Consider the following 72,089-nt stretch of genomic DNA (forward strand, 5'->3'; position numbering starts at 1 on the left):
AATAAGTCGATCACAAGTCGTGATTATGTTGAGAAAATTGATCGGACACTAGACGTTAAACAAATCTTGCACTGTTGTTCAAAGTTACATGTAACTTTATTATTCAATGTATGTAAATTATATTCGAGCTCAATGTCAGTATCGTGTGATGTTTTTCTTCTCCTTTTCTAACACATGTTTCACTAATAAAGCAATTGTGCGAACTTCTCTGTTAACTCAATTAATCTTTGTATACAGTAAATTATTTCCTTAAATAGGTTAAATAATAATATCATATATATTTTATAATCGATCCTCGATAAATTCTCCGGTTTAGTTTACAATGAAACAATGCAGCTAAGAACAATTAATGTTTTTTTTTTCTTTTATTATTAACAATTTGAGTGTATCGTGAACTGTTTAGGGACAATACTTCCTTTTTTATAACAATCGGATTTATACATATATAAAGAATCATTTTTATATTTTACTTCATTTAATTGGATAAACATCGGAATGGGAATTTACTGTTTTATGTGCCTTCTATGGTTTATTAGAGGTATCTACACTTCTATTGTATCTTGAACAGAATACTTTAAATATGTAGAATGACTTTTTGTCCCATTATATTCCATGTATGTTTAATTCAAATTATTTTCAAGATAAATATAAAAAGTTGTTTTTTATAGCTTTGAATGTTCCAGTAAAGAGAGAAATTAGTTTAAGCATATACCTTTTGTAATTGAATTTTAAATAAGTCATCTTAAAGATATACTATGCTCAATTTTGATATATTTCAAAATATCAATAATTGCTACATATTTTCTAATTCTGTAATTGTAAAACGAACATGTGTTAAATTAACATAGAGTAGACATGTCACGTTTAGAACTCTAAAAACTATAAGTAAACATAATATGAATACATACCGGCAGTTCATTACAAAATACTTTTTTCAGTAAGTACAATCTTAGCTTGACTTGTTAAAAGGAATGCTGTATCCCTGCGTTCTTTTGTTCAAATTAGACATCATCATGATTTTTTTTTATATTTTATCACGGATTTATATTACATTTAAAAGATATGTATGGACATCACATGTAGGTGACATAGTGCTAAGGATATTAATTTGATCCCTTTACAAAAGTGATTAAACATTACTACTCTTCTGATCCTTGTTGTATAAAAAGCTATGAATTCGGTATCGCATGCATGCATTATTTCATCTGTTATCACATACTTTGTTATCACTTCAATATATACATTATAAATGAACATTAAAATGTAAATCCGTGATTTCATTAATTTCTGTAATGAAACAATTTTATTCCCATATTGGCATAGTATATCTTAAATTGTATGATATTATGCACAAATATATACATATGTTATACATATTTTCAATCAAAGTTTTAAACTGCAATAGCTTGACGCTGTGTGTAATGATACAGTTTGATAGCAGGATGAATGTGATTATGTTGATTCTCAAACATTCCACTATTAGGTCCTCTTAAATCTTGATTCTGTTCTATATGTCTGATATAATAAGGCAATTATTTTTTCAGGCACTCAGTGTAAATCATTTTGTGGACCCAGAACAATACCTAGTACGTATAGTTTAGTAAATGTAAGACTTAAAAAACTAGCTATTTTCCATCTCAGCAGACAATCATTATCATTTAATTTTATACAAAATTAGTAAGAAGTAAACTACATTTCCTGTAAAAGGAATTGAAAATTAATGCTTCTCTAATTTGTGAACGGTTTCAATAGTTTATAATGTAAAGGAAATTAAAAATGTTCCTTTAATAAGTCACTGATTTTTATGTCAATTGTTCAAATAAGATTTGTATTATTGTTGACCTAATCTGTCACGACTGTTGATCTTTTTAACATTGATTTAATAAAATGGCAGAATATTGATGCATTGAAATGGTTGTGGCGTAGTTTTCATATATTTCCGGAAAACCTGGTGTATGTTAGTTTACATAGATTAATCGAGAAAATGAAACTGTATGTAGCCTACGTTTAGATATTCGACATATAACTGTCTAGTGGAGGTCTTCTCAAGTTATATGGAGTTGCCCAAGTTTGACCCAGTGACTGAGTTCATGACCCTATATTTTTTCAAACTTATCACTAAATTGATTTTAATCTATTCTGTCTTCAATATGTGAGGCTAAATCTTTATTTCTGATGATTAAAATCAATAAATTCATGTTTATTATCTCAATAAAATGCTTTTGTCGTTATAATGAGGAAATGTCGGAAGTCTTGATATTTGAACGATTTAATAAATTATTCTTCCCGAAAGTTTATATTGTAAATGTTACGAAGTCAAGTTTCTATTTTGGTTATGTACAATGCACACACAGGAAGTTTAAAATAGAAGATAAGAATGGCTATATTTTTTAATATGATTGAAAAGAATCATGAAAGCATATATTTCTATTCATAATAAATATTTAAAAATGAGAAAAGCTGGCAGGCATAGTTCTTGTACAGTGTCGATGATCATTTACATGGTCTTCTGCATTTATGTTCACCCGAGCATTACATATCCGTAAAGATATTCACCTCTGTAACATCGAAAACCTGAGATATGGAATACTTTGAAAATAGCCTATTTCAGTTTCACATTTTCTTAATCAAACTTTTTAACTTTATTTAAAGGTTTATAAAACATTTCTTAAGGTACAGCGTTTTACACTTAAAAACGCGCACGGGGCACTTTGAACAATGTTAAGTTAATAGATTTTGTTAAAAAGTTCATGACACACTCAGACAAAGTTGTTACTTCTAAATCATGCAGACACTTCAATCAAGTGTTTACGAACGATTTGTTTTCGATGACTTAAAATGTTTCATGATGGTGTTAAAATATTATCGTGAACGATCTACAACAGGCATAAGTGGAACATGGGTTTGAGGTAAAACGATGTGCTTTAAGAGATCGACGACAAGGAGAGGATATTGCTGACATTCTTGGTTTCAGTCACGGAGTCGTAATATTATTTAAATATACAAAGTTCTACCCAAGTACGTTTCTCTGCTGTTGACAAGTGAAAATATTATTGAATAGAACAAAATAGGAATTCATGAGGCTATAGGAGAAGGTCGTTGATATAGTTCTAGCCAGCCTTATCACGCATTTACGCACGCAAACACGCACCAACAAACACACACACACGCACCAACACACGTACGTACGCACGCACGCACGCACGCACACACACACAGACACACACACACATACACACACAAACTGTGTTTAATTTAATGGCCCCTAAGGCAAAGGCAAGCCGTCATTGTTCATGGTTTGGATACACAAGTCGTCTCGATCACCTTAGAAAGCAAGGGCTACAAAATCATCCTAGTATAGTCTCGATCACCTTAGAAAGCAAGGGCTACAAAATCATCCTAGTATAGTAGAAAGTGACAAATATTTGCAGTAAGTGTAACGTCATTTAATCGACGACGCCAGATGACGTTCCAATGTGCCCCGTGTACTCGATAATGTATGCGCAATAATAAACCTCGTGTATTTATATTTTGTTCATTTATTCAAATGTTTACAACATTAAACGATTTAACATTACATCTTTCCTGTCGTATACCGATATCTTTTTCTCAAGTTTCGCGCCGTTATAATGGATAATCGCTTCAGTCCGGGAACTTTCTGACTATACCGCGTATTAGTGTCAAAAAAGGAAATACTTATGCTCAACCGATTTTCATGTCTATCTAAGTTATTTTGTGAAAAAAATGTCCCTTTACCTACAAAACAAGCTGTGTAAAATTTACCAAACATATGCATTATCTCTAATTTACCTTATAATACAGACAATACAATTATTTTGATAAAACAAACTGTGTTCATTTGAGCTCCTGTCATACACACTTTGATAACTTTAATTTGTTTGCTTATCCTATAAAATGAAACATTTTCTCTTTTTGGTTTAAATTTGTAACTTGAATAAGACAGATGAAACAATCTACGATCATTTTCTTACAGTTGTAAATATCTGCACAGATCACTTAGTAGAGCAATCAAACTACATCCTTATTGATACAGCAAGTGTTCAAGATTTCCAACAAACGCCATGTGAATGTGTTATTTTAACAAATAAACAAGAACTTGAAATCACTTTGTTGTTAGAAAATTCCACTCAAGTGTTCAACATGGAATTTGAAATAAACGAAACTGTCATAAACAATATCAAACATTATTATCCTACAAGGATTAAAAATGGTACAACAATTTCATTTTCAACTGATAAAAATCACAAACGAGATGGTGCGTGTCTCGGTGTTTTTTCAAGTAAGTATTCGTCACACATAAGTATAAAATTAACAGTGTTACTTTATTATAATGTTTTACAGTTTTGTTGGCTTTGTTAATGTGCATTGTATATCTTTCATGATTATTTAGTGTTTGAAATGAAAAATACAATAGGATTCAGCTTTAAAATTATGTTATGCATATTTTATTTATTTCGAAGATTATAAAATTCCATATTTCAGGAATTAAATTTTGATAATGATAATCGTATTTTCAATAATTTGCTGTTTTCTCGTTTCTTTAGAGGATCAATCAAAGTTCAGTATTGCTTGTAATAAATCAACTCTAAACTCAAACCAAGGAAAAGAAAGCGAGGGAAATGAAAACACAAGTCCGAGTAAGTTAAAACAGACTTATTTGACAAGATAAAAACTGTTTGTGATTGTCTTTATTTTAACATTTTACATATTGTCTCCGAGGATATGTATTAAAAGTCTAAATAAAATATCTAAATGATATGTCAGCAATTCACAAAGACATTCGAAAGGTCTTAAGCGTCAATTTTTTTCCTATCCAGTTTTTAATTTTTTTTTTTTGACAAACATGTTAAGTAAGTATTTTAATTGACATTTTACCCATCCAACTCAAGTGTAAATGGGGAGTGTATACAAATGTAGGTAAGTCTCAAAATAACTTGAAATGTTTAATTTTATATTTTAATAGGAAAAAATAATAAAAAATAAACGCGGCTCTCGGAAATTTTCTATACTTATCGCTCGGGATATATCGGTAGCGTTTAATTTACAAAAAATAGGCTAAGGTAGTTTTTGTATATTATCCTGAACATTTTTCAATATCAATCATTGTTCAATCGCTATTATTACAGTCACGGTTTTGAAATATATTACTTATTCCGCTGAACTTTACATGATTTATAGAAATGGAATACTTTTAATATTTTGTATAATTTACAAATGAAACACATTTTATTATTTATATTTTTCAAATAAATCGATATTTATTTTGTTCTAAAATGATATATGTTTATGAATTACAAGATAACAATAACCTTAACTAATCTTCTATTTCATATAAACATATTTCATGAGTTGTCAATTCATTGATATGTAAGAAGTAAATATTTTATTATTTAATAGCAATTTAAAATAAAAACTAATAAATTAAACTAATTATTTTGAATGTACTTAACATATATTTGATGGTTTGATTCATAACATTAAGGGGTGAAGATGGAATACCACTTAAGCCGGTATCAGGGGTCGTGAGAGATGTTGCACTTTTCCATTATACCTAAACTAATTTTGTTTAGTTCACAAAGCACTATATCATATAACAATAGATGTGTAATAAAGAATCTTATGGAGACACTATCTTTTAGCATGAATCTGGACACTAAATATTGTAAAATTACATTTTTTGCGGGGGATAGAACTTTTTTCAACATTTCAGTTACGGAAGCAATGAAAGAAACAATACAATCCACTCCAGCATCCATATCAAATGGAAATGAAACAACCGAGCGTACAACTTTAAAACCTACTCATTCTACGATGCAAGCTTTAACTGATAAAGTGGATGGAGACAACCATATTAAAAGTTTGTTTAAAAATACTTACGAGTAAATTTAAGAGTCATTTTTGTCCTAGTCACTAACTGTGCAAAACATACCCTTCTTTAGCAGTCAATCAAATGTAATGATTATCGTCTCTTGGGTTCTGTTGGTTTAACTGGACTGAATCTGACAGATGATAAAATTAGAAATACTTGTTTAATTAAACATCAAAATCATGAATCAAAATGCGGAAAGTAGGTAATAACAGAATAATTTCTTGTCAATTTTGATCATTCTGTACATACCTAAACAATAACAAAAATATTGACATTACATGAGTATCATATCCCATAGTCAAGTGTCTTAAGCCGATGCGTCAATCGAGATAGCCATCATATAAATGAGGCAGACTTTAATATAACTAACATAGTTTTTTGTTTTATAAAAAAAAAACATTTTTGAATATCATTCATTGTCCAATCTCTATTTTAAAAGTCACTCCTTTGAGAATTCTTTTCAAACATTTCATGTACGAAAATAACAGAAGAAACAACAAGACAAGCAAGCTCAGCATCTATATCACGTGGAAGCCAAACAACCGAGAGTACAACTTTAAAACATCTTTATTCTACGATGCAACCTTCAACGGATAACGTGAACGTCAACCCTATTATCAGTTTGTTTAAAACATTACTTTTGAAGTTAATCTAGAAGTAAACATTTTTCTACTTATTACAGTCAACTCTACTTACAACGAGATCAGTTTTGACGAGATACTGCTTATAGAATACATTCTACTGTGTCCCGGCCTTTTTCCTTCTATCTACTTTCTTGTTATATCGTTTATAACGAGATCGGTTTTAGCGAGATATCGGTTACAACGTCAATATATTTGATGTCCCATGCGTATTGTTTAGAATTTAAACGAGGACACTTCATTGGCACTTCGTCGGCATCAGTTTGTCATCTTGAGAAAAAAATGGTGACTTAAAACAAAAGACAATTAAGGAAGAAATTGAAATTTCTGAACAATTAGCGCCTTGTTTGTCAGCCCTACGGGCTAAATCGTCCTTTAGGTTACAAAATGTCATAACAAAACAATTCTATTGAGTGATTGGCACAAAGGAAGCGACATATTTCTTGTAGTGTTATTCGCTGTTCGTGAGTGACTTTTGAAAACGAACTTTAAAATGTACTTATTAATAAAAATCCAGGTTGTTGAACGTAGCATTATGTGTTTTCATATGTTTTGTTAAAATTCTATGATAACTTGATATATTTATATACATGTATGTTTAAATAAAACAAATACTGCTGAGTGCAAAGAGATATCTCGCATTTTATATTTTTTTAAAAAGGATGTTCTCGAAAGCGAAAGTAGAAATAAATGATGCTCGATAGTGTCGGATTTCACAATTTGTAATGACCCGGTTAGAACGAGGAGGACAGTCTTGTTGTTTCTGGAGTGCACTTTATTTAAATATTGTGACACACAAAAAGCCTTTTTTTGCAATTCAAATAGATTAAACTATGAGCATTTACACTATCATTCCTGCAATATTTGAATTTTGTTCAAAACACATATTTTTAGTTTGAATAAAATTACCTTTATCTGTTTAAACTTCCAGTTCCTTCAGTGATAGCAGCTTGCGGACTTCTATGTTCAATTGTTATTGCTGTTGTATGCGTTATCTTCTACATAAGGTAAAGTTAACTTACACTCGTACACTTACAAAAATGTGTTGAATTCTTAAATATTTTATGATAAGTTTAACATTGGCATATGGTTGAAACGTTAAAATTTATATGTTATCTTTTTTAATAAAACTAAACTGTCATAATGGCGTGAATGCAGTTTTGTGTACATAACTAATGAATAATAATGAATAACGTAAATATACTCGTACTTTATAATAATGCAAAACTATTTTATCAATAAGCTAATTTTATTGATTTGTGAACATATATTCTGTTTTTTGTAGGAGAAAGAAAGGAAAGCGAAGAAATGCCACTACAGTAAGCTCCACAAACGCACCTGTAGAGAGTGACTATTATATGACTGAAAATGCGATGTACAATATGGGCCAGATATGCACGCGAGAAACAATCAATGAAAACGAACACAACGATGTTTACAATTATCACGGAGCATCCCCAAGCCATTATGATTGTATTCAAGACACAACTGGCAGAAACCAATCTTCTAAAAACTCACCAAGCCATGCTGTGTCAAACGAGTATTCAACGTGTCTAAAAGTAGGCAAAGGAAGTGATGTTGTCTCAAACAATAAACGGTCGATTATTGATAACGAAGTGCAACCAAAATTTTCAGGAATTAATGGAGACGATGACACAGTATATGACAGTACAGTGTCAACTTTTTCTCAGCAGACAGTCGGAGATAATGATTATCATCATTTGGGCTCTGTTGGTTTGAATGGACTGAATTTGACATATGACAGAATTGGAAATACTGGCTTAGGTAGACATTAAACATTGTGTTTTTTAGGAATATGGATAATCATCTTTTCTTGTCAATATTGATTATTCTGTTCATACCTGAAAAACAGTTAATATTAGATAAACATCATATCTCAAAGTAGAGTGACCTCATCCAGTACGTAAGCCGAGATGGCCATCACGGGTGAAGTTCTATTGCTACCCTAAATCATTGAAGGTATTATATTATCATTTTCAGTCACAACAACAGGTATCAACGGCATATGATAGGGAATATAGTGAAAAAATAACATAACATATATCATTTGTATGTAAAAGCATGATGTCAGCGATCTGAAATTTCGTATCAATCATGTATATAAATCACCTCTTCATAACCATAAAATGATTTTTTTTGTAGTCAATACGGCTCAAAACTAGATATCATTGTAAAGTCAACAGGTTTTCAAGACATCACTGAAGATATTATGATTAAGTAAAATTATTATTTACCTGAAAGTAATGAGATAAAGATGTATGTGCAAATTAACAGATAAATACAAGAAATGTCAACAGCACCTCAGACACCTATCTTTAAAGTCATATATCCAATAGACAATAGTTTCGTTTAGTTTTTTATCGATGTCCCTTGAACCAAAGATTCATTATCAGGGACTTTCCTTTTAAGCTTTCAGAATGCACATGAGAAAACGTTTAGGAAAAACAAGACCTTGAGCAGAAAAGTTGAGTTAGATACATTTTATGCATTGATAGCAAGTAATGTAGATTTGGCAAAATATGTTTCGAGTTGTATATTTAGTCATACAAATAATAAGAATGGAAAATTAAGTTTTTTATCATATACCATCATCGTTGTTTTAATTTTCTGCCACATTCACAAAGTACACACGTATATTTTCTATCTAGTCACTGATAATAACGGTGTGAATGTCTTTTATAATTTTATTATTCACCTTCTATATTATACAAATATATGTGTCAATTTGCATTGATATTGATTGTTTACCACTCCGGTAATTGAAATTTCAGGAATCCTATAACAACATGTCATAAATCATACACAACAATTTTCACTTCCAGATCGGATTGGATTTACTCCTTATTCGGAGATAACTGGTCTAGAACATGTTACATATTTACCTACTATAGTAGATAATGGAAAAATATTGATATAGATTATGTCTAGCTACATGTCTTAGTATTGAATGGATAAGCATTTGAAAAAAAACAACAACAACGGAAAATAATAAAACTTGATATAAGTTTATACAGAATTTTATGATATATATTGTCCATCCTACCTCGGAATTGTTGTGTTCTTCCGTTTCCTGTTTATTTTTTTATGAAATATAATTTACAAAAAAAATGTAATTCGATTGTAAACAAAACTTTAAGCTTATCAACTTACTGATCCGCTATTGAAGCAATCGGTACTAAACAATGGGTGTTAAGATTTTTTTGCTCAAAGAAACAACCGCCTGCACCTCAATGGTTTGAATCCACTCGACAATCATTAGATTACCTGTTGACTTAGCCAACGGGCACTTTGTTACTTTTTTGCCGGGGTATTGGCTTGAACGTTATAACACATTTCAATATATCTATACAATCCAGCATTAAAGTTGATAACCATACACATTGTACATATTTTTCATTTGATAAAATATCTTCAACCACTTGTACAAGTCATTTTGGCATAACATATTTATTTATTAAATTTTTGTAACAGCCCAATGTAAAAGTGTATCATGTTTTGATATATTGCACAACAGTTTAATAACAAGCAATTATCATAGTATTGCAAGCAATCCATAAGTCCCCTACCGGTAAGAACCCCAGCAACATTCTGAAGGGTCATTGGCCATTCACTTGTGTTTCTATTTTAAGTAAATTTGTTGAAAAAGTTCATTAAAAGTGATCACAGGAAACAGTTTTATGTACAGCTTGAAGGACACTCGGATAATATTTTTTTAAACATCACTGTTATCAAAAGATAACATTTTTAAAAGCAAAATTCTTTAAAAGAAGATAACTCTTGAAATAATGATGCAAGACGTCACACATAATGCGAGTGTTGTTACAAAGAACAATTAGTAATGAAGGTGTTGATAATGAATGTCTATTTTGAATTTCTAGTAAAAGAAAGTTAAAAGAATGAATAAGAAAAATTCAAAGTTTAAATTGGAAATAATTCTGGAAATACGGATGCTAGATTTATAAACCTTGTCATTATTATTATGATGTGGGAGTTTGAAGAAAATCCTATAATGATTTAAGAAGTTGGAGTAAAAATTACCAATTTCTCGAAAAAAGTCTTAAGTTCAAAAGCGGCATAATTCCTAAAATAGTCTTGCTAGAGTATTGAACTTTCTCACAAATGTTGAGTGATAATAAGAAACATATATATGAAGTTTGAAGAAGATACATTAAGAAAAAAAGAAATTATTTGAAAAAAATATTTTTTTTCATGAAAATTCTAAGTTCAAGGGAGAAAATTCTGATAAATCTTGCGCTACAGTTGTAAACCTTGTCACATATGGTCTGGTTGATGACTGGAAACTTAAATTTGAAGTTTGAAGAAAATACCTTTAGAAATAAAGAACTAATAGCAAAAAAACGTAAAAACTAGAATCAGAAATCTTGAAATTCAGTCTATTTGTTGCCATAGCAACCAGAATTTTCAACATAGGAAGAAAAGAAAAGGATGTACATAATCTCTTGACTGCCATCTACCCATATTTTAAGTTTCATAAAAATATTTTCAGTACTTTTTGCGTTATCAATTGATCAAGGTTATGTGTAAAATTTGCAATATTTTCAATCTATTTGTTGCCATAGCAACCAGAATTTTCAACATAGGAAGAAAAGAAAAAGGTGTGCTTAATTTGCATACTACCATCTATCCATATTTCAAGTTTCATAAAAATATTTTCAGTACTTTTTGCTTTATCACTGGATCCAGGTTATGTGTAAAATTTGCCATATTTTCAGTCTATTTGTTGCCATAACAACCAGAATTTTCAACATAGGAAGACAAGAAAACGACGTGCATAATCTCCATACTGCCATCTATCCATATATCAAGTTTCATAAAAATATTTTCAGTTTTTTTTTGCATTATCGCGGGATCCATTTTTGTGGACGGACGACCGGTAGGGGAGTGAAAATCTAGTATCGTATCAAGATGTAAGTAACCAATTTTACAAATAATTCTATGCTTATCCTGGTTATAGACAAAACGAAGCATAAATTACATTCTATGACAAGACGTTAAAAGGATGGTACCATTACAGTGTTTGATGACAAAAGTTAAGGTAGCAGGACATTGCATGTTAGTGTTGCAAACACAGCGTTATATAACGAATTGTTACAAAATGACAGCTGGTATTGTAAAACAACCAACTCCCTTGCATAACACAGTGCAGCGTTTTGTTACAGACGAGCTAAATATAGGTACATAATTATACATGTAAATGGAATTAGTCTATCATACAAATATATGAAATTAGTCGATCAAACATGTATATGAAATTAGTCGATCATACGTGTACATGAAATAAGTCGATCAGAAGTCGTGATTATGTCGAGAAATCGATCGGACACTAGACGTTGGTATTGAGGTAAAGTCAGCCAAAACCAGTTTTGATATCAGCATGCTTAAAGTACGACATAGCACTGTTGTTCAAAGTCAAATGTAAACTTTATTATTCAATGTATGTGCTCAATGTCAGTATCTTGTAATGTTCTTTTTTTTTCGTTTTCTAACACATGTTTCACTAAATTAAATAACTTCTCTGTTAACTCAATTAACCTTCGTATACAGTAAATTATGTTCTCAAATAGGTTTAATGATAATATCATATATACTTTACAACCGATCCTCAATCGATTGATAGATTTTCCGGTTTAGTTTACAATGAAACAATGTTACTAAGAACAATTAATTTTATTTCCTTTTATTATTAACAATTTGAGGGTAACGTGAACTGTTTAAGGACAATATTTCCTTTTATAACAATCGGATTTATACATATATAATAATAATCATTTTATATTTTACTTCATTTAATTGGATAAACATCGGAATGGGAATTTACTGTTTTATGTGCCTACTATGGTTTATTAGAGGTATCTACATATCTATTGTATCTTGAACAGAATACTTTAAATATGTAAAATGACTTTTTGTCCCATTATATTCCATGTATGTTTAATTCAAATTATTTTCATAATAAATATAAAAAGTTGTTTTTTTATAGCTTGGAATGTTCCAGTTAAAAGAGAAATTAGTTTAAGCATATACCTTTCGTAATTCAATTTTAAATAAGTCATCTTAAAGATATATTAAGCTCAATTTTGATATATTTCAAAATATCGATAATTGCTACATATTTTCTAATTCTGTAATTGTAAAACCAACATGTGTTAAATTCACAAAGAGTAGACATATCACGTTTAGAACTCTAAAAACTATAAGTAATATACACAATATCAATAGATACCGGTAGTTCATTACATTTTTTTTTCAGTAAGTACCACCTTAGCAGTAAGTACCACCTTAGCTTGAGGACTGCTGTATCCCTGCATTCTTTTGTTCAAATAAGATATATTCATGAATTTTCTATATTTCATTAATTTTGTCATGAAATAATTTTATTCACATATTGGCATAGTACTAGTTTATCTTAAATTGTATGATATTATGCACAAATATATAAGCCGCGTCACGACAAAACCAACATAGTGCGTTTGCTACCAGCATGGATCAATACCAGCCTGCGTATCCGCGCAGTCTTATAAGGATCCATGCTGTTCGCTATCAGTTTCTCTACTTGTAATAGAGTTGGTAAGCGAACAGCATGGATCCTGATCAGACTGGTCTGGATCCATGCTGGTCGCAAACCCACTATGTTGGTTATGTCGTGACGCGGCTCATATACATATGTTATACATATTTTCAATCAAAGTCTTATACGGCAATAGCTTGACGCTATGTGTAATGATACAGTTTAATTGCAGAATATTTTACGTTCCTGAGGATGAATGTGATTATGTTGATTCTCAAACACTCCACTATTAGGTCCTCTAAAATCTTGATTCTGTTCTATATGTTTGATATAATAAGGCAATTAATTTTTTTCAGGCACTCAGTGTAGATCATTTTGTGGACGCAGAACACATCCTAGTACGTATAGTTAAGTGAATGCTAGCTAATTTTCACCTCAGCGAGCATAGAATGCAGACAGTCTTTATCATTTAATTTAATACAAAATCAGTAGGAAGTAAACTACATTTCCTGTAAAAGGAATTCAAATGCTTATCTAATTTGTGAACGGTTTCAATAGTTTATAATGTAAAAGAAATTAAAAATGTTCCTTTAATTAGTCATTGATTTTAATATCAATTGTTCAAATCAGATTTGTATTATTGTTGACCTAATCTGTCTCGACTTTTGATCTTTTGAACATTGATTTAATAAAATGGCAGAATATTGATGCATTGAAATGGTTGTGGCGTGGTTTTCATATATTCCCACAAGTCCTGGTGTATGTTAATTTGCATAGATTTATTGAGAAAATGAAACTATGTACATGTATGTAGCCTACGTTTAGATATTCGACATATAACTTACCAGTGGAGGACTTCTCAAATTATATGGAGCTGCCAAAGTTTGACCCAGTAACTGATTTCATGATTCAAAATTATAACTAAATCGATTTTTAATCTATTCTGTCTTCAATATGTGAGGGTAAATCTTTATTTCTGATGATTAGAATCCATAAATTAATTTTCGCACTTTTGATAAAATGGTTTTGCCGTTGTTATGGGGGAATCTCGGAAGTCTTAATATTTTAAAGATTCAATAAAATGTTCTTGCCGAAATTTTAGATTATAAATGTTACGAAGTCAGGTTTCTTTATTGGTTATGTACTATGCACACACAGGAAGTTTAAAAATAGAAATTAAGAATGGCTATATTTTTTCATATGATTGAAAAGAATCATGAAAACATATATTTCTATTCATAATGAATATTTAAAAATGAGAAAAGCTGGGAGGCATAGACAAAAAGTTCCTTTACAGGGTCGACGATACTTTACATGGTCTTCTGCATTTATGCTCAACCGAGCGTTCCCTATCCGTTAAGATATTCACCTTTGTAACATCGAGAACCAGAGATATGGGATACTTTGAAAATAGCCTATTTCAGTTTAATATTTTCTTTATCAAACTTTTTAACTTTATCCAAAGTTTTATAAAACATTTCTTAAGGTACAGCGTTTTACACTTAAAAACGCGCACGGGGCACTTTGAACAATGTTAAGTTAATGTTAAGTTAATTGATTTTGGGCTTGCTGTAAAACGACGTGATTTAAGAGATCGACGACAAGTAGAGGATATGGCTGACATTCTTGGTTTCAGTCACAGAGTCATAATATTATAAAATATACAAAGTTTTACCCAAGTACGTTTCTCTGGTGTTGACAAGTGAAACTTTTATTGAAAAGAACAAAATTGGAATTCATGAGGCTATAGGAGAAGGTCGGCGAGATAGTTCTAGCGGGCTTTATCACGCATTCACGCACGCACGCACACACGCACACACACACACACACACACACAAACTGTGATCAATATAATGGCCCCTAAGGCAAAGGCAAGTCGTCATTGTTTATGGATTGATAACACAAGTCGTCTCGATCACCTCAGAAAGCAAAGGCTACAAAATCATCATTAGTAGAAAGTGACAAATATTTACAGTAAGCGTAACATCATCTAATCGACGACGCTAAATGACGTTCCAATGTGCCCCGTTTACCCGACGATGTATGCGCAATAATTAGCCTCGTGAATTTATATTTGTTTTATTCAATTGTTTACAGCATTTACATTTCATCTTATTGTCATATGATCAAATTTCGCGCCGTTATAGTGGAACTATTGCCTCAGTTTGGAACTTCCTGACTATACCGCGTACACGTGTCAAAAAAGGAGACACAATGTTCGACCGATATTCAGGTCTTTCTTCTAAGTTATTTTGAAAAAAATACCTATACCTAAAAATAAAGATATGTAAAAATACCAAAAATATGCATTATCTCTAATTAACCTGATAATGAAGACAATACAAATTTATATTTGATAAAAGAAACTGTTTACTTGAAGTTCTTGCTTTAAAGGCACAATTTGATATAACTTATAAAATTAAACATTTTCTCTTTTTGGTTTAAATTTGTAACTTGAATAAGACAGATGAAACAATCTACGATCATTTTCTTACAGTTGTAAATATCTGCACAGACGACTTAGTGGGGCAATCAAACTACATCCTTATTGATACAGCAAGTGTTCCAGATTTTCAACAAACGTCATGTGAATGTGTTATTTTAACAAATAAACATGAACTTGGAATGACTTTGATGTTAGAAAATTTTACTCAAGTGTTCAACATGGAATTTGAAATAAAAGAAACTGTCATAAACAAAATTAAATACAATTATGATACAACGATTAAAAGTGGTACAAAAATTTCATTTTCCACTCATGAAAATCACGAGCGAGATGGGGCGTGTCTCGGTGTTTTTTCAAGTAAGTATTCGTGATACATAAGTATAAAATTAACAGTGTTACTTTATTATAATGCTTTTACAGTTTCGTTTGCTTTGTTCATGTACATTGTATATCTTAGATAACTATTTAGGGTTTGAAATGTTAAATACAATAGGAATCACCTTTAAAATGATGTTATGCTTATTTTATCTGCTTTTGAAGATTAACCAATTCTTAAAAATACCATAATTCAGGAATTAATTTTTGATAAAAATAATCGTATTTTCAATAATTTGCTGTTTTCTCGTTTCTGTAGATGATCAAACTAAGTTCAATATTTCTTGTGTTAGATCAATTATCAACTCAAACCCAGACAAAGAAAGTGAAGGAAATGAAAACACAAGTACGGGTAAGTTGAAGCAGTTGACTTACTAGACAAGCTTAAAACTGTTAATGACTTAATATTATACACATGTTCTAATGGTGATAAATAAGAACAGATTTATCAAAGTTTGTCTATGTTTTTTCTCGTAAATGCACTTGACAATTATGATGAATTACAAGTGTGCCAAATAAAACATACTCGTCTTTGCATTTTAGCTAGTTGCTTTAGACGATGGTACGCGGATGAAAATGATTAAACATATATTTTCTAAAATTCATGAGTAATTGGAATAATTTGTATACGTTACATAAATGCAATTTATTTTGTAAAGCAATCTAGTCAGCATTCTGTTTATGGCTTCTTTAGGGATTCCGTTTTCCTCTATTCTAATAAGCCCTCAAAATAATGTGGTTAAACATGCCTTTTTACTATGTTATCAATATAATTAATAATTCATGTATCTTACAAGAAAAAGAAGCATTTTACTGTAATACCATTACCCATATTCATGCTGGGAGATTGTATTACATTTTATTCAAAATCATATATTTATAATCTTATATTTTCAGTTCCTGCAGCATTAGCAACTTTGACACTCGTATGTTGTTTAGCAATTGCTGTCATCTTCGCTATTTGTTATAGAAGGTATGACTTCGTCATGCACCAATGTACCAGATTTTTAATTTATATCATCCGGATTAACATGTAGCACATGAGTGGGTGATAGGTTCCCGCTTTCGATTTTGTCAGTAGTAACATAGTAAATGTTAAGAAACTTTTTAGCTTTTAGGATATTTTAACTGTTCCCGTAAATATGAATCTTAATCAGAATAAAATCTCTTTTTTGACATTTTTATACTTGTCCTATATTCTTTTGTGTTTTAATTTCGATGTTCGACGTTTCAGGATTGATGTTCATTAACTGTGTTCAAAACAAAGAACAATTTATGATTACTTATATCTAATAATCATTTAATTAGATAAAATTATATTCTTATTCTTATAAACTGGAAACATGAACCTATAAGTGTTTATATAAAAAACAAATAACCAGTAGGAATTTATAGTATATCTTTATTATATAGAATGCATTTGTGGTTACTGTTCTGATGTGAAGTATTTTGATTCTGTTTACTTAAAAATAAACAAAAATCTCTCATATCATTAAAAAAAATGGCTGAAACACAAAACAAATCACATATATTACAAATTAACAATTTCTATATCCGAAATGATTTATTGTTTTCCATATACAATAGCAAATAGTTATTTGTTATTAAATGTATAGTATGTTCTTTTTATCTAAATGACATATTTCATAGATGCATCTATTTGCATCTATTGCAGAAGACAAGCCGAAAGAGTAATCAAGCAAGAAACAAAACCATCTGTAAACACAAGAACAGAAGGTGACAATTACATGACAGACAGTCAAAGGTGCAATAATGGTCAAAATTTTATGGTTGGTACTGTTATGGAAAACGAACACAGTGCGGCAATAGTTTCAGGCCATTATGAAAGTATTAAGGAAACAGCCGACGAACACCACCGCTCAGAACACTTACCTAAACATCCTGTATCCTACGATTATTTAGGGCACCCTCCGACTGGCGTGAAAATGGGAGCTGCAAGCAACAAAACCACAAATAACGATATTGAAGGCGAGCGTGACTTGTCAAGTTTAAATGCGGAAGACCAGACGGTATATGACTGTACAAACGTAACATCACCTCAAAAGGCAACCGGACACAATGATTATGATCATTTGAGTCCTATTTGTTCAAATAAACTGTGTGATTTTGGTCTATATGATAAGGTTGAACAAAAAACTGAATGACTTGAAAACAAAGAGTGTGACGTGACTAATCATGGTGTATAAATGTTCCAGATTTCCAATTTTGACATGTATAAAAAATGCAAAAACTAATTAATGAATCTGAAGACTGTGTTTTTAGCATATACGAGTACAAACTTACTTAAAGAATGAAACCGCTCTAAATATAATGTATCATAGTTTGGGGACCTTTCTGTTGAAAATGTGTCAAAGTTAAATAGTATACATATACATGCACAGTGCGTTAACTGGAGTGCAGGTATTAGTTACCCGCACTCCAGAGTATGCCCATCGATTGGCTCATTTTTGCTGGGGTTTACATATTGTGACGGTTGAGAAAGGGAAAGCGACAGACATATCATGTTCAGATGTTTGTTCATTGGTTCCTTTTTGCTGGGGTTTTATTTTGTGATAACAGGGAACGTGTTTTTATGTTTGACTATGATACAAAAGAGAAAGAACATCAAAACACTCGGCAATCTGATTAATACTCGGGGGCTACGCCCCTCGTACAAATCAGATAGCCTCGTGATTCGATGCTCTTTCTATTACTTATGTTTGAACAAATGAAAAAAATATATCATTCATTTATTATTTTAGCTATATTACGAGAACTTCATTAAGCTACGGTGGCACAAAGGTGACATGTGTGGGTTTTTATTTATCTCGTGGCCACGACATACTATGTCGTGGCCACGAGTTACTAAGTCGTGACCACGAGATAAATAACCAATCAAAATACACTATATATAATAATATTATTATGAATTTGTTAAACTTAACAACTTACTGTTACATGCAACATTAATCTTTGAAAATACTGAAGATATTCACTTTGAACTTGTCTTTAGGGTCATATTAGAAAGTCACCTTCCAAGGCCCAACAGACATTAATTTTGACTGTAGCCCTTTGTTTGGTCAATTTTGTGATCGAATTGATCAGTTTGTACGTAATACGACCTGTTAACCTTGTTTATACAATAACATGAGAAGGACTTAGTCCTGGTTTATTTAATTTGGAAGGGACATTGCCCATTGACAGTAGATAGCCTATAAGGTAAAATCCTTGCCTGATGAATAACTGAGAAAGGATAAGCCATGGTTTATATTACCCAGAAAGATCATTGCACCTGATCAGTAGATGACATCTAATAATTATGGGGCCATTGGGTCAAAAATCAGGGTCACAGTGACGCTAAATGTAAACTTATTGACCAGTCAATAAGTTGTATAAATGGCACTTTTGCAGGCTTGTGAAGTAGGGGCATCCTTGTACTATAGCACATGTCTAGTTAATTATGGAAAATCATATAATAGTGTTATCTGATTGTCTCGTGGCCACGACTTAGTAACTCGTGGCCACGACATAGTATCTTGTGGCCACGACTTAGTTATCTCGTGACCACGACTTAGTAACTCGTGGCCACGACATAGTATCTCGTGGCCACGACATAGTATCTCGTGGCCGCGACTTAGTAACTCGTGGCTACGACATAGTATCTCGTGGCCACGACTTAGCTATCTCGTGGCCACGACTTAGTAACTCGTGGCCACGACATAGTATCTCGTGGCCACGACTTAGCTATCTCGTGGCCACGACTTAGTTACTCGTTGCCACGACTTAGTTATCTGGTAGCGACATAGTTTATCGTGGCGACGAGACACATGTCACCTTTGTGTCACCGTATTAAGCAATGACAAAAACATTACAATAACATTCACAAAACCATTACAATTTCTTTTTTACAAAACCATTTCAATTTCTTTGACAAAACCATTACAATTACAGTGACAAACCATTATCATTGCATTGACAAAACATTACATTTACATTGAAAAACGCAGTACCGTTACATTGACAAAACCATAATATTTACAATGACAAAACCATTAAATATACATTGACAACACTATTACAATTACATTGACAAAATCATGAGAATTTATTTACATTTATTATATATTTTTACACATTAGCTGGGTCATGTGCTCTGTAAATGCCTAAATTTACTATTTAAACACTGTCTATACTCACATATAGGAAAAGCATGAATCTGGAAGGAAATCTACTTTAAATTGTTAATGTAAAATATGTTTAAAAAACGTATCACATCACGATTTCAAACTATATTAAACTTCCTGAAACAGTTAAATATCAAGTGATTTAGATAAAGTGTAAAGGAAATGTTATTTAGACCGAATGTCTTGTTTGAAGTAGTTCAAACAATGACTTTCCTCATTAGTAATTGTACATTTCACAAAAGAAACAAATAGACGGGATTTTATAGAAAATGGGAAATTGTCGTATATTACTGTGTGCTGTTTGTCTTCTTTGGTTTTCAAGGAGTAAGTTTGAATATTATACGTGTATCTAAATATCAAAAGAATTTTAAAATATGTGTGGTAATTTATGATAATTTAGGAAAGTATGCTAATTAAATGGCGGATGAATATGTGTCCATTTCGTTTTTAATGTGATCAAGCAAATGTCATGTACTTTTTTAAATGAGTTGTGTTCTCTCTTTCTCGTTGTTGTAATTTTGTTGTGATTAACGTTTCCGAGGGGTCACACTTTATCCAGATTTTTAAACTTCACAACAACAGGTGTCAAGTGCTGTGTTGCAGCTGTAAGATGTTGCATTTTACTTCACTTCTATGTTGTTCCAACATTTTAAGGGTTGAAAATTGAGTACCCCTAAAACCGGTGCTAGCTATGGGGCTACACTTTTTCTTTATTCACCATGTACAGACTCAATGAAACCAAGTTTGCAATGTCCATGTATTTTTGTTGTGATTTATGATTCCTAGGGATCACACTTTATTCAGACTATATTTTTTAAAAAAAGGGTTGAACTAGGAACATATGAAGACTGAATAATCACCGATCACATTGCCTTTCAAATGAAGATATGCTTTAAACATGAGAAAATAGTTGACCATAAAAGACACACCCAAACAATGCTTGATTAAGCGACCGGTTCGACCCAATTTGGTGCTAATGTAAAGCAGACTCTATTTAGAATCTGCATGATTATTGTTCTGAAAGTTTAAACTTCATATAAACAATTTTACGATACTTACGGTTCTGACATCTTTTCATGTAGCTATGAAGTAATTATCAAGATAATTATCTTTCAGTAACTCACACGGAATCATTCTGCGGACAAAGCAAGCAACCCAGTATGTAACGTGATCATTTCATTTCTCTTAAAATATAGGTTTTTCGTACATTAACATCTTCAGAAACACGAAGAAACATTTTAAGCGCGAGGGCTTTTATCAGTACAATGTCTTCTGCAAATCTGCACAAAAATGTGCATTAGCTCCGGTCTTGCATAGATGTACATGTATATACATGTAACTGATTTGGTATTTCCGAGTTTCGTTATTTCTGGCTCTTATGATTAAATCGTTTTTTTTTTTTCATGTTTTTCACGTGCTAGTGCGATACCATTTGATATGTCTACCGGGGCTGTCATTGTTGTAGGTGAGTTGGTTTTACTTGGCGCCCTGAGTCACGCATATTTAAAGACGCGTGCTCGTGTGATTTTCCGTAAATGATGATTTCTTCTCCGGTAATGAACATCATTTTGACAACATATTTAAACATCATTTTGACAACATATCTCAATATAATAAAAAGGTTTGAAATATATATACAAAAAAATGTGTTCATTACAGTCGTAAATATCTGCACTGACTACACAGTGAGTGAAACCCATTATATCCTTATTGACACCAGAAATGTACCCGTGCTTCAACAAACATCGTGCAAATGCGTTATATCACCTGCTAGACAAATTATTACATTAGTTGTGCGGATAACAAATCACACTGGAGAAACGAATATAAAATTTCAAATAGCAAATATTTCTGTAACAGAAAAAGTTTTCCCTAAACACCGAATATCTGGGGATACAGAGCTATTATTATCTACTGATTCAAGTTTTAACGGAGGTGGTGTTTGTCTTGGCGTTTACACTGGTATGTATGTAAAACTTTTTTTTTTAAGAAATGTACCTTTTGGTGAAACTTCATACTGTTTTAGAAGTTCAGAATAATACTCTAAAAAAATCGTCTTAATAAGATTTTGTTTTTATTGACGTTTTATTGCATTATAATACAAAACCAATTGAATGACTGCTACTATTAAATGCTTTTGTTTTTTAAATGTCATGGATCTTATTTTTCGGAAATATGTTTATCTAAAATTAATGTAATATATAAAGAAAATGTTTTTCAACAAGAATTATGGGAAGTTTTTGTAACTTGTTTATATATTTGTGTTCTTCAAACTAAAGATCAATGACAAAAGTGAATTTGATGGACTATTTTTGACACATTGACGCGAGACAATCACAATTATTGTGAAACGTTTACAGGATAAACATATTTAAACTGAAACTAATATTTTTATCTCATCCTTGAAGTTATTGGTCTTAAACTATTAACCTTTATGTATGACAATATTCCATATATTAAATGTTTGACAACTATTGCTGTTTTATAGTTAATGGGACATTGTTCAACATTATGTGTACGAAATCAGCAAGACAGGCATCAACATCACAAGGTATTGTAACACAACCATTTATCTTTACTACATTTCTAATATCTTTTCAACACATTTCAACAGTCATTGATAACGCTATTAAAAGAATGTTAACACAATTTTTTTTTGGTTTTATATCATAAATATGATGCTCAAATTAAGATTTATCAATTTTGTAAGTTCCAAAAAGCATTATTTATAAAGATATTACCGAATTTAACATTTCATGTAAATAATGGGAGGTAATAAAAAATATTTTCTATAAAGTCTATGTCAAATTTTTCAATAATTATTACCTGAAAGCATATATATTTTAATAATTACATATAACATGTTAAAAATATTTGCAGTACATATGTTACATATTCTTCGATGTTTGAAAATTGTTTTATAAGCATAATTATAAACATATATATAATTTCACTTAAGTGTAGTATACAACCTCAATTACAACATAAAGAAGGAAATAGCCAAAAAAGTAGTTGAGTAATTTAATTTAACTAGTTTTCTTTAAACGCTTTTAGCTTTCGTTATTTCGTTAAAAAAGCCAACAAACAAATGACATTAAAAAAGAGAATAAATAAATAAAATAAATAAAGAAAAATAATTCAAAAAAAAAATTAACGTGATTTAAGATGTTTCTTTCAAAGAATTGATGTCAACATTCAACAATGGTTTGCATTACCATTAAACAAGTCAGTAAACGAGAGGTATGAACGGGATAATGTTTGTTTTTTTTTTTTGTATTTTTCAGGTCTTATAGTGTCTGTAATATTTGGGGTCGTATGTTTCCTAGTCATCGTTTTCATCAGCGCTATTTACTTCAAAAGGTATCTTTACGTCATGTTATATATAAGTATCGTTAAAGCGGCCTTAAACTTTTCTCCAGGCCAAATATGTTATGGTTAGATAAATCGTTTCATATAATTGTCAAATCAAAAGAATAAAGGTGAAAAAGAAATCTGCAGTTGTTAAAGCACATAAACAAAAAGAGAATTCATTGACACCCTGATTAAGTTACTGAAATACTTAGCTTGAAACATCACGGAATTGTTTTTTCCAACAAAAAATAAAGATGAAAGCCGTTTTAAATATCACCTAAATACGGAGTATGAGTGGTTTTATAAAACATTTTAAACGTATGAACTATGTAAAAAACATCTGGAAACAAAGTGATCCCTCGGAAGCATTAATCACAACAAAATAACATAAGAATTGCAGACTCGGTTGTAAGTTTTGCTCTAAAAAAATAAAATATCATGAGCAATGAAAGACAATTGTAATCTAAGAACCATTTGAGACTTCAGTTATCGTCCACCTAATATTTCCTTTATAATCAATGTGCTTCAACGCTTTAGGCTTCGCCTTCGGTAGTTAATTTGTATTTGACTGCATGTGATACTCAGTTCCCTATTTGTTGTATTTGTTTATCTTTACTGTATTTCTTCATAATAAGCATCTGTTAAACTACCTTACAGTAAAACATAATTTGCAAAAATATGTACTAGAATTGTATTAAATTGAACTAATGTAATATATGTACCGTTTAATCTTTGATTGAGAAAGAGCAATACTTTCAGTTATTGAAAATAAGAACATTATAAACAACTATAGCTAAAATACAAATGTATTTCAAAAAGATTATTTCTAATATTCCTATGCCCGTATTGGATTTATAACATAGTTATAACTCATACAAAAACTCATACTTGGATATTGTTAGTAATTCTTTAACTTCCATTTGTTGTCTTTAAAATCTAACATATACTTCTGGAGTCATGGAAGAGGCTTGAGACGAGTTTGATATTGTATTATTTATTGTAGACGCAGAGCGGAAACAAAAACAAACTCCACTACAGGTCACTGTACAAGCACAAGAGTAGAGAGTGAAAATCGTTTGATAGAAAATTCTGTTAATGATAGGAATCCGACTTGTATGATAGGATCTAGCGAACATAATAATGTTCAGTACAACAAGCAGAATGAGGAGACAGTAGCAAGTCATTATGATAGTATCCAGGAATCAACAACAGACGGAAATCTCTCTTCAGAAAACCCAACAAATCATGTTGCGCTGTACGACCATGCCATATGCCATTCACAAGGCCAAGCAATTGCTGATCTCTCAAACAATAAAACACCAATTAAAAATATTGAGGACCAACAAAAATGGCCAGGTTTAGAGGCTAAGGATGACACAGTTTATGACAGTACAAAAGCTATGCCTACTCAACAGGCAATCGTTCATAATGATTACGATCATTTGAATGATGTTTGCCTTACTGGGAAGAGTCTAACATATGATACTGTTATGAAGGTATCCAAGGAGCCTCAGACAATAACGCCAAACTAAAAATACTCAGAATCTTGAGACTCAGTAATACGTCTACCATCAGATCACCGCTGTGTGTTCGAATCCTTACATGGAATTTGGAGTTTTTAATGTGATGAAACAATCCAACCAGCCCACAGAACGTCGGTGGTTCTACTCAAGTGTCCATCTATTCGTGCCTGCCTAAAATAATGCACGGTAGGGCACCTGATGTCTTCTTCCATCAGCAGAGCTAGAAAGTCGCCATATGATCTATAATGTGTGAGTGCGACGTCAACCCGAACTAATAAAAGCATCAGGTCAAATAAATGTGAATTTATCAAACAATTAAGAAATATTTGATAGTATTGCTGATGTAGATAAAATGGACAGACACAGTGAAGTGAAATACTAATGCTGTGCCGCTTAAACAAGTCATGAATTTCATCATTTCTGTACTATTGAATTATTGAAACCAGAAATGTTAAAGATATGTATAATACTTTTGAAAGCATAACGAACAGTTGCAAAAATAAATGGTAAAGATGATATATTAAAAACAAATGAAAACTGTGCTAATTACCTTTAAAAAAACGTATGAATTGTTTTGTGAATAAGCGGCATATACACACCCTTGTGCTGTTTTGGGAAGTTGTTTCTATGCACATGTTATTATGATTCTTTTTTTATTTCATGTTATAATTCATTATGTCGCATATATTCATAATCTGGTAAGAGTTTACTTGCGAATAGTACTTTCACCGTCTTCATCAATACACTTTCTGTTATTGATTTGTCACACATTATATTGTATTATCGTTTCTGCTTAACGATTCAAATCAGGGTGTTTAATTTATTCATTGATTATTGTAATTATTCATAAAATCATGACGATAGGTTATTTGCTATTAAGTAAGAGAACGCGTCTTGCCTTCCGCATGTGCATCACAAGGTGTATTTTATTACTTAAATACTTGATTGAATCAATTAGAGATTAAAGTTTTCAAATATATTGATCAGATGATTTCTTAATATCCAAATTTTATTTCAATTCTGTTTTTCAAAAATCACTCCGAAAATTGATTTATAATGTTATTTTTTAATTGGAGATATTATCATTATAGTTAGAATGTATACTTGTATTACATTTCAAAACATGTTGTCTAAGACGTTTATCACCTAACGTTTGCTATGTGATAACCAGGTTCATCCCCACTTTCACTACACTCACTTTGTCTTTTACCACCCCTTTCTATCGTATGGTAGGCTTCCAAAACTTCCTCCCTCTTCAATGTCCCTGGATTTAAATGATGATAATCGTTTACCCCTATGATAAGAGTAGCCTGACTTTTTTCTAAATTGTCATACATGCTATCCCTGGCTATCAACTTTTGTTTTTGAACTATCCCCTTGTTAGTATGCGCCGCAATCATATCATTATTACCAACATCTGTTTTATCTCTGTCTATTGTGAGGCAACTAGAGTAGTCGTAGTCATCATCTAGTGTGGCTTGTATACGATGTTTATTGTCAGCTTCACAAGAGGGAATTTCATAATAGCTTGCCCGATTGTCGGCATCAAATTTATCTATGTAATTATATTCATGTTCAGTCTGAGGTCTGTTTGAATGAATTGCAACTCCGTGATCCCCTGACATATAAATAGATTTCTCATAAAGTCTGCCTTTGCTACCGTTTTGTGCACGGGGTTGTGTTGTATCCTGAATCCATCTCCTGTTATGTATAGAGAGAAAAATGTTTGAATGATATTTTTGTTTAAATAAAATATAGGAATATATGAAAGATTGTTTCGTATAATTGTTATGCATAAATCGTTATGCCTTAATTACATGCTTTAATTTCTTTTCCAGACCAAAAGGCTGATAAATAGCACATATACACGTATATCATGAATGTCTATCATGAAATGAAATTGATTAATACCCTGGTCGAAATTTGACATTTAATCTTTCTAAACAATAGTTTACATGTTGGATTCATTTCAGTTCAGATAAAATTTCAAACAGACGTAAAAATCTAAACAGTAACAGCTTTGCTTTATTTAATTTTAACTTACTTTTTGAGGCAAACAATAACACATACCACAATAACCAAACAAACAAGACCACATATTGAACCAACTAATGGGTCTGAAAAGAAATGTTTTAAGATGTGTACTAGCATAACATTTTGGTATCTGTAACTAGTATGATGTCGAAAGCTTGTACATTTACTTTTACTGATACAATGAATAGAAGTTGACTCAAGCATATTCGATATTTGAAATTGCTTATAAAGTTAATACAATGACATTATAGAAGCTTACATATAAATATATCATTCAAATACTTATTGTACTCTAAGTCGTAACAAAAGAAAGAATTCGCATCTGATGAAAAACATACAGATAAATGATTTTCTTGAAGAGTCCGTTTGTCCTGTCGTTGAAACTGTTGAGTTGCCATATGTTGTTGAAGATTTAGGCGAAGAGAATGCGCTAGTTTCTATGGAGTCAGATGTTGTGGATATTCCTGATGTGAAAGTGCTAATCTTTGTTGATGTAAATAGTATGTTTCTCATACAACTTATGCTAAACGACGATGCTAAAGAACAAAAAATGGAATAAAATAGTATTGTCTTATTCATTTGTCAAAATATACAATTATAAACTTGCTTAAAAAGCTGGCATTCTTCACGTATCTCACTGATTTACGCAAACATTAATAACTTGATTATAGTACTTTATTGATTGTTTTCTGCTACAAGTACTAGAAAACAATCTTCATTGAAATCATTGGAATAATTTGGAACTGTCCGAACTGTTATTTGTGTAACGACGCTGGCAGAACGTCATAAAACTCATAATGAGCCTTGCAATATGCAAAATCTAAAGGTGGTGAATTAAAATATCGGAAAGTATCCCATATATAAGGGCATAAACCACTCTCTGTTGTCAGCTTGCTTTCCACCGACAGGATTTGTGTGACTTAAAACGTTACACCTGCAAACCTAACAACCCCAGGTATGCCTAGACCCTACCTAACCGTATGATTTAAATCCATCGTATTCAGTTCTATATAAAGATGTTTAAGTAGCATATATAATTCTTAACATTAAAAACCAGACTTAATATTGTCACAGTAAATGCACAATTAGCGTCATTTAGTCATAGTCTATTAATGGGCTGTGGTGTTCACTATTTCGTCATCAGATTGATAATAAGTTAGCATTTATTTATACATGAGGACGAGTATTGGTGCCTGTAAGATTTGGCTAGTGTACCAGAAAATCTGTTTTTGGGTATCTGTGTCGGCGTGAAACATATCCTTACTTTTTATAAACGATGCTATACTCGTAATGCAATAAAACTACACATAGATAACATTTTTGAAACTATTACAATAGTATATTTAATTCTTAGGCACCTTAAATTTATTTCAATTTTTCATGGTATTAAGAAATTTATAACAAAATATTTGTTTGTTTTTTTTTCAAATTTATTATCTGATTATTTGAAATTAATTGTCAGAGAAAATAGATTTCATGCATTTCTTCTTTACATTTAAAAGAAGTATCCGTTACTATACCTGAATCGCTATCGCTGCAGTATCTGCCTACGACACATATATCTGCAATATGATAAGATCTACTGTATTTAAACTTGCAAAAAGTTGAGAAATCGGATTGAATTTCAATGTTCACAGAAAAAGAACTTTCGTTTGTTTGCAAAGACCTTATCCTTTCTGAATCATTTTCAAGCCAAGTATATACCTGCTTGTCTGTTATAAGGACACATAGGAAAAGTATGTCCCTTTTGAACCATTAAAACAGAAAAAAGCTATGTATTCGAAATTCAAAAGACTGAAAACATCTTCTGTCAAATTTGGCATTGGCATTTTTGTTCTGCAAATTTCCTAAATTACCTCATAAAACCTAAGGCAAATCCTTTTAAAATATACTGGTTTTATGACACTTTGAATGCATAGGGAAATATGTTATATAAATAGACTAATAGACTATATATGACTTTCCAAAAGACATTTGCTGACATATGGATTTCTAATCATTTATCATTTTACGTAAAATTTAAGGCTTATAGTCGTTCTTAAACAATCTAGATTTTAAATGTATTAAGTTTTTAATCATTCCGAACATAAGGTAAGAAAATAATATGGTTGTTTTGATATTTTTTAAAAACAGCAAATACGTAGTTACTTACCGAGATGTATTAATCCAAGTAAGGAACATACCATGATGATTGTGTTTGCCATAGATATAATTTTAATGATATATCCTCAAACAAACATGCAATTGCTTGAGTTTATGTGCATATTAGAAGTACGGATAGATATATTTAAACCCGTATGATTGATATTAGTAATTATATATTTCCGGTTTTACTTACTATAATTTATATCGGAAACAAACTTTGATAAATGATAAATATTAGATGTGAACATACTATACATGTCGTACATTCGTGCTAATATGTCATCTCTCTATTGAATACCAAGAATTGCTGTGTTGTTGCTGTTGTTGTTTTTCTAATTGTTATAATGATAGTTAGTCAGTGAGTCCCTTCTAACTTGATTTGAATTTATTAATTTTTATCTAGTAGTTACTTGTTGGGCACATTTACGCCTTCGGTTTATCATATCAGAGCCTATTCGCATAATCGTGATATAGATAGTTGTGCATGCCTTAAAGCGGTCTTAATTTTTTCTAAAGGTGTAGATAAATCAATTGATGTAATTGTCAAATCAAATCGAGTCAAATCGAAATAATTCTGGTGAAAAATGAATAAAAAGAATTCATGTGAAAAATAAAATGTGTCGTCGATTAAATACATAACAGTAAGAAAATGTCTCGATACCTCTAATCAACCGGTCCCCACTCTATATGTAAATAAGCAAAGCAGTGTAGGAGCACATTTGTCTCGGAGCACATTTGTCTCACGAAGTGTGACCGATGCGTTTGTAAACATTCATATTTGCGGCAAATTGGAAATGAGACAGATGTGTTCGACACACAATAGAAAGGACACTCGAAGCACATTTGTCTCACATTTTTCCATAAAATTCTTAAAAGGTAATAATTATGCCCGTCCGTTTACCGGCAACCAGCCATTGTTCAGTGTTTTCTGTATTTATTAAACCGTTTTTAGGTCACTTCCGGTCAGTTAAAAACTTCCTGCCTCTGCATAGGAGTCATATATTAAATTAAAGAATATCCCTGTTCTGCATGTCACAATGAAAATTTCTACAAGTGCAGCATCCAGAACCTAAACACATATGCAGCAAGTCTATTGTTATCATACGTTTATTTTCAATGCTTAAAGTTTTAAAATGATTTATGGCACTAGAAATATTCTTAGCAAAAACAAGGTAGTATCTACGGTGGCATAAAGGGGACATACAATTTTCTTATTTATTACGTGCGCACACGATAGCTTTTACGTGGCCACGCGATACTATTACGTGCGCACGCGATAGCTATGACGTGCGCATGCGGATATGTATTCCGCATTTGGACACTGACCGGGATCCTCGCAAAGTTCGATGAATAGTTAGATGCCCCGTGTATATGTCGAACCTACAGCGGTTAGGGACAAGTGTTTTTTTTTTAATCAATCGGCCACGGAGGCCCTTAAATGATCTATGGAAGAAAATAAGAAGACCATTACACACGTATTTTGTTTTCATCAGAAATATATGTATGTAAAAATCGCCATTTTCCAAGAATTGCGGCTTTCAGATCCGCCATTGAAAAAGCACTTACAACATGTATGAGTTCCTAAAAAAATCCGGGTAATGCCATAATTATGGAATATCGGACGACTCAGAATCGTGCGAGACGCGACATTCCGATGAGACACGAAGCGAGGCACGATCTTGTAACACGAGATCTCGCAATGTCGAATTATCCCGTACCACGAGATTTCAGAAATGAATAAATTTTTACTTCTAGAGCAAGTATTAATTTATTAATATTCAAATAATGATTTCTGAGGAGTTTAGATGCTTGTAATCTAAAGAAATTCGCGATAAATGTGAAATAATGCGTCATAAAAATGTAGTATTTTGACTTCAATACAAAATTCTAAATCACTTCAACTGTACAAACTGCAAAAAAGCAGCAGATGAAAAATGCTTTAGGTAATTAGCCAATGAGTAATTTTTTTGGAGCTATAAAAGTATACCAAAAATACAAAGCTTTTAAGGTATACAAATAAAAGCATTTCTCAGGCATAATGTGCCTTTAAGTGATTTTATATAGACTATAAAGGGAATACTACTTAGCGGCATATGACCTGGAATCAATTTCTTGTCTCGCGTCGACTATCTAGATGCGAAGCGAGATGCGAGATTTCGGCAAGATGCGAAACGAGTCACGATATTGTATCATTCAATATCAACCGATTACGGTATTCCGTTTGGACATAAGTAACATTTTGACTCCCTGAACAGCTATGCGCAATGGCACAAAGGTGAAATTGAGATGGTACGATGATTAAAACACGATGACACGATGGTGAAATCACGATGATGCGATGACACGATAGAGAAAATAATATCGCGTTTTCATCATCATGTCATCGCAGTTTCATCATATCGTACCATCGTATTTTCGCTATCGTTACATCGTCTTTCACCATAGTATCATCACGTTTTCATCATCGAACCTTCGTTGTTTCACCATCGTACAATCGTTGTTTCACCATCGTACAGTCGTTGTTTCACGTTCGTACCATTATGTTTTCACCATCGCACTATCGCGTTTTCATCAACGTAACATCGTGCCACCGCGCTGTCACCATTGTACCATCGTGAACGGGATTTAGTTTGTTTCAATGTACGCCTTCAGGTTAAGCCAATCAATAACTTGAATTAGAAATATTATGATTAATAGTTCACTTTAGGTTTTTATAAAGAAAGCATAAGCGGTTTAAACCTATTAATGATTACACTTGACATGAGGTCAAACGGCGAACCTCGATTCTAAAAAAGAATTTCTGCCGTGGGAATAATGTGACAAATAATTCATAAAAAAATGACATGAGACAAATGTGCTTTCTTGTTCCTTAAAAACACATGAGACAAATGTGCTTTCTTGTCCCTTAAAAAACTTGATCGGAGCACATTTGTCACACAAATGAGTTTTTTGGGGTAGACATTTGAGGTCCCATTTGTCTCATGTGGGACAAATGCGACCGCATTGGTCTTACGTAAGACAAATGTGCTCCGAGACAAATGTGCTCCTACAAAGCAGACGATTCGTTTCCTAGAAGCAAACGTCACTGAATATCTATCTATAAAAAAACTCAAGATATGATAAAGTTACTGAAATACTTAGTTTGAAACAAAATATAACTGTCTGTTTTTTTTCCAACAAAATAAATGAATAAATAAAAAGTAAAATTAAAAGCTGTAGGCCACTTTCATCCTGTAGCGTATGTGCGTTCACATTACCGGGCACTGTACGTGTAGTGGTGTAGTGAATAATTAAATGATCAGTGTGAATCTTCGTTCTACTTTTAATTGGCTAAAAAAGGCTTATTTTGAATTCATTCACTGTACATGTATTGTTTATTCTATGCGGACTTAATACACTCGTGTAAAGAATTAATTGGTGTTACTAGTGTTATTTATTTCAATGGGTATTCGTATTGTCGAAATAAGATATAGCTTTTTAATCGAGAGCAACTAAAGCAAAAAAGTAAAAATAAAAACCGCATTTGCGATATAGCTAAAAATGCAGTACTGAATACCAATAATGGTAGTTTTTGAATTTTGAAGTTTGAATTAATAATACAAGAACTGAATTTTTATATATATTCAGAAATTGTACCAATCTTAAGAGAATATTGCATTGAAATTTTCATGCAAAATTGGAAATGGTAGCAGTACAAAAGTGGAATGATACAAAGAAATCAACTTAAAACATGCCGTAAAATTATCAACCCCTCGTTGTATTTGATAGTTCATAATATACTAGTTCTTTTTGCAAACGTATAACAAAGAAGCCATGAATGTTCTCCCTTGCCGTACAACTAATTGCTTTGTACCCGATTGCACTCTAAGAATGATGTAAAGTAATTGGAAAGAACTGGGATAAAGTAAAGTAAGGGGACGTAACTACAGACTACTTGGACAACCACTTCTTTCATGTGTCCTTGTGTATCTGAGCTTGACAATTTCCCGTTAATTCCTTATAAAACTTTACTTTAGTGTTATTGTACGTAAACGCTTTTATAAATGGCGGTTTTAATAAGAAACTTTGACTGGTCGTATGTTTCGTCGGTTTACTGTTGTTACTGCAATGTTTGTTTCGGTTCTTGTTGGCTCCATTCTTCTTGGTTCGCAAAAAGACATCAAAGGACAGAGACATAGTATATAATATGTAGAAAGACAACATGTCTAAACAAAATGTAAGGATGGTTTATTAGATTTTAGTTATGAAACAAACAAGCAAAAAAAAAACAAACAGACAAAACCTGTAAAAATATGGTAAGAAAGGCGAAGAGAATTTATTATGTTTTCGTTCTACATTTTAGTACAAACGCAATAAATGTTATTGCACCTTTTGTTTGCGTTTTACGCGAAGAAGATGAATAATGATAATAAAAATAACTCTTTCATAACCATGAATCTACAACATAAAAGGCCAAGGTCAGTATGCATATCTTTAATTAATAAAATAATACTAAAACGAAGGACAGACAAGTTTTTTTTTCAGACGCCACACGACAAGTTACACCTGTAAAGTCTGACCAATATGTAAACCATTTATTGTTTTAATATTGAAATCATTGAAAAATAATGGAGTGGTTCAAAGTTCAAAGCACAGTGATTCTGTTATACAAATTCAGAAAGGTTTGTGTTAAGCCCAATGTGGCCTATAAATGGTTGAACCTGTCAGTTCTTATACCAGCAGACGACTTTTCTCAAAACAGTATGGATTCAGATTTATACTGTTGGGTGATACATGATATGGGAGATTGTGTCGGCGTGGCCGAGTGGTTAACGCGTCGGACTGTCACGGCTTAGTACTGGTTGGTTCCAGGAACGGATTCGAGAGTGTTTCAAAACAATCTTACTAAAATAAATTAGTACATTGTATTAAGTATTATGTTTGTTCTCTATATAGACTAGATTTGTTATATCGATGATATGATATCTGTATAAAAAAGTATGAGATATAGATGATATCACGATCCTTATATTCAAAATGAAAACGGATTATTGTTTGCTTTCACTTCATAACAGAAGTCTAAGTCTTTAGTGAATTAGGGTCTCTCTGCCTTTGGTTTATTCCGAATAATGTAACACCTGTAAGCGATAATAATTATCGCTGCTAGCGTTATCCCCAGGGCTATACCACCACCGAACGAACCACCATCGAAGCCGTGTTTAGGTTTTGGAGTAGGTTGATTGGGAGCTGATGTTGATTTTGTCGTTTGGGTGCTTGTCATAGTTGGCATACTTCCTGTGACAGTAACGGCCGATGTAGCTTCTACAATCAAAATACAGTTGTTTTTTATTCAAGATCACAAGTCCTGATAATCACACGTACTATATGTTGAAGTCATTATAAAATAAATCATTTAGGAATACAAAAAAACAAAATGATGATTTATCTTGTTATCTGAAATCTTAACCATTGCAATGTCAATTTACTATTTTTATTAAGGACTTAAAGATATGGCCAATATTCACATAGACTTCAACATAACGTTTTACCAATATATATGTCATTACGGGTATTTGTCTCTTTTCTTTTATTATGAATGGATTCTGATTATACTAGTATCTCAATAAGAAATGAGAAATATCAATTATTTTTCAAGAAAATGACATGTTAAGCAATTTGAAGAGGGATGTATTCCATATTAACTTAAAACATTTTTTCCTTCATATTCAAAAGGCCTTACTTTTCTGCATGCAAACAAGACAGACATTTTCAAACAATGGGATCAAATGACGGGAGCGGTGGACTAGTGGTGGTTAACTTAAGGTGTCTGCTTCTCAACCCAGGAATCATGGGTTTGAGCCCTAATTGGGTCACGACCATGTTTCTTCATACGACACCAGTACTAAGCTGACTCGAAAGTGATTAATATAAGTTGCAAGAACTTGTTTCGTAATGGAGCTTGAATAAATACGTTTAAACCAAGCTAGATGATATCAAATTACATGTCAGCATGAAAATATTTATTCTTTTCGTATGCAACTTTGTTATCTTTTATATGTAAAGAATGGGAACCAAACATCCACAATATCATCAATTAAAAGGACATTGGTGTTATTACAGGGGCTTGGTCGGAGACGGGCTACAGAGTCTAAAGTGTTGGGGATTATAAAATTCACGAGATATTAAATATGTATTTACCTGTGGTTTCCATTGTTACCATGGTGACATTAGAAGTAGTCATGGTGTTTGTAGTCATGGTGTTGGTAGTCATGGTATGGTCAGTAATCATAGTTATCGGTGAAGTTACGGTCATAGTTGTGTTGGTCACTAGGAAATTAAAATAACATAAGAACTACTTTCTCGTGAAAAACAAATTTTCAAACCTACTTAAACTGTAATAAAACAAAACGTCCATTTAATTGTTATTATTCGGATAAAGCTTTTTTGGCGACACACAAAAGTGGATATCAAATACGCAGGTGGCAGTATCGTATCAGTATCAGAAAAAAAATCGATAGAATATTGATATTCGTTGGACTTGAATTAGGTAAGATGTGGAATTCTAGTTCTTTTTATTGATCTTAATGAATGATGCAGCGAAATCCTGCTGCAAAGCGCCTCAGTTGCCGAAACGACGATTTCCCGTGTTCCACATTGTTTGGCAAATGAACATATAGTAGGCTTTCCACCTTTCTATAACTATAATTTTGATAGTGGATTTTTTTTCATATATAATTTTATCAGTGGTTTTGTATTTGGTATCTTATAGTAAGCCTTAGAGTGTTGAATTATTTTTTTCAGGGTTGTAGCAGGGGTCCAGGGGCAGGGTGCGGTGGGGTGTCCAAACACTGATACTGCCACCTGTGATCAAATATATACGAATATGAATGCACGTGCTGCGGTATAAGTATTGTGAAAATCAACGAAATCTTGTAACTACGGTGTCCCGTTTGGGTCATCACAGTGTATGTGAATAGACAATGAAATTACAGTTGAAACTGCCTAATTATGCGACACTTAATCGTGAAATGAAATACATATATAGGGTGTTTAAAGCAAAGTTTTTCCCAAATGTCACTTTTTCATGAATAATACTTTTTTACATATTTCCAAATTCTCTAGCATTGCAATTATGAAACTGTAATGAATTTATGAAATTCCGGTGTTTAATCTAGAAAATGGCGTATACTTTGCAAAACATCTAAAAGACAACAAAATCATGGTAGAACGATTTTTTCAAACTATCGTTTAAACATGATTTGTAATAGATATATGTGAAACTTAATCTGTCAACATTAACAATTCATATATATACTGTTTTTTATTCTATTTATTTGGTTTAACTTTTATTGATCTATGAAGAATATTGTATGGCGGTCCGATGAGGTTGTTAACTGGTGCAAGAAATAGTATAAGGAAGAAAATCAGAACAGTCTTTTTTTGTTACCTGTTATAGTTTCAAAAATTAAAAGTTACTTATTGGCCAATTACCTAGACCATCTTTTGTTTCTTTTGCTTTTATTTTGCAATTAGCACCTATTAAGTTATCTATTAATTTTTATTGGACGTCAAATTATTACTTTGTTTACATTTTGCTACTATAAAGACAGATAATTTCAAATTCAGCGCTACTTTCTGTTGATGATATGTATCATTAATTCACTAAAAACATTAAAAAAACATTATGAAACTAATGATTGCCGTTTTTTTAGAAGGAAATTTGTCTTTTTTTAGACATAAAAAATAGGATAAAAAAGGGATAAAAAGTGCGATCCCTCGAAAGCATTAATCACAACAAAATTGCATGAAATTGCAGACTCGGTTTGACTAAGTCTGTGCATGAGCGATAATGAACATGTGCAACATCCCTCACGCCTTCTAGCACCGGCTTAAGCGGTATTTAATTTTCAACACTTAAAGGTGATGGAATCAATTATCCCGAAGGACAAAAAAAAAGAATGAACACTGAAATGAAGTACGGGGCAAATTTTACAGCTGCCACACGGCATTTGACACCTGCTGTTGTGAAGAGTCTTTAAACTAGTCTAAAAGAAGACACTCTGTTTTTTTCTTGCATTTTCAATACAAAAATTAGATTACACTGCGTGGAGGACATGTGCAATATTTTCATGAAATACGAAGGAACGAGTAAAACGTAACAGTTTGTGTTCAAGAGTAATGACGTCATAAATTTAGATTGGTAATATCAAAATAAAAATTGTATAAACCTAGAGATTTCTATATATTTTTACAACGATGTAAGCAAATACATAAATTGTGCATATTGTGTACTACGGAAAATAAACGTTCAATTTCTAAAATAGTTCCACAACAGCAATCATATATTTTTAAATTTATATTTGAAATTGTTAGATACAATTCGTCGTTATCTTTTAATAATTTATTGCCAAAAACGTCATAAAATGTGCATGTTGCATTTACGTGTATGCAACAATTAAGCATAACAAATAATATTTCAATTGTCATCATCATATCAAATAAATATAACATCGAATTAAACACACAACTTTCAATAAAATACGTTTATACAAACAAAAACGAACGTTTAAACATTAGTTCTGTAACACAGTCATTGGTTACACGATATCGCATGTTTGACGTGTGTTTTCTGCATTCATACATCATTTGTCCATGAAAGTCACGATAGGCCATGTTTACAGTCACCACAATTAAAGCTATTACATTGTTCTGTATCCACCTTGGCGCCGACTTGCATATACTCTGTACACCACAAAGATGATTATACAAAGTCCAATTCCTAACGCAATACCCCCGCCAAATGATCCACCATCAAATCCTTTTTGTGGTGCGGGTGTAGGGTTGCCTGGAGGTAGTGTGGTTACAATAGGGACTATTGTAGCAGGTGTTGTTGGTTCGAGCGTAATAATGGTTACGGGAATGGCTGACCCTGCAAAACAGTAATGCGATCACAGTAATAATCTGGAAAATTGAAAGCAATTGAAGGACGGTTTGTCCCGATCTTTGTTTAAAGATACAGGAGCAACATTGTAGATTTGTGTTTTATATAAACTAGCTCGAGACAAAAAGTAATATTTAAGACCATCATTTTATCTCTAATTTCATGCATCACATTTAGTGTTTTGCAGTGTCACTTTCGGGTAGATACATGTAATCAATGGACTTGTATATCACACATCTTAAAGCTTCTACGAAATAATAACAACAAAATGGGTGTGAACCTTGTCTTTAGGAACTTAAGTTTAAACATTGCTCTGCAGCGGAAACAGATTCCTCACATGCGACAAGTGCAGACGAAGGTCATCGTCTGCATCATGCACGTGGTAATTATATAGGCTGACACACGATCATCAATATTACCCTTAGCAATACCTTAAATGGAGTTGCCCGTCTTTCAATCTGGACAAACCATTTTTCACTTTTAGGGGACGTTTTACTGACTGAATAGCGCCATGCAGTGCATATTATGATCAGACGGCACGGATGTACTGATTGGCCTTGGTCTGCAATGGTCGCATGGGTAACCTTAGTTGCACCAGCAGAAGTTAACGCATTATTGTCAAACCAAGTAACTTAGTTTGATGAAATCCAAATCCGTATAAAGTGTTTTTTACTTGTGGATTGCACAATCGGTCGATGTTATCTTTCACAACCTCAAAAGAAAACCATAGGATACATGTGAATTCATTAACAGAATGATCTGTTGAAGTAAAATCTGTTGTTTTTTCTCTCTTGTAGACAGCTGTTTGCTTTAGAAAGTTTTTATATCAAATATGTGGATATGCATATCATGTAGAGGAGGTTACATAATCTTTCAATCATGCCAAATATCAAATACATCATCAGCAACAAGGAGAAAAGAATATGGTATGATATCTTTCTTATTAATACAAAGAATGCATAATTTTGTTTTCTTTTGTTACGAAAGAAACCTATAGACATATTTGTGGACAACATTTTAAGCATATCCCGGGGACTTACCCGGTGTTGATGTAATTGGTCCAATGGTTGGTGCCGTGTCTGTTTTTCCTGAAGCCGGTGGCATAGACGCTGCTGACACTGTCTGGCCTGTAGCTGGGTTTATTGTGGCAGCTCCTCCAGTTGTCATGGGAATTAAAGTCACATTTATTGCCAAATCATTGCCATCCTCTAAGTCTAGGGCTGGGGCAGCTCGAACTGAAATAACACGGTACATAGTACTAACTTCTTTTGTATAATTAACATTATTACCTCGGTGTATAGAAAAATGGCTAATGTATAAAGAGATGTAACATTAATCTATATTTAATGAGGATCCATCCGTCTGTTAAAAAACAAAAGGTAGCTTTCGCTATCGCATACTGGCCGAAGACATGCTATAAGACATATTCTAAAAGGGTTGATTTTGAAGCAAGATGTAGTGATAATTAACCTCTGTGAAATATAGCCAAAGAGATTAATTCTGAAACGAAAAAATGTCACTGTTCCGCGGGCAATGAGAAGCTTAAAGTAACCTGAAACAATAACTGAAAAAGGTTTGTAAGCTACATTAAGCCAGCTTAGTGTATGCCTTTCAAGCCGCCTCTACATGCTAAGGTCTAGAGAGAATAGTACTCAAAAATATATTGATAGTTATTGATTGTTCTAGCAAATTTTGTATATTGAATGGTATTTTTTCCTAACTCTGATAAAACCATTAAATATTCCGATTTATTCCCTGTTTAATCTTTTGATATCAACATTAACGTAGTACAATCAGGCATTAGTATACAGTACGTGAAAATCCTTTGTTATGCAGAAAGAGATATGCAAAATATAATTAAGAAATATACTCAAAAATAAATATTACTATACATTGTCCGATTTGAGTGAAAGGCTTTGCAAACATTTTCAATATCGATCATTTTTCACAATTGGAATATTTATTCTGGAAATACAAAGTGATCCAATGAACTGAAATTTTGCACATAAGTTACTTTTCTAGTCCTACACGAAATGGAATATTTATCTCGAACAAATATTTCCAGTCCCATCATTGTCAAAAAATCTCAGTGGAGTCCCTTTAACTACTACATGTCGTACATTTATTTTTATCCCAGGAAAACATGATAACCTTTCAACTTTTACATTTGGCAATTCAACAAACTGACCACGTGAACATTTTAATTGAATAATCTTATCTCTCATAAATTTGCAGACCGAGGACATTTTGTATACATGCCATTTAGAAACTGCATTTTAATATTACAATTTAAAAGACAGGATAAGGACAGCAAAAAAAATGCAGGTTTAAATATGTTTTTTATCAGTGATAACTTTTAATAAAGCATTTCTTTGCAATAATTTTCACAAAAAATAGATGGAATGTTTATTCTTGCATATCAGACTGGCGTTTCCGTGAGTTTTACCCATGCCGGAAATTTCATCTGGCATGGGGGGGGGGGGGGGTGCCAGGTGTGTCGCGTGCTGTACAATAGCACGCTTAGGATGGCGTCATTTTACCGTTATGAATGAAGTTGTAATTCATACGCTGTTGTAAGAAAGTAGTTACTGTTGCAATGATATAAATTTCCTTTGAATTTAAAGATAAAAATTTAAAATATAATGGAATATGGTAGAATATGCAAGAAAAAATATCTGACATATGTGTGCGGTTCGGATCGGAATATTCGTCCCTCGGTCACTCGCTCATGGGCGGGTCACCTCGGGACGGATATTCCGATCCGAACCGCAAAATATGACAGATATTTTTAAACTTGTAGTGGAAATATTGTATATTCCGTACAGAATGTTTCATGTGTCATACCCATGTTTATTGCATTAAGATTGACTTCGCATGGCACTTTATTTACATGATAAAAAGGCCATCAACAATAACACATTTGATATTTATATATGATAGAGATATTATATCAAATAAGCCGAAAGTCAAAATTGTAATAATGCATGATTGGCGACTTTTATAAGTTGGAATAGCCGGTGCTAGGGGACACGATCGGTAGCTTGCATTTCCCATAAACATTTCAATTATGCCGTCTGGATCATTCTTTAAGGATACGTTATTTGAGATTAGCAGAGAATAGAATCCTTAACGTAATGTGACAACATATTCAAAACTATCTCAAATACATGCATTCACTAAAGACAACTGTTTTGAGATACATGTGCTTACCTTTCGTCACTAGATTACACACATTTTAAGATAACAAGAAATATGTAAATTAAGAAAATCAGGAAAATATCCCTCGGGAGAATGAAAACAAAGGTTATTTTGTGAAATTTGTAGACTCGGTTTGAGTCTGTTCATGAGAGATAATCGAAATTACAAAATCTGTCAAGCCCCCCCCCCCCCCCAGCACCGGCTTAAGCAGCATTCACTGTTCAACGGCATTATTGATCTCGGAGGATATAACAATATTCATAGTTCTAGAATTGTATGTGTATTTACATTCCGTGTGACACATTATAGCTTTTTTATCTTTTAACCACAATATATGTATATGTACATCATTAAAATTGTTTCTTTTAAATTGCTTGGTTTCCTCAAATATATAAATAAATAAATAAATAAATAAATAAATAAATAAATAAATAAAAATATAACTTTTTTTAAGAGTATAAAGTAAACACGTTTCATTGATAGCCGATCCCTAGTTAGCAAGTAGGGTAGGATATCTCTGTATGTACATGTAAGTTGTACCCATGTACATACCAGTACAATCTCGTTATAGATAATGTCTATATGGGAGTAAATCGTATTTTATCATGTTTATTTTTGATAACAACTTAAAACTATGCTGATATCATCCATGTATAATGATGTAAAACATGTTTGGCTGAAAGTAGAAATACAAATTTACACTTTAACAATGAAATGATATTAAATTGTAGTATTTTCATTGATATATAAAGATATAAAACATGTTTGACTGAAACTAGAAACAGATATTTACACTTTAACAATGAAAAAACAGAAGAAGATTTAATTGTAATATGAATATGATAAAATGAATGATATCAAAATTTGAGAGAAGTTTTGAAATAATAGTAAACGATTCTCTGTGTAACTAAAGCATATTCATAATTTACAAACTGTATGTAGTATTTCATTATTAGTATTTTTTGAGCTGGTAAAAAATCGGGTTTTTTTACAGAAATAAAGTGATTCTAGATTATCGTTCTCCTAGAAGTTAATTAACCTCAGAATAATTTGGTCCGTAGTTTAACTGCCTCTCAAAAGTGTTATGTCTATGATTATGTTTTCCGTGATTCGAGCATTTCAAATGGTGGCCATTTAAATGTTGAACACTGTTTTGAATCTACTGTGTATATGATATCATAAAGCTGAGAGACACTTCTAACACAGGTTTAACCTACCTAAATTCCTTCTAGGGAAACACTAATATTATAAAAATGGTTATAAGCCGGAAGCAGATTTGAGCCGTGTCATGACAAAACCAACATAGTGCGTTAGCGACCAGCATCCACGCAGGCTGGTCTGGATCCATGCTGTTCGCTTACAAACCCTATATCAAGTAGAGAAACTGATAGCGAACAGCATGGATCCTGGTCAGACTGTGCGGATGCGCATGCTGGTCTGGATCCATGCTGGCCGCAAACGCACTATATGTTGGTTTTGTCATGACGCGGCTCATTATGTACATACATGATGCCGGTATATCAATAACGCTCGCTTTCTTTGGTTCCAATAAAATCAAGAGTACATTGTTTGCTATGACTTGGAAACGGGCTATACAGTAACTGACCCGAAAATTTAACAATTTTGTGAAAAATGTCATTGTATTCATCTGTTCATTGAAGTGGAATTTGTAGGAATGTTAGTTTCTACACTAGAAAAGTATGTGAGCATTTTTTTAATTTATTTTATGCATTATTTTTTTGGAATTAGCATGTAAAAAGGAAATCTTTGAATTATTAAATCATTCACATGCAATTTCGAAAATGCGCGCGCCATCAGCTGCACCAGATAGGTCATTCAAAATAAGTCGTGTAAATTTGCGCACATTTTCTAAATACTAGATATATACTTTAAATATTGCTCATAAATGTAAAATCTTTAAAAGTACATACACTTCATTTACAATGTAACATTACATTTTATTTTAATTTACATTTGCGGATGAGTTGATTTGGTCCGTTCGTAAGGGAAGCGAGCGGTGCAACCGTGGGCGCTACCGGAAATAAATCCTAATGCGGGAATAAGTCCGGATGAACATGACACAGAATTGTGTACGTTACTAAGTGATATACATTTAACTATAATGTTCATGTACTTTATATATTTGATCTATACGTCAGAGATGTGTGTAGATATATCCCTTCATTCTAGAATGTATTCAATGATAATTGCTGTGATAAATCATCATTATCATGTTGTTATTATATTTTGTAATGATTCTTGCGATTTTTGTACAGCTATGTTAAACTATTTAAAAGATTTTTCACTATTTTTGTAATCTGATTACAATCGAATTTACAAGCAAAACATATGAGAAAAAATATGTTGTAAATTTGAACGATAACGATTCCCTAGGTGTTGCGTTCAGAATGTCTTTCATTGTACGAATGTTTAATTCATAAAGATGCAATAGATATATATGTAACTTTATTACCAGTTGTAAGTCGATCATGTCAACTTCTTTCTGATTTATCTTCATCTTCATAACAAATGTTTTTTGTTTTTTGTTGTTTTTTTTTCAAAATTTATTCCTGTGTTGGGCTACATTTTTTTTCTTTGGTTTCTTTTTTTCTTTTATTTATTTTTAGTTTTACAATTCTTTTCTACCTAGTATGAATGAATACCTAATATAAAAAAGAAACAAACCTGTATTCCCAACGCACAAAATCAGTATCACCGCCAGATATTTCATACTTTCTGTTCTATTGAATAATTGTTTCTGATCAATTTATTTAAAATATACTATCGTCTTCACGAATAACACAGATTTACTGAAAATTTTAGTATTTTAATTTAAAGTTATAGACACGTCCGTAACCATGTAATTTCACAATAATTTGATCAGGGCAGTAGTTTATAGAACATTATCACCATCACGGGTTCAGGGATAGTTGATCAAAGTTCGTCTGTCTGTCTGTACGTACGTTTGAAATATCATCCCAATGATGAGTAGGTTTAACCTTTATGATGATAGATAAATGTGAAAATGAAACAGGTGAATATCTCCTGATAACATTTCAATGACAGTGTCCATATTGTTTACATTTTATTTTAAACATTCTACGTTGCTATTGCTCGTGTAAATGTGATAACGGCAATAAGTATTACTATATTTTACCTATTTTTAATATTTATTTTTTTAGAAAAAAAATCAGGACGGTAGAAGATTTCCTTATAGAATGATAATAATTATAGTCAACAGGTGAAAATTGAAGTGAAATTTCTATTTTCTAAGTTACAAAAATATTGAGTAGGTTTTTCACCTTCTAGAATCCATTTTGCACTTGATCTTGTTAGTGCTCTTCCTAATTTCTTCTGTCTTATTTCAAAAAAGTTCTTTCTTTCCTTTTTTTCTTCTAGCAAGGTTAAATCACTTGAATTTTGGAGTGTTGAAATGTCTCACTGGCAGTTTCTCTGTAGACCGAACATCGCCATCTGACACACCAGATACAATACTCAATATCATATTATCACTAATACTCTTTTCCTTTCTCATATAATCCGTCTGTGGTATGATTTGCCTGTGTCCTTATAAGCTAGTCCCAATTTAGATATTATTTACTGGTCAGCAGCATCCCTTCTCTACCAATTCTTAGTCAAAACTGTTCCTATATATCTTATAGTTCCTTATAACTGCTCTTTCCTAATAAATGACACATAACATGTATTTGTTGTAACAAGTATTCACAGACAACGCACTTGCTAAGTGTAGTCGTCAACGATTATAAAGAAGTATTGCGTAGATGAAGTGTTAAAACCTTTGCCTTTGGTGGTTTGAAATAAAATTGATACATGTATACGGAACTATTAAATACACCTATAAATTCAGGACAGTGCGTGAAAATGTCTTAGACTAGACAATCTCAAAGTTTCAATTCAGAACCACTATACTAAATTTTTTTTAAAGTTTTCTCTACCGGTTTTGGTTTGGTGCCTTCTAGGCCCACTGCTGTTGTGGCTGAATTGTGTCGGGGCTGCGTAATATGAACGTCGTCTTTGACTTGTTGATCTTTGTTCTCATTTTACCAATGTATGTCATTCATTTTTAACTATCCAACTTTGTCAAGTCTATTTCAGCAAAATCCCTACCAAGTGTAGGATTATATGTTCATGATGTTGTTTTTCGTGGATTAATATAGAACTTGGAAGACCACGACATGTTAAATGAAAAATAAAATGTATAAATAAACAAATTTGGACTTCAAAATATTAACTAATCCAGTGTTACGCAACTGTATTCAACAAAGTACCAATTTATACTCGTATTATCCCAAATCTACAATCATACTTGTGATCGAGCTTTCGTTACTAAAAAGGTTAAGAAATCGAAACTGATTCATAATTATATAAGCTATACGCTGAATGGAAAAGGCGTACATAGCTAACCGAGACAAAAACTTACCATTCTAATTAAATTTGGAATCAATTACCTTTTCTGGTGATTCTTATAACTGTTACAACAAAATATGCCATTTATTTGCAAAATAGAAAAACTGTATTGCACCACTTATGCCTGAGGATATGTCATTCGCAGCGTATACATGTCCGCTAGATATTTTGTAAGGACCAGTTTGAATATTGGTTCCCGAACCCAAACCTGTAATCTTTAATGAATAGTGTATAGGATAAGATAAGCTAAGTTAAGATAAGATTATCTTTATATATAGTCGGTTACAATAAACATAATAACACTAGCTATCTAAGATAAATAAGCACATATTGATAAAAAAACTGATTACAAGCACATATTACATAACAATACAACAGAATATAATTCATTTTAAATACACTTAACTTATTAAGAGAAATTAAAACAAAAATGGAGGGATCAGTCATGGTTCAGTACCAACCGAAGACTGACCCAAAGACCAACAGGCTGCTTGAGCATATATCAGTAGTAGCAATCTGATATATATTCAGCCATGAAATTAGGACTATGAAATAACATATACATGCATCAATATATTAGTTTGAAACGTTTGTGTGGCAGTCGCTGAACTTGGCCTGGCCTAAAATATGAACTTAGACGATGTGGGGTAAGATTATGAGGAAAAATTGTGCCAGACATTAAAAAAACGATTTAAAAGCTGTAATCACCAAAATCAAATTTGGGAAGATGATTAGCAGCTACCACACACGTACACACACACACACACACACACACACAGAAAAACAAAACACATTTGACATGGCAGAAAGCTATCCCAGCAGGAGCTATAGTCTACCTTAGGACCTTTTTTATAACTTTCTTTGAAACGCAAAATTTTCTCAATTTTTATCTTAGGACCGACTTAATTAAGACTTAAATTATATAGGACTCTCCATGGAACGCAGCCCTGAATCCGCCATAATCTAAGCTCGTTCGTAAGGCTATTCTAGACCTTGGTGGCTTCGTAGCGGAAGCTTTCCTGACCATTAGTTTCTGTATTTACTCTTAGAGTTGTGTCAGATAAGCCATAGGCATTAAGTTTCAAAACAACAAAGTCGCGTGGCAGACAAAATTGCCTTAGACATGTCCATAAGTATATTGCTGCTTTATACTCACGCCTATCCGAGACATTTTCCCAGTCTTCTTTTAGCCGCAATTAGAAATTAGTTTGAAAGAACCTGTAAAAGTTTATAGTAGTACCAAGGTGGTATCACTAAATTTTCTGACGAAACTGAGTGAACATGAATTTAAAAATATGATAAATATACTCAGATATATGTACCTGATATACTATACTGTACAGTAGCGTTTAAATTGAATTTTATAGTATTATTGCAGTTTATAGGAATATATTTCATTAAAGAATAATACATATTTATAATATTCATTATGTAAATACAGTTTCAATTTATTTGCAAAATTTTTATAATCTTCCTTTACGAAGTATAGTATAAAGCTCTTGCGGGTAATTAATATTCTCTTTTTCGTAGTTTAATTAATTAGGTTCATTTAGGAAACAAGATGTCAGCTTCCATATGAATTATGTAAACAAATGAAGTTTGTTTAAGATTATTTTATAATTCGCCGGTGTACATAGGTAAAATATGAGTGACAAACGAAAGCGGGCGCGTGTCCAAGGCGGCTGGGCTCCACCCTCGAACGTAAGATCTGATCGGAACAAAGCAAAACCTGCGAATGTGCCAAATTGGGTTGGAAAAAACATAGATCAAGTAAATTTGCCTTCAACTTCAAATGAAAAGAAATTCGTCTATGAGCAATCATCAGAGGTAAGACTTTATTGAATTTGGCATAGACACTTGGGGTAATGTGCGTGGCTCCCCAGTTGTATACGGGATACGAAAAAGCCCCCCCCCGGACGAAAGCTACCCCCATCAAAAAATGACAAGGTGGACAAAAGCCCCCCCCCCCCCCTCATGAAATTTACACATAAGACAAAAGCCTCCACCCATCAAAAATACAGGTAGGACAAAAGCCCCCAGTCTATCAAACAATTGTAATTGAGAACCTTGTCAGTTTATGTTGAGACAAGTCAATAAATTGATAAAAGTCTAATTCTTAAAAGTAAATTAACAAAAAAAAAAAAAAAAAAAAGGGCCATGTAAGAGTTCCTCCACGTGGTGTGGCCTGGATACAGATGAGCATATGAAAACATATATTAAACATCTGTAACTGAACGCTCTTAAAACGATTATATTAACTGCGAGTCAGTAAATATAATCTCCTATACTGGACGCTAACTTTCTTCCGGGCGCTTTGTTAGAGCGACATGAAATTACACGGGTAAACGTCAGTTATATAAATAGAAAAAAAAAGATAAGTAAGATTATTTTTTCTACCACAAATACCTTAATACATAATAATATACATTATTGACAATAAATATAACCCTTCTGACTGTTTAAATTAACAATAATGCTTCGGGACGCTTCATGACATTTCGGGACGCTAAATTTCTTCGGGACGCTTTGTTAACGCAACATTGGAAACGTCAGTTTTCGCGCTGTATAATAATATTTTGTGGATGAAATGTTTATTTCCTTCTTTATGTCACTTACACATATCGTAAAAGAACTTAATTACGATTTATCTTTGCTTAGATAAAAATAAAAATCATGAATACGTTTCGGGACACTATGTTAGTCATTACGCGACTTGAACTATGCTTGGATAGATGTACGATTTCGGGCGCTATAAAGATAATTTTATGTATGGAAAACATTTTTCTCGCTATTGTTACTTATATAACTATTTCATTAACTAAAATTACGAAGTATTTCAAAATAATTTTGGTTTAGATAAACATTAAACCTTCCGGACGCCCCTAGCGGTATACGGTGGTTTTTGAGCAAGTGAACTGGAGTCGAAGGTATGTTAGTTTTTTATATAAATAGAAAAAAATGATAAGTAAGATTATTTTTTTCTACCACAAATACCTCAATACATAATAATATACATTATTTACAATAAATATAACCCTTCTGACTGTTTAAATAAACAATAATGCTTCGGGACGCTTCATGACATTTCGGGACGCTAAATTTCTTCGGGACGCTTTGTTAACGCAACATCGGAAACGTCAGTTTTCGCGCTGTATAATAATATTTTGTGGATGAAATGTTTATTTTCTTCTTTATGTCACTTACACATATCGTAAAAGAACTTAATTACGATTTATCTTTGCTTAGATAAAAATAAAAATCATGAATACGTTTCGGGACGCTATGTTAGTCAGTACGCGACTTGAACTATGCGTGGATAGATGTACGATTTCGGGCGCTATAAAGATAATTTTATGTATGGAAAACATTTTTCTCGCTATTGTTACTTATATAACTATTTCATTAACTAAAATTACGAAGTATTTCAAAATAATTTTGGTTTAGATAAACATTAAACCACCCGGACGCCCCTAGCGGTATACGGTGGTTTTTGAGCAAGTGAACTGGAGTCGAAGGTATGTTAGTTTTTTTTATATAAATAGAAAAAATGATAAGTAAGATTATTTTTTTCTACCACAAATACCTCAATACATAATAATATACATTATTTACAATAAATATAACCCTTCTGACTGTTTAAATTAACAATAATGCTTCGGGACGCTTCATGACATTTCGGGACGCTAAATTCTTCGGGACGATTTGTTAGCGCAACATGGGAAACGTCAGTTTTCGCGCTGTAAAATAATATTTTGTGGATGAAATGTTTATTTCCTTTTTAATGTCACTTACACATATCATAAAAGAACTTAATTACGATTTATCTTTGCTTAGATAAAAATAAAAATCATGAATACGTTTCGGGACGCTATGTTAGTCAGTACGCGACTTGAACTATGCGTGGGTAGATGCACGATTTCAGGCGCTATAAAGATAATTTTATGTATGGAAAACATTTTTTTCTCGCTATTGTTACTTATATTACTATTTCATTAACTAAAATTACGAAGTATTTCAAAATAATTTTGGTTTAGATAAACATTAAACCTTCCGGACGCTTTGTCGGTATACGATGGTTTTTGAGCAAGTGAACGGGAGTCGAAGGTATGTTAGGTTTTTTTTATATAAATAGAAAAAATGATAAGTAAGAATATTTTTTTCTACCATAAATACCTCAGTACATAATAATATAGCTCATTTACAATAAATATAACCCTTCTGGCTGTTTAAATTAACAATAATGCTTCGGGACGCTTCGGGACGCTAAAATCCTTCGGGACGCTTTTTAGTGAGACCCAAAATCGGTATGTTTAATTTAACAAATAAATGCAATTGTTTTAAAAGATAATTTACATTAAAATTTAAAGGTGCAAAAGTTCTAAATTGATTTATTGTGTAATTTTTATATGTAATTCATTGATGATATGAATGTTTTTATGTTTACTTAACTATATATTATAAAGTACAAATGTAAATGAATATTTTCAGAGAATCGCTTATCAAAGCTTACCAAGGAAATGAAAGTGAAAGGCGCATACTTGTTTAGATTTATTTGAAGTATAACCCAAGTTCCCGAACACTGGGAGTGTGTAAAAAGATAGTAATCAGCCTGGTCTATAAACCTTAGGGGGGCTTTTGTTTGATAGACTGGGGGGTGGTGGGGGGGGGCTTTTGTCCTACCTGTATTTTTGATGGGGGGGGGGCTTCTGTCCTAGATGTGTGAATTTAATGGGGGTCTTTTGTCCACCTTGACATTTCTAAATGGGGTGCTTTTGTCCTACACTCCTTGTATACACCATGTCTAATTTTATTTTGCAAACCGTACGTCAATATTTTTTAATTTGCATATTATTACGACCTGGTTATGAGTCTGGAACATAAAACTTGTTTCCGGCTATTTGACAACAAGTAAAAGACTCCCTAAAATATCATAATTTCATAACAGATAACATTAACAATGTACGCTTTCCTTTGATGTGAGATGACTGGAATGAGTTTCAGCACTGTTTTGCGCTTTCATTTTATGCTGAGAACAAGACATAATTCTCTAATGAAACACATGCATTTTTTTTTTCAAGGAATCATCACATACGGAGGAATTTCATCCAGCCAATTTGATAACCACATGTAATTATAAAGAAACATAATTCAAGTAAAAATGATATTTAAACAATGATTGTAAAAGTCTTAACGTAAAAGGACATAAAATCATTCTATATTTTTATGGTAACCTTGTATTTTCGGTCCCGAAAATAAAGGCCATGCGCACGTGTGTGAGACGATAACAATGACATTTTCATTCATTAAACTTTTTTACGAAATTTGCTGTTTCCCTAGGATTTTTCTGCTATAAGTTGGGGGAAACATTCCAGTCACCATGAATTCACAAACAAAGATGTGACAGAGTAAAGAAAATTTAATTAAATGTGCAAAGATTGTAAGAAAGGTATGATCGGATAGTAACATATATTTATTTATTAGAAGATTATATACCTCCACTGATTTACACCAGAAAGAAATGGCATGCTATAATATTTTGTATGAAATTCATGTAGGTCAGTTTTGTTTATATTTCGAAGCTTGGTATCTTTAGGAAATTGAAGTGTTGGTAAAAAATTGACTTTTTTAAAACGTTATGAAATTCTGTTCAAACTTGTTCATGTGTAAGACACTTAACCGTCTCATACTAACATGAGCAAAAAATTAAAACTAGTTTTTGTAATAAATAATACTTTCAGATTTTAATATTCAGGGGCGATGAAGGGTGGGGCTCTACACTCCAAGTGTCTGTGCAATTTGGTGATATATAAGTAGCAAGACACTTCACCCCCAGACACTTCACCCCTCAAATTTTGAAAACACTTCACCCCTCAAGACACTTCACCCCCAAAATCAGTAAAACACTTCATCCCTCTATAATCAAAGGGGTAGCAAGACACTTCATCCCCAGACACTTCACCCCTCATTTAACATGCAATAAAACATAACATGACCAACAATTTACAGCTGACAAACACATATTGTATATTACATCATTTAAACATAACATAGAGAGAACACACACATATACATGTATAATATAAATATATTTATTTACAGTTTCAGTCATATATGATATGAGAAGTAAATAGACATAGTCTATTCTGCAACAGTGTTAAACAGCACTTTATCTCGAACTTTCATCAGTACATATTTCTTTAAATCAGACAGTATCTGTTTTCTGGTTCAAAAAAACACATTTTTATAAACGTCAATAAATTTCACCAACTTTCTCCAAGAATTCCACAGTCCTTGATTCATTAATTTGATTTATTAATTTTCCTTCCTTTAAAATCAATAGTTGGTATATTTTTGTAATTTAGACTAACAAATAAATCAAATTACTTTAAGTTTATTAATTTTGATAAAATTTGGAGGGGATTTTTTTTTTTCTGAGATAGGGAAACAACATATGATTTTGAGAGGGGAATGGTACCCATATTCGGCCCCAAAAACAACCAAACGAGTGCCCTAAGATGACTTAATGAGAACCAACCATACAGTGACAGAAAAGTTACTGGTGCTCATGTTTATTGTTCTTTAATCATGCATGTAAACTATGTTAGCTTTGAGCATCTAGACATGCATTTATTCATACTTGAAGACTGCTTAATGAGATTTGTAACCAAAATATGAACCAGTATGGAATTTTGCTATCACCACAAGACTTGGGATTTGAACCTACAACCTCTTGTTCAGAAGTTCTGTGGCTCTACAGCCTACCTCAGTGAACAGCACTCTTCAATTAATATTTTTATTTCATCTTCTGTATTAACAAAATTTACTGTTAAATTTGTTTTTATCAGCAAACAAAAAATACTTATCGATTCAAGGAGAGGTACATTTAAATCATAATCAGTTAAAAATGAACCCTGTAATTATTTTTATCTTGTGGTGGAAACATTTATCTTTGTTGAATATTCTTCAATAATTTTTAATAAATTGGTTAATGCAAACAAATTTTGCATGAATTGGTCTGACAGCTTTTATATAGAGGATATTTGTTTAGTTCAGTGTAAGATCGGAATATATTTCACCGAGTTAGCACCAAAAGGTATATTTCACGAGTGGCGCAGCCACGAGTGAAATATGAACTTTTGGTGTTCAGGAGGTGACATATATTTCGATCTTACACTGAACAAACAAATTTTCTTTTTATTACATGCAAAGAAACGTTTAAAAAGACATTTTAACTTAGTAGTAAATGAAAAGGGCGCCAAATGATAATATAACGTGACGTCATTTACTACGTCACGTCATTAAGTTGGTTTCCAGTAATGTGAACGCTTGTATTTCACTGAAACAACGTACTGGGCTCAAATATTCAAAACAGTGAAATTATCAAATCGATAATTTCACTGTTTCAAACAGTGAAATTACCAGTTTTTAACTCACTGATATATTTCTATAAACCACCGAAAAGCATGTAATAAAGTTTGGTTATTTACAAAATTGCAATATACTTTGTATAAAACATTTTTGTGCCCCCACTTTAGGGGGGGTATTTAGATTTACCCTTGTCCGTCTGTCCATCCGTCTGTTCTCTTTTGTGTCGCATGTAGCTCAAAAAGAATTTGACCTATGGTCATGAAACCTTACAGAAATGTTGATCAGCATGTGTAGTTGTACACCTGGGTATTTTCCTGTGGATATATTTAGTATTTTTAGAGTTATTGCCCTTGACTTAGTAAAAAAAAATACAATTTTCAACTTGTGTTGCACATAACTCAAAAAGTATTTGACCTAGAGGCATGAAACCTTACAAAAATGTTGATCAGCATGTGTAGTTGTGCACCTGGGGTTTCGTTTGTGGATTTATTCTGTTTTGTTACGAGTTAATGCCATTGACTTAGTAAATATTTGCAATTATCAACTTGTGTCTCATGTAGCTCAAAAATTTTTGACCTAGTCATTAAACTTTACAGAAATAATGATCAGCATGTGAAGTTGTGCACCTGGGTAATTTCATGTGGATATGTTTAGGGTTATTGCCCTTGACTTTGATAAAATTTACGATTTTCAACTTGTGTTGCACGTAACTCAAAAAAGTATTTGATCTAGTGTCATGAAACTTTACAGGAATGTTGCTCAGCATGTAAAGCTGTGCACCTGGGGTTTCATGTGGATTTGTTCTGTTTTGTCAGATTTATTGCCCTTGACTTAGTAAAAACCATTCCATTATGTTGTGTTATTTGTTCTTCAAGTGCTCGAGTTAGAATCAACCAACTTTACAGGAGTAATGATCAACATCACTTTGAAGCTATGTACCTGGGTTTTGCATGTGGATTTTTTTTTTCAGTTTTGTTAGAGTTATTTCCCTTGACTTAGTATAAATTTGCAATTTTCAACTTGTTCATGCAATTAGCTCAAAAAATATTTGACTTGTAGATCTGAAAGTTTACAAGAATGTTGGTCAGCCATGTATACTTATGCACCTTGAGTTTGCTTGTGGATTTATTCAGTATTTGTAAGTTCTTGCCCTTGACTTAGTAAACGATTTTTAGTTTTCAACTTGTAGCACAATTGTAGCCTAAAAAATATTTGACCTTAAATGTCATAAGATTGACAAAACAGTGACGTGTTGGGGCACCTCTGTCCTATGGACACATTTCTAGTTGTATATAAATTGATAGAAAAAATACAAATACAGATATTTGTATTTATTTATTTTATGATGACAAGTTTTTTAAAGCAGAATTGAATGTATTGCTTTTTCCAATTGCTCATCATTTGTTTTATTATTAATATTTTTTTAAAGGAACTGAGGCAAAAACCAGCTGACAAAGTAATATCGTAAGTTAATTTTGTTACACATTGTCAATAAACAAAGTTTTTATAAGAGTATTTTGATGAAAAATATAAAAGTAGTTAAATTAGTATATAAATGATTTTAGATTTTGTATTATCAAAATGAATTTTTGTTGCTTATTGTGCCCGTGACATTGAAAGAAATTGGGGTATATTGCTTTGCTTAATGTTTGTTAGCCTGTTTGTCGATCAGTCCATAGACAGCATGTCTAACCAGATAATGCTTTAAGGTTAGATTTTCTATGTTAGATAATCATGCTGTTTAGATGAGGTCAGTTGGACAAAAGTCAAGATCAAAATAGTGTGACCTTGTCAAGAAAAAGCTTGTCCTACCAATAACTTGAAAGTGTTTAAGCCTACAGTCCATAGATTGGTCATGACAAGAAGATGACCCCTGTTCATTATTCAGGTCAGTTGGTCAAATGTTAAGTCACTTCCTGTGGACTTTTCATAATCATGAAAAGTTTTGTTCACCAATTAGAAGAGCCTACTGTCCTAAAATTCAGTGTGGAGGTTGGTCATGACTACATTTAGACTAGAACCCTATTTATTACGGGAGGTTTCTTGGTCCTTGCATGGGGATATCAGTCACATGGTCAATGTTGAAATTATAAATAATAATGTGACTTTACCATCTATTATCTGGTTCAGAATGTTATCTGATGCCATAACTCTGTTAGTTATTTCAGGCTCTAGTTGGCAGGGTAGACTTTTTATATGAAAAGATATTATGAAATTTTCCCAGGTGGGATTTAAACCCACAGTGATAAGCTGATTCAGTCAGTGGCCTTGTCATCTCCACTATAAAGACCTTAATTGTTTCTTTAATCATTAATTGACAAGATATATTACATATATAGCCATTTCAAGGTACTATATATATTTTATTTTTCAGGAAAGCTGGTGTATACGATATAAGTACAGAACCGTCTGGGATCTCAAGGTGAGAAATCTCAAACCCTTGTCTAAAATACTTAATATTTTCATTCTTTCTAGGTATAAACAAAATTCGAAAATATTTCAAGTTTGAATGTGATTCATTTGATGATTATGAAAAATGAAAATGACATACATATATATACAATATTTTTGTCACATGATGTTGTTTGTTTTCAATATTTTTAGTCAATATATGTGACTGAATATGAACCTGTGTATGGAGTCCTGGCAGAAGTATCCCTTTTAAGTCAATGGATGACCATTGGTATAAAAACAACAAACAGCGATTTTCTTTTTTATGCCCCCGGGCATATAGTGATTGAACCGTCCGTCCGTCTGTCCGAGCAAACATTTGATTATTATGAGCTTCATTCCGTAGTTAAATAAAGAACAAAAACTCATAAAATTCAAATTAAGAGCTATTTTTTTGTTTTTATGAGCTTATTTTGCTTATGGACGTTGGTCTAGGTGGTGTTTATGAGCTGATTTGCCTCATAAACATCAAATTTTGGTACGTCCGTCTGTCCGTACCAGGTTAACCTAGAACGGCAAGTTGGATTTTTCTTAAGTTCTTCCTGTACCAATGGCTTCTAAGTTTACACACTTACTAATCAATACAAAGTACATGATCTGGGCAAGTTACATAACTCTGACTTTCATATTTACCAAGTTATTGCTCTTTTCAGCACTTAGAAAATGAATAATGGTTAACCTAAAACGGCAAGTTGGAAATATCTTAAGTTCTATCTATACTAATGGCTTTATAATTCCCACACTTACTTATCAATACAAAGTACATGATATTGCCAAGTTATATAACTGTGTCATCCATATTTTCCAGTTATTTCCCTTTTTTCACTTTGAAAATAGGGCCTTGTCTGGTTAACCTATTTTGGCAAGTTGGATTTATCTTAAATTTCTCCTAATTGCTTAATTTCTTTAATGATATCTTTCATATTTAGTAGGTGGATACCTTTGATGGTCCTCTAATTTTTTGTGGAGTAAGCGGTCTTTAGGGTCAAGGTCATGGTCACTGGTTTAAACAATAAATATAAACATTTTTGCTCATACAGCCTTTATATTTGAGTTGATGTTTTAGTTTAATACAAACATGCCAAGGGAGGTCCTCCTTCTTTGGGTGTAGTAAGGGGTCATTTGGGTCAAGGTCAATGTTACCAATGTCAAATCACCAATGTTAAAATATTTTTTTTTTACATTTTTACAGGTGTATTGACCTTATTCTATAGACAGATGCTATTTATAATTGATAGAAACATAAACTTTGAAGGAGTTAGTGGTCAGATGGGTCAAGGTCACAAGTGCTAAAAATAGATTTTTACACATTTGGTCATATTGCCTTTATTAAGTGGCAGATATATTTTATATTTGGTTGGAAGATAACTTGCATGGTCATCATTTTGATTGGGGTAGGGATCAGTGGGTCAAGGTCACTTGTGCTAAAAATAGATTTTTACACTTTTGCCCATTCAGCTTTTATTTATTGACAGCTGTATTTCATATTTGGTAGGAAAATAACTTGCATGGTATTCTTCTTTTGGTCAGTTTGGTTAAGGTCACCAGTGCTAAAAATAGATTTTTACACCTTTGCCCATACAGCCTTTATTTATTGACAGATGTATTTCATATTTGGTAGGAAGATAACTTACATGGTATTCTTCTTTTGTATAGAGATAGGGGTCAGTTTTGTTAAGGCCACCAGTGCTTAAAATAGATTTAAACAGCCTTTATTTAATGACAGATGGTTTTCATATTTGGTAGGAAGATAACTTGCATGAAGTTGAATATTTTTCATCTGCAAGTCAGATCAATGACTTGGCAACTTATATTTTTCACAATTACAAAATGCTATGACTTTGTCAAGCTATATAACTTGTGTTTACAATTTTTTGGCAATTTTTCTGTCCATAACTTAGTGAATGGGTAAATATTTTTTAAAATATTGCGACTGACAAGAATCTGAGCCGGGGGCATTTGTGTTTAACAAACACGTTCTTGTTTTTTGGTATATTTGTTCAGATTTGTATTTAATATTGTGTGTTAAAAAAAGAATCTTACTGATATTGTGTATCAGCCTGCCTCTTTAAAAACTCCTAAACATGTCCTATTACAAGTCAGGGGTATTGCACCTTATATTACAGAGGTATATAAAATGGGAAAGAAAAAATAATGCTGTTTTCCCAAAAATTAAACTTATTCTGGCTTTTTACTTTCCCAAATCAACCATTTTAATGATAATTCTCCACAAAATTAAAGATCTACGGCCTCCTCATAAGTAAGAGAGAAAACCGCTGGAAAAGATTATATTCAAATTAAATTTAAGAGCCTATTAATTTTGTCTATATTTTTATAATACAGTGCAAGCATTGATAATTACCCATTAACTTAGAGCAAATTAAAGCATTTTCTCTAATTTCAGACTAAGATTTTTCCCTGCATTTATCGACCCAAAAGATGCAGACCAAATGTATGAGGAATTGTACCACGGTTTACCATGGCGACAAAGAAGTGATGTGAAGAACGGAGAAAAATATTTACAGCCGAGATTAACAGCATGGTATGGCGATCATCCATATCGTTATTCTGGTGTCACACACGATGCCTGCAAAGAGGTAATTTACTGTATAAGGTAGTCCTACCCTTCAATATGACAAAATTTGTCTCATTCTTTGTCTTGAATTTATTACAAAATGTGCATTTATTTGTGATGACAAAGGTGAATACAAATCACAGGTTGTGAAAAGTCATGTCTTTTGAATGGAAACATTAAGTTGAGGTTTATATTGGATATAACTCTTTTTTTGGTTATTTCAAGTTTGCCACTGTATTTATGGTTGCCATCGTAAATCCTTATAGAACAGCAGTATTTATAACCAAAAAAAATGAGAAGATTGTTTGTATAAACAGAAAGTCTTCTTTTTAATGAAGAAGTAATCTACATGTACAGTTCTATAAAATGGATGCATGTAATGGGAGATCTCAAAGGACATAAATTTTTTTAGCAATTTTTGTCAAGAGTAGTTTTACACGCAACCCTTTGTGTTACAACTATACTACTCACTAAATAAGTTAGAAGTATTGAACTATAAAAATGGTTGTCATTGTTCAATAAGGATTGTTTGATATTTTTATGTGCTTAGAAATCTTTTATTTATATAAGTTAAAGATATCTGTTTTAACATCATCTATATGAGGACAGGTTATCAGCATACAAATTGTAAGTGTCCTTCACTGTCATGACAAGTACATGTATCATACAAGAGTACCTAATTTGAAAGTATAACGTTTGTAAATTTCGACAAAGAAGTACAAAATCATCACTCATCAATCCAATGTAAAAATGAAACAGAATATTGTAATAGGGCATGTTACATATTATTAACATATATTCATGCATGTTTGTTGTGTTATAAAATACAGAAATTATTGGTAAAAACATTTTTATGAGAAACAACTGTGAGTGAATTTAATTCATTTATATTTAAATTTTGGAATTTTGTTTGTAGTATATATAATTGCAAGTTATAGCCATGCTTTCCTTAAAGTATTACCGGTATATAACATTTTCTTTACAGTGGCACCCTACTTTACAAAGAATAAAGCATTTACTTGAAGAAAGCACAGGGTTAGAATTCAATTCCATGTTGGCCAACTTATATCGAGATGGACACGACAGTCTGGCCTGGCATGCAGACGATGAGAAATCTCTAGGACCTGATCCCACGATAGCTTCTATTTCACTTGGAGATAGTCGTACTTTCCAAATGAGGAAGAATCCTCCACCAGTAAGATGTTTCTATAAATAACAACATATGCTCAGTAGCATGTACATGTATATATAATATACAAGTTAACATAACTTTTTATAGCAGGAATCAATAAGACAGTGGCTATTGTTTTTTGTTGTGTCTGTTTTGTTTTTTTTATCTGCAGACAACTGTTACCATGGCTATTTAAATGACCTGCTAAAATTTTACGGCAGGTGAAAATTGTGTGAAAATAGACTGTTGGTAAGAAAAACTTGTACTTTCACTTACAAATTATGGTTAGTTGTTGCCACTAATTAAAATATGCCTCTTGCATCCTATGAAATTTTTCCCTGCATATAAGAAGCAACATTCTTTTAGACAACTTTTTTTGTACTTAGTTTTTAATGCATTTCCTTAAGTTGATTAAGTAAAAACAATGCTTACGTTGATTAAGTAAAGACTATGCTTACGTTGATTAAGTAAAGACAATGCTTATGTTGATTAAGTAAAGACAATGCTTACATTGATTAAGTAAAGACAATGCTTATGTTGATTAAGTGAAGACAATGCTTACATTGATTAAGTAAAGACAATGTTTACGTTGATTAAGTAAAGACAATGTTGCTTTGAACTTCAATTTTGCCACCACCAGCCTCCAATAGTTGCCATTTTCCTGACCTTTTTATCTTTATAATAGGTAAAAAACTAAAGTTACGAATATATATGCCATTTTTTCTACATGGTCACAATATTGAATGCCAGGCATATTTAAAATGATCTTGTTGATAAATGTCTGTTTTAATGACAAACTGCAATTAAATGGTGCCACAATAAAACAGGCGACAAAAACGGTTATCTGATAAATTTGAATTCCTTTAAGCTATTTTTTGAGCATTCATTTAAACTTCTGCACTTATTTTTTTATCAACATACCAATAGTAAGAAAATTAAAGACCAATTGGATAATAAGCTTATAGGTTATATCATTTGAAATAAAAGAATTGATCATATAATTAATTAATTAAATTATTAGAAAAACACACAATTGGGTAAAATTTAGCTTTTGTGATGTCAGATCATGGTTTGCACTGTTTGCTATTCAGTCATTACTATTTTAAAAATTCCCCATAAATGATGGTTGTGACCAGGGTGACAGATGGAAAAGTCTATTTAAGAAATTTACTGTGGGAAGGGTTAAAGTGATATAAATATCAGTCACATAGATGCATGGATTCTGATTTTTTTATGACTTTATAGAAGGCATGAGCAGATAATTATAATTTTATTGAAAATGTCACCTCACACTGAAGGTTGGTATTTCTCTTTAACACAAAAAGATACACAAATAAAGATACAAACTTGAAATATAGAGTAAACTGCTGATATATTCAGGTCCATCAATGACACAGTGGAACTTATTTAGTGAGGTTATGTGTAACTGATTTAAAAATTATTGTTAATATTCTCATCTGAAAAACAGTAGTACATGTACATTCTTATATAAAATATATTATAATATAGTGTCTTAACATGGTGTTAGTACACAAAATTTGTGCAGAATAAGAAATTTGAGAAAAAAATGTTTTTTTATTAACTTGTATGTAACAAGTTGCTAATGTATTTATTCAAAATACTTTGAGAGTTTAGGAATTATATCATCCAAAAAATTCTTTATATTTGTGACTCTAGGTAAGCCTTCGGAATTTCTAGCAGTAAAAACATCCCGTAAAGCATCTTCCCCACCACTGTTATGCAACAGTTTAAGATGAGACAAATTTAGCCCAGACCCTGCTATGTTCTCTGCAGTAGGTCTTTTAATCACTCTGGTATAAAGCAATGTACTCAGTGATGGTAAATTTAAGGCTTTAGCCTTATTGAACATGATGTTGTTGACCACTGCTGATGGTGAGAAACTGTGAACCATCAAGTCATTAGTTGGTAGATTGACAGACTGAATTAACTTTCCGAGCGCTTTCACCCCTTCAGTTAGGTTATGAGCGTCATATACCTCACCTAGTATAGACAATACAAGGTCAGCTTGTAGCAAAGACTGGTTAGGGTAAAGTTTTCTGAACACAGTCACAGAGTCGATGAATGCACGCCAGAGAAAATTTATCAAAAATTCCAAGTTGTAACCAAAATTGGGAAAACAAACCTCAGTCCATTGCGTGCAACGAAACACACATTATGAAATTTAGAAATCCAGTCGAGAAGTTTATCAATGGCTGATTTTATATTCACTAACTGAACTTTTGTATGGTTTATATCAGTTATTTTTACATTGAATGTTAACGATATTCCACTTGTAGCACTTGTTGATGTTTGATATGATGGGTTGATATATGTGTGGAATATTTGCCAAGATACAACTTCCATTGCACAAATCTGGGATATCTGAGGCATCACTCCTTCTTCAACTGTAATAGGCATTGAAACATAATTATCAATAAATGTTTAAGGTAGTCTTACTGTAATGCTTTCCTTACAAAACATTTCTTACATTGGCCAATATCATAATAAATCGGCCATTATTATTATCCGGAACGTTATTTTTCAAGTATCAGTATTCAATAATTTACTGTTTATAACCAGAATTTAGTACATAGCAATAAAGGACGAGTGATTGTAAATAATTTTTTGGAAAAAAGAAATAACCAGAAATAACCATTTTGCTACAAAATAATGCACTATACAAACATACATGTAGTGTAAAGAAACGCTAAGTATTAGCACATCAATGAACAAATATTCTTTTTGACTATACTCTGTTATAATTTTAAGTATTCTATACAAATAAATTTGGTCATAACATGTTATTTTATTTAACTTCTTCAATAAATTTAGTTTGGAATCTAAACTCATTCCATATCGGCCATCTCTGTTAGACAGTGCTCAGACTAGTAACTTTTGTTGTTTGTTTTAACCAGAGATTAAAGTGAAAGTGTTGAAATAATTAGAATATGTGAATGATAATAGCTCACTTAGCCCAGTCCTTTCCAAATCAAAAGATACAATAGTCAGTTGTCCATGAAATGTAACAGGTTTGAAATAACCACGAGGAATTGCATCAGGAATTTGCTCAATTTTAACATATACCTCATGACCAATACCTGTAATATATAATATTAAAGTTACTAAATCTAATTCAAATGAAAAGTTTATAAATTAAAATTGTTTTATGGCATCATTTTACAGTAAGACCATAACACCATGTGTCTCAATTAGTGCTTGTAAAAATTAGAATGGATTTTGATACCAACTAGTGTCATTTACAAGTTTAACAATGCTGTATCAAGAATTATATTGTTAAAATTTTTAAAAGAAAATAAGGAGTGTTATACATTATGTACTATGCATGCATATAATTTTCTGCATGTGTAAAACAGATGTACTGTATGTGTATTGCAGGTGTACTATATGTGTACCATAGATGTTCTTTTTATGTACCACAGGTGTACTGTATATGTACCACAGGTGTTCTGTATGTGTACCAAAGATGTTCTGTATGTGTACCATAGATGTTCTTTTTATGTACCACAGGTGTACTGTATGTGTACCACAGGTGTTCTGTATGTGTACCAAAGATGTTCTGTATGTGTACCATACATGTAGATGTTTTTTTCATGTACCACAGGTGTACTGTATGTGTACCAAAGATGTTCTGTATGTGTACCATAGATGTTTTTTTTCATGTACCACAGGTGTACTGTATTTGTACCACAGGTGTTCTGTATGTGTACCAAAGATGTTCTGTATGTGTACCATAGATGTTTTTTTCATGTACCACAGGTGTACTGTATGCCCGTCCCTAGATTTGCCACTACTTGCCAGCTATTTCCACTGAAAAGGGTGGCATTAAGTGTAAAAAAGGTGAAATTAACTGGAAAATGACAAAATTCCACTCTTTTTCCACTGTAGTGGCAAAATTACCACCAAACGCCACTATCCTTTGGTGGCATTTAGGTGGCATTGAGTGGAAATTTGAACATAGACTTTTTTCATGGTGGCAAAAAGGTGGAAATTGGTGAAAAATGAAACTTAGTTTATTTTGAAGGTGGAAAATGAGTGGCTTTTAGTGGAAAAGTGAAACTCTAACTATTTTCTGGGTGGCAAATTAGTGGAAAAAAACTTAGAAAATTTTGTGAATAACTTTTAGTCGAAAAGGGAAACTCTTAACTATTTTCTGGGTGGCATAAAAATTGGTGGAAAAAACTGAGAAATGATTGTGCATTGCAGGGTTTATAAGATTTATTTAAGTTAAAGCTCCAAACTGAAATAAATCTGATTCTAGTTTTTATCAAAGCATCAAGTGAACTTTTTATCAAAAATAGAATAAATTAAAGTTGAACAGTTTGAAAATTTATCAGAAACTCGTATTTCTTAAAAATCTTTTATATGCAATACTAGAATGCCATGAACACAATTCTGATACAAAGTCACTGCCCATAATGGTATGATAATTCCAGCTGTAAAGTAGCAGGAAAAGACACTGAAATTGGACGTAAAATCACTTTTCCAGGCATAAAACACACATAATTAATTAATTAAGAGCAAGAAAAATTAGAAAAGTATATAGGGTTACTTTAGTTTCCATTTTTTCTTTCTTTTTTTCAGTACTTTTCTTTAGGTATGTACAATTTGACTTAAAGTCAAAAATTGCCTATGTTCCATTCTATGCTTGTAAAATAAAATTACGGCTGTAAAAGTGTACTTAGCTTTTTTAGTTGCAATCTGTACATTAAATAGTTAAAATGTTCTTCAATGCCCAGAAAATGCATTTTTCTGTATAAAGTTTGTTGTTAAAATCTGCTACATTTTTTGTACTAAAAAACTTACAAAGGGCAATAACTCCATAACTTTGCAGGAGAGAGTTATGTATTTTAAAGAAGAAACAAACATGAATCAAACTTGTTAACAATAATATTTAAATGCTATTTAATAAATATATATAACTTCAAGATAATGAAGCACTGTGCTTGCTTATTATACATACACAATATAGTATGCCTTTCAGAGGCTTTAAATCTATTGTAAAAATAATTGTGTGAAAAGTAAATAGCTAATAATGTCTGATAATTTCTTATAATCAGGATAAGTAAATACTAGCTAGTAAATACTGCATCCTCTAAGATTTAACAACAAGGCATACAACACAGGTCTGATAAAACTACTGCCCTCTTATCTAGTAATCTCTGCATGGGGGTTAATAGTTTACACAAGCTGACCAGGCTGTTCCATTTGATTATTTTGGGAGAGGCAACATTATACATGTTACATGTAGAATCTGTGTTAAAATAACATGCTAAATTATTTTTCAAAAACTAATTTCTACTCAATCTATTTATGTATTAGACATAGTTTATACATTCAAATGAATGTAAAAAATAAAATGATGGGTGCTATGGTTTTTGAATAATCCCTCACAGTTTAAAATTATAATGGAACTTTCCAGTTGTACGGTTGTAAAGTTTGAATTCAAAGGAATTGAGGTCAGTTAAAAAGGAAATGATTGGTATTGTAGCAATTCTGGAGATATTATTTTGTTTAAAATGTAAGGGTGCATATTTTTGATTTCTCAAAGAATACATTAAAAGTCTTATTAGTGTGGCAAATAGAAATGAGAAGTTTTAACTGAAGTGTGAATGTGTAGATTATAACATTAGACAAGAAGATAAACAGCAGAATCATTCCAAGTCAAAGTTTCAGGTAAACAACTTTTACATATAACAATTATTGTTATTTTTGTAGAAACTATTAAGTTTTTTAACAGTAAAAATATGAAGTGGTATTGTATAAAATTATGTTTTAAATTTGTTATGTTTGTAACTAATGACTAAAAAAGAAAGCTGAATTTACATATAAAGAATGTAGGAATGTAAAGAATGTAGGAAGAGCTTCATCATTTCATAAATACAGTATGTTAGAAATTTTAAGTTTGAGAAAATAATTATAGAAATTAATCAGTAACTACAATATCATTAATATGTACAATATTACATCAATCAAACTATAGATAACCAGGTCTTTCATGCTATAAACATTTTTCCTTGTGTGTCACATGTGAAGCAGATCAACAGTAACTGTTTTATTAGTAAGCTTCATTCCTTCATTGTTGTAATTCAGCTTTCATGGTGCAGTAGATAAATAACCATAACTAGACAGTCTAGAGTAACAAGCTGTAAGAGAATGACAGTTGATAATAACAGAAACAGCATTAAATAAGATTTTTTCTTTTGCAGACACAAATCAATGAGGAGCAGCCTAGAGCAACATGCTTGTTCTTCAGTGGCTTTACAAAGGTATCTTGTTTTGTTTCTCTCAAAGATTTTAGAATTTAAAATAGGAAAGAAGTGTCACAGTACCCAATAAGACACTTTTCAGTTCTTAATAAATATAGCTATTAGGCACTATTTACAAACCTACTTTTATTCAAACTCTTTATGACACTTTAATTTGCATTTACATTTAGTTTTACATATTTTAGAGTTTTTGTACACCTAAGTTTGAAAATTTTGTCAAATATTTATCCTGATGAAGGTTCGTTAAGAACTGAAACTGGAAGATTATTAAATTACTTAACCTGCACTGATGTTGACGTGTTGTATTTCTTTATTACTTTCTTATTTTAAAATTTTGGAGTTGTATACATATACCGTGTTTCATTTTCTGTCTTTACTTATTGGATATTGATAATTATATTTTAGGACCAAGTGATGGCAGAACTGAGGCACTATGCCTCAAATGAGAAAGGTACAACAAGGCTCTTCAGAATGCTATTCAATATAGAGGAGATTAAAGGCGGCTCATTGTTTGGTATGAGGAAATGGAACAGAGAGTCTGACGCCAGACCTGCTTGTGCAGACAAGGCAAAACTTAAGTTCTTGAAAGGTAACTAATGAACTGAATGAAAATATCATTTTTTATTCTGCGTATATTTTCTGGCTTGGAGTATTGATAAATAAGAAAAGTCTGATTCTTCCAAGTCTGCAATGCTGTTTTGTTAAGGTTTTAATCACATATATGCACTCAACTTGAATATAGAAATATCCAATAGTCATGTAACAATTATTCATAATATTTGTTTGTTTTAGATTGTGCGCTGGAAAAGTGGCTGACAACCCAAAGGACTGAAATCCATAGGGTGATTCTGCAGTCCTCCTCAAACCATCCAGGAATAGGAAGATAAAATGAAGATAATAAATGGACTAATGTGTTGCTATTTTTTGAGACAATAATTTCATATGGAGACATTAAAAAGGATTATTTTTAAAATTTGTTTGTTTTTCTTTTAGGGTACAGGGTGACTTTTAAGCAGTTTCCAGCTATTGCCACCCACAAGGTGGAAAATTTCTGAAAGGGTGAAAATAGGTGGCATTTAGTGGAAACTGAATTTGCCACTTTGTGGTGGAAAAATGGTAGAAAACTTCAAAAGTGTCTAAATACTCCACCAACTTTCCACCCTATTGGTGGCAAAAGGTGGAAATAAGTGGCGTTTTGTGGAAAATGAGTTTGCCACTCAATGGTGGCATAATGGTGGAAATTCGTCTAAATACTCCACCATCTTTCCACCATGATGGTGGCAATTAGTGGAAGCAAGTGGCATGTAGTGGTAAATGAGTTTGCCACCCTAAGGTGGCATAATGGTGAAAGTTTGTCTAAATACTCCACCAACTTTCCACTCATTGGTGGCATTAAGTGTAAAAAAGGTGGAATTAACTGGAATTATATACCATCAGTCCTGCTCAAATTTTTCACCATTTTCATGTTTTGGTGGCATTTTGGTGGCATAATTGGTGGAAAATTGTCTAAATACTCCACCATTGAAAAGGGTGGCATTTAAGTGGCAAATCTAGGGACGGGTGTGTACCAAAGATGTTCTGTATGTGTACCATAGATGTTTTTTTCATGTACCACAGGTGTACTGTATATGTACCACAGGTGTACTGTATGTGTACCACAGGTGCTCTGTTTGTGTTCTACATGTTTCCTGAATGCATTCCACAAGTCTTGTATTCATATAAGAAATTTGTCTAGATACAGTGTATTATTGCGAAATTTATATAACATGATTTTTCATATTTTTAGATTGAAAAGGGAGATTATACCTACATGCAACATATAGATGTACCACTCACACATGGATCATTGTTAATTATGGAAGGGTCTACACAAGATGACTGGCAGGTGAGGTTAAAAATATTTCTATTCAATTTTAAATAGTTTATTTTTAAACAATATATTAACATGTAAATAATCAATTTTCTTTTACACTTGTTTGCCTATTAGCTTATCAAGTACATGTATAATTATCTTTACTTCATTAAAATCAGCATGTCTCTAGTTTCATGCTTATTTTCATGAAAATTTTGAAAATGTATTTAAATATAAAATAGTGTGAAGTGAACAAAGAAAATAATTTACTCATTGCAAACAGCGCTTGCAATCCACAAAAATTACCAAAAAGACAGTCAAAATAAGCAAAATAGCCCTTAGTTACTGCATTAGTATTGCAGTAGAATACTGCAAAATCAGTCCTTAATCGATCAACTTGTAAATTATTACCTGAAGCTTAAATCTTTTTAGTTTTCTTAAAATCTAAGTATATTTTTCTCAAGTTAAATTTTTTTGAAATATTTTGGCTCATCTGGAGGCATGCAGCTTAAAATTGGGTATTCTTTTTCTGAGAAATGTTTATATGAGCATATAAAGAGATGAATGTATGTAAGAATTTTATAGTTAATTGATAATACATATATGATTTCTATGTGAAATGTTAATAATGATAAACATTTTTTTTCAGCATCGAATTCCAAGAGAATACCATGATAGATCTGGGAGAATAAATCTGACTTTTAGAGTTATCTTTCCTGAGATATAGATCCGATATAGCTATTTAATGATTTTGTTTACCAACCTATTGACTGTTAAAATTTTTTGGCCAAAAAATTATTTATATGCAAAAAATGAAAATGTTGTTATTTTTTTATGTTGTAACTTGTTACACTGAAGATGTAAGGTAGACAATCATAATATGGAAGAGAATTTTCACATGAAGAGTTGTCTCTCCTGATAAATAGTTATAACAGAGTTTGTGGTATTTTTTTTTTTATTTCATACTGCAATATGTCGTTGGTTGTTTACATATTTCTAACTATTTATTTACTTTGCATGATTAATATACTTGATAAAACTGTGATGAATTTTTTTATATATTCAGCTTTTCACTTAATTGTTTTTGAAATTTGTTTTTAGTCAGTGTTTAATGTCAGTTTTTATTTTTGTTTACATACAATTTTGTTGAAATATAATATGATAAATATAAAATAGAAATTAGATAATTTATCCAAAGTTGCCTTTATTGATTTTAGCTTAAAGGTGCTTATTTCAAAGCATTTTTTATCACTTTATCAAAGTCTCTTTTTTTTCTTCTTTGCACTGTGTATGTAATATTAATTTAGCATATATAGAATGATGCAATGTATTAACTATTATACAAAAGACTTACTTGTATTACCAGCAATTAATACCATACTTTTTGCATGGACAATTGTTGTACTTGCATATTTTACATTGAAAATATGACTGCTTTGAGAGACTGTAATATTAGTAACTGTTTGAATTATACTGTAAAACAATGCAATATGTAATACATGTATTTTAATGTGTTATGTCTAGAATGTTGAGAGTAATGTTTACATGTATATAGTTGAAGTAAAGAGGAGAATAAAACTAGTTGATTATTTTTGGGGATTTATTTTGTTTTGCTACCCATAAACATTTATTTTAATTTATTTTTTTCTTAAATGAAACTTTCAAAAAATGTTAAAATGGCAAAATTGAAGAATGTTGCACTGTTGGCTTGATCTGTAACCATGTCTTTGCAAGCCTATACAATTCATTGTGTTCCAATTAGATGCAATTACAAGCACCTGTTACTTTCAATCATCCAATCACTGTACCTATCTTGGGAGCCTATAAATTTTAACTGAAATCTGTCTTGTAAAAAAAGACATTGACTCTTATTCTCTATGATAAATACTGATCACATGGGCGATACTTCGGAAGAAAGAAATAATGGACATAATGTCACGTAATGTACTTATTGCGTTGAAATGTGGGCCGCATTATGTTGCTAGATATGTAACCTTATAATTTGTTTTGTGTAATCAAATTAAATGATACAGTAGGGTGAACGTGTCAGTTTACACGCAAAACGCACGTTACACGCTATACGAACGCACGTTACACGCTATACGAACGCACGTTATACGCACGCAAAACGAAACGAAATACGCAGACGCACGCAAAACGATATACGCTAAACGAAATACGCTAAACGATATACGCACGCTAAAACGCACGCAAAATGAAAACGTTTCTAAACCTTTATTAAAACATCGTAATCATTTTAAGTTTTTAACAACTTTAGCTACATGTAGAACGTTTAAGCGATAAATTTTGATCATCATATACATGTAGATCTATACTGTAAGGTAGCTAGAAATGTATTTTAAACGAGTTTATGTAAGAACTGAAATGCACTCAACCTGGCACCGAAATAAATTTTTGTCACAGCCTCAACAAATGATTTTTAGATATATTTATAAGCTATCATGCGCTAATTTCGAAAGTAAAAAAGTTAATGTAAAGTGTTCCTTTTTATACGCAACTGGATAAAGAACTATCCCTTGCATTCACTACGTAATCTCTACGTAATAGTCCAAAATGGCCGACATTGAAAAATTCATTGCAAATTTTTATAAATATACAGTGGTAACAATTAAATTCAGATGGATTTATGTGGCAAATCTATATATTAAGTGAGGCTGCATCATAAACAATCGAAATATATAATCTTGAGTGTAAAATAAAGGAATTAACTATTTTGACAGAAGTCACGAAAACAGATTAAAAACACAGGATTCTACCACGGATAACATTGAGGGAAATGGATAACATTAAAGGAAAAGCTTCCAGAATCAAGAATGATTAAATTGCTGGCACAATACGTAGATTTAAGTTGATGTCCTGTATGTTTCTTTAGGACACCGCAATTGATTTACTGTCTTGTCGCCAGTAAAAGCTTCTCAAAACGAAAGTGAAAGTAGAAATAATCAGCGAAATCACTAAAAAAGGTAAAATTTCTAGGACATTACAATATATTAGTATAGATCTATATAAATATTAAGAACGCAATTTTATTTTAGGTCTGAAACTGTAATCAAGAGGAAAAAAATGAGGAAAATTATTGGATTTACAAAGACAGCACAACAGAAAATATTTTTCATATCACTTAAAATTGAAACTTATTGATCTGCGCTTAATATGTAATATGAAATTAGGCAGAGCCTATGAACGGGGAAGTCGTTAAAAAATTCCTTTCTTTCTTTCCGTTTTAAAATTGTCATTCGGTATTACATGCACCGCTTCCCTTTTCACTCGGAACACTCGACGTTTATTATTTATCCGAAAAGTTGAGATTTATTCCGTTATCGGAATACCCCGCCTTTTATCATTGAGTTACATTGTAAATGGTGGCCCCCGACTAGAACTGACACTGAAAATTTCATTGATAGGTATAGAATTCTATATATTTTTTAATTGTTTTTTATTTGATTTTCTTTTAAATATACACATGTAGTCTATAGCCGGGCAAGTCAAAGCCCGGACCCGCGGTTTTTGACTTCCCCGTATTAATATGCTTTATCACACACCAGTGCCGATTTTGCCACTCAGTAAATATGGTATTGCACATCCATGCATATAATTTGACATGACCTCATTAGCGTTATAAAAACATTATGTAAAGATGGCTAAATGGTAGCGTTATACTATAGGCGTATAAATGAACAAGGGTGCCATAGTCACAAAATACGCCCGTTTACGAAAAAGCTTTAGATGGAGATGGGGGCATTATGGATAAGTGTTATCTAGCAAGCAAGTTTTTATTCTTGGCTCTGTGTTGTTAAATGAACCTAAAAACAAATCAATAGGGAAGATATGCACAGAATGTGTGACCTTGACCTTGGTCGCAGGGACCTGAATTTTATGCACGGCACTCAGCCTCACAATGATGAACATTTGTGCCAAATTATATTGAAATCCCTCTATGCATGTAGAAGTTTTGCTCCAGACAAGTGTTTTTCTATGAGCTCTAACTGTGACCTTCACCTTTGACCTAGAGACTTGGTTTATGTGCAGGGCACTACGTCTCATGGTGGTGAACAATTCTATAAAAGTAACATTAAAATTCCTCCATGCATGTAGAAAATATGCTCCGGACAACATCTGGATATTTAATCATCTCCAGTGACCTTGACCTTGCAAATATTAACCTAAATTAAATGTGTAACACCTGTAGTCATGATAGTTACCATTTGTGCTACAATCCATCAATAAATGATGACTAAATGGTCCCTATAGCCATCTTCAAATTTTTATCTGAACTTTGACCTCTATGTGTAACCTTGACTTTGGTCGCAGGGATCTGAATTTTGCATGCGACACTCAGCCTCACAATGGTGAACATTTGTGCCAAGTTATATTGAAAACCCCCTATGAATGTAGAAGTTTTGCTCCGGACAAGCGTTTTTCAATGAGCTCTAAGTGTGACCTTGACCTTTGACCTGGAGACCTGGATCATGCATGGAGCAATACATATCATGGTGGTGAACATTTCCATAAAGTATTATAAAAATTCTTCCATACATGTAGGAGATATGCTCCAGACAAAATCTGGATATTTCACCATCTTTTAGTGACCTTGACCTTGCATATATTGACCTAAAGTACATGTGTCACATCCGTAGTCATTATAATGACCATTTGTGTTACAATCCCTCAATAAATGA

General features: G+C 32.0%; 6 protein-coding genes across 9 annotated transcripts; 4 read left to right on the forward strand and 2 right to left on the reverse strand.

Annotated features, from left to right (window-relative positions):
- Positions 1–417: 417 nt before the first annotated feature.
- On the forward strand, positions 418–18,700 carry LOC132743637 (uncharacterized). 2 transcript variants are annotated; one of them, XM_060732184.1, is made up of 6 exons: positions 418–538; positions 13,438–13,479; positions 15,579–15,884; positions 16,162–16,254; positions 16,800–16,875; positions 17,578–18,700. In XM_060732184.1, the coding sequence occupies exons 1-6, from the start codon at positions 496–498 to the stop codon at positions 18,065–18,067; spliced, it is 1,050 nt and encodes a 349-aa protein (XP_060588167.1). In that variant the 5' UTR covers positions 418–495; the 3' UTR covers positions 18,068–18,700. The 2 variants fall into 2 exon arrangements, with proteins under 2 accessions (XP_060588167.1, XP_060588168.1); XM_060732185.1 differs by lacking the exon at positions 418–538 and adding an exon at positions 12,281–12,422.
- On the forward strand, positions 3,702–9,662 carry LOC132743635 (uncharacterized). Its single transcript, XM_060732181.1, has 5 exons — positions 3,702–4,300; positions 4,566–4,658; positions 5,732–5,878; positions 6,379–7,538; positions 7,817–9,662. The coding sequence occupies exons 1-4, from the start codon at positions 4,162–4,164 to the stop codon at positions 6,543–6,545; spliced, it is 546 nt and encodes a 181-aa protein (XP_060588164.1). The 5' UTR covers positions 3,702–4,161; the 3' UTR covers positions 6,546–7,538; positions 7,817–9,662.
- Positions 18,701–20,211: 1,511 nt separating the features above from the next.
- On the forward strand, positions 20,212–26,735 carry LOC132743636 (uncharacterized). 2 transcript variants are annotated; one of them, XM_060732182.1, is made up of 6 exons: positions 20,212–20,410; positions 21,203–21,244; positions 21,746–22,048; positions 22,575–22,637; positions 23,371–23,446; positions 24,441–26,735. In XM_060732182.1, the coding sequence occupies exons 1-6, from the start codon at positions 20,356–20,358 to the stop codon at positions 24,967–24,969; spliced, it is 1,068 nt and encodes a 355-aa protein (XP_060588165.1). In that variant the 5' UTR covers positions 20,212–20,355; the 3' UTR covers positions 24,970–26,735. The 2 variants fall into 2 exon arrangements, with proteins under 2 accessions (XP_060588165.1, XP_060588166.1); XM_060732183.1 differs by lacking the exons at positions 20,212–20,410; positions 21,203–21,244 and adding an exon at positions 21,316–21,551.
- Positions 26,103–27,570, reverse strand: LOC132743638 (uncharacterized). The gene is made up of 3 exons (XM_060732186.1): positions 27,333–27,570; positions 27,005–27,077; positions 26,103–26,661 (listed from the first exon to the last, which is right to left on the reverse strand). Exons 1-3 carry the CDS (start codon positions 27,505–27,507, stop codon positions 26,103–26,105), a joined length of 807 nt encoding a protein of 268 aa, XP_060588169.1. The 5' UTR covers positions 27,508–27,570.
- A 5,916-nt stretch (positions 27,571–33,486) lies between these two features.
- LOC132743639 (sialomucin core protein 24-like) lies at positions 33,487–44,223 on the reverse strand. 2 transcript variants are annotated; one of them, XM_060732187.1, is made up of 4 exons: positions 43,943–44,223; positions 39,100–39,294; positions 35,317–35,445; positions 33,487–34,440 (listed from the first exon to the last, which is right to left on the reverse strand). In XM_060732187.1, exons 1-4 carry the CDS (start codon positions 43,986–43,988, stop codon positions 34,214–34,216), a joined length of 597 nt encoding a protein of 198 aa, XP_060588170.1. In that variant the 5' UTR covers positions 43,989–44,223; the 3' UTR covers positions 33,487–34,213. The 2 variants fall into 2 exon arrangements, with proteins under 2 accessions (XP_060588170.1, XP_060588172.1); XM_060732189.1 differs by lacking the exons at positions 33,487–34,440; positions 35,317–35,445 and adding an exon at positions 37,348–38,047 and having other exon boundaries at positions 43,943–44,215.
- A 2,997-nt stretch (positions 44,224–47,220) lies between these two features.
- Positions 47,221–68,980, forward strand: LOC132743640 (alpha-ketoglutarate-dependent dioxygenase alkB homolog 3-like). The gene is made up of 7 exons (XM_060732190.1): positions 47,221–47,512; positions 54,483–54,517; positions 55,428–55,475; positions 57,909–58,101; positions 59,065–59,274; positions 67,324–67,422; positions 68,039–68,980. Exons 1-7 carry the CDS (start codon positions 47,330–47,332, stop codon positions 68,114–68,116), a joined length of 846 nt encoding a protein of 281 aa, XP_060588173.1. The 5' UTR covers positions 47,221–47,329; the 3' UTR covers positions 68,117–68,980.
- The last annotated feature ends 3,109 nt before the right edge of the window (positions 68,981–72,089 follow it).

This window comes from Ruditapes philippinarum, unplaced genomic scaffold (genome assembly GCF_026571515.1).
Source record: "Ruditapes philippinarum isolate M1 unplaced genomic scaffold, ASM2657151v2 ctg652_1_1_1_1, whole genome shotgun sequence".
Classification (NCBI taxonomy): domain Eukaryota; kingdom Metazoa; phylum Mollusca; class Bivalvia; order Venerida; family Veneridae; genus Ruditapes; species Ruditapes philippinarum.

Bases quoted from the DNA above. Each gene is read 5' to 3' on its own strand.
- LOC132743637 (XM_060732184.1), top strand. From the start codon at position 496: ATGGGAATTTACTGTTTTATGTGCCTTCTATGGTTTATTAGAG. The intron at 15,885-16,161 runs GTAAGTATTCGT...TCGTTTCTGTAG, and splicing joins GTGTCTCGGTGTTTTTTCAA to ATGATCAAACTAAGTTCAAT. The intron at 16,876-17,577 runs GTATGACTTCGT...CATCTATTGCAG, and splicing joins TTCGCTATTTGTTATAGAAG to AAGACAAGCCGAAAGAGTAA.
- LOC132743635 (XM_060732181.1), top strand. From the start codon at position 4,162: ATGGAATTTGAAATAAACGAAACTGTCATAAACAATATCAAACATTAT. The intron at 4,301-4,565 runs GTAAGTATTCGT...TCGTTTCTTTAG, and splicing joins GTGTCTCGGTGTTTTTTCAA to AGGATCAATCAAAGTTCAGT. The intron at 5,879-6,378 runs GTTTGTTTAAAA...CGAAAATAACAG, and splicing joins TGGAGACAACCATATTAAAA to AAGAAACAACAAGACAAGCA.
- LOC132743636 (XM_060732182.1), top strand. From the start codon at position 20,356: ATGGGAAATTGTCGTATATTACTGTGTGCTGTTTGTCTTCTTTGGTTT. The intron at 20,411-21,202 runs GTAAGTTTGAAT...ATTATCTTTCAG, and splicing joins TCTTCTTTGGTTTTCAAGGA to TAACTCACACGGAATCATTC. The intron at 23,447-24,440 runs GTATCTTTACGT...TATTTATTGTAG, and splicing joins AGCGCTATTTACTTCAAAAG to ACGCAGAGCGGAAACAAAAA.
- LOC132743639 (XM_060732187.1), bottom strand. From the start codon at position 43,988: ATGAAATATCTGGCGGTGATACTGATTTTGTGCGTTGGGAATACAG. The intron at 39,295-43,942 runs GTTTGTTTCTTT...GTGTTATTTCAG, and splicing joins TTTGTGCGTTGGGAATACAG to TTCGAGCTGCCCCAGCCCTA. The intron at 35,446-39,099 runs GTAAGTCCCCGG...TTAATTTCCTAG, and splicing joins ACCAATTACATCAACACCGG to TGACCAACACAACTATGACC.
- LOC132743638 (XM_060732186.1), bottom strand. From the start codon at position 27,507: ATGAGAAACATACTATTTACATCAACAAAGATTAGCACTTTCACATCA. The intron at 27,078-27,332 runs GTATGTTTTTCA...ATTTCTTTTCAG, and splicing joins TTCAAGAAAATCATTTATCT to ACCCATTAGTTGGTTCAATA. The intron at 26,662-27,004 runs GTAAGTTAAAAT...TATACATAACAG, and splicing joins GTTATTGTTTGCCTCAAAAA to GAGATGGATTCAGGATACAA.
- LOC132743640 (XM_060732190.1), top strand. From the start codon at position 47,330: ATGAGTGACAAACGAAAGCGGGCGCGTGTCCAAGGCGGCTGGGCTCCA. The intron at 54,518-55,427 runs GTAAGTTAATTT...TTTATTTTTCAG, and splicing joins CCAGCTGACAAAGTAATATC to GAAAGCTGGTGTATACGATA. The intron at 58,102-59,064 runs GTAATTTACTGT...TTTTCTTTACAG, and splicing joins CACACGATGCCTGCAAAGAG to TGGCACCCTACTTTACAAAG.